The 72,089-nt window shown below is 40.9% G+C and overlaps 1 long non-coding RNA gene across 1 annotated transcript; it reads right to left on the bottom strand.

The window, feature by feature from the left end:
• Positions 1–21,025: 21,025 nt before the first annotated feature.
• LOC310914002 lies at positions 21,026–70,485 on the bottom strand. Its single transcript, XR_014590941.1, has 3 exons — positions 70,359–70,485; positions 65,529–65,832; positions 21,026–21,094 (listed from the first exon to the last, which is right to left on the bottom strand). It is a non-coding gene; the product is annotated as an uncharacterized lncRNA (long non-coding RNA).
• Between the last annotated feature and the right edge of the window lie 1,604 nt (positions 70,486–72,089).

Genomic DNA, 72,089 nt, shown 5'->3' with positions numbered 1-72,089 from the left:
AGGGGATTGTGCCCCTGTGCCCCCAGGTGAGACCCACCTGCAGAGCTGCCCCAGCCCTGGGCCAGCACAGCAAGGAGCTGGAGCTGCTGCAGAGCCCAGAGGAGGCTCCAGGATGAGCAGAGGGATGGAGCAGCTCTGCTGGGAGGAAAGGCTGGCCCAGCTGGGATTGTTCACCTGGACAGGAGAAGCTTTGGGCTGAGCTCAGGGTGGCCTTGCAGGGCCTGAAGGAGCTGCAGGAAAGATGGAGAGAGACAATTGGCAAGGGCTGGAGAGCCAGGCCACAGGGAATGGCTGCCAGTGGCAGAGGGCAGGGCTGGATGGGATCTTGGGCAGGAATTGTTCCCTGGCAGGGTGGGCAGGCCCTGGCACAGGGTGCCCAGAGAAGCTGTGGCTGCCCCTGGATCCCTGGCAGTGCCCAAGGCCAGGTTGGACATTGGGGCTTGGAGCAGCCTGGGACAGTGGGAGGTGTCCCTGCCCATGGCAGGGGTGGGGCTGGATAAGCTTTATGGTCTTTTCCAGCACAAGCACCTCCATGATTTTATGATTTTTTGATTTTATGATTATTTTATGATTAAACTTCGTTTGTGTAAGAAGTTGTGTGCCTGTGACCTAATACAACTTAAGGAAAAGTTCAGAGCTCATTTTTCACAGAGAGGAGGGCAGGCTGTTCTATTAAGAACATGATCTGTTCTATTAAGGCAGCTCAGTTGATGGGAAGTAATTGACTAAGCTCCATTACCTGGTGGTTAAAGCAGGGATCACTGCTGTCCTTTTACAGACCCACAGAAGGTGGGGACTGTACCCATCCAGAGCACTGACTCCTTACATTAAGCAAAGGTGCTTTTAAAATTCTTGTCGATCAATGAGCCCTCAGATTCATGTTGTGTGTGAAGGAGCATAACTTGAGATCTCTGATATTTTGGGTTTTGTCAGCAGTGTCTGACCACCAAAGGTTTGCAAGTCTCCAAGAAATGCAGGTAATCATTGTTTTGCTGAGGTCTGTGATTAAATATGGGGGTTATTTTCTAATATACCCAAATTAAATGCATTCAAAACCCCTTTTTATCTGACATCCTTAAAGATGCGAACACTTACAAGAGGAAAGAGAATCCTTGATGCTGAAATGTAACTCAGCTTACAGTTTTTCCTTGTCACATCAATCCTTCTGGAGTGCTGGATCCCAGGGTTGGCACTTTTGCCTTGATCCCATTCCCTATTTCCCACTAGAGCCTTTCTGTCCTGCTGCTGTGGAGGGGGCAGAGCAGGAGCAACCTTTGCTGCCTGAGCCAAACTCAGAATGACACAGAGCATCCAGCTCAGCCTCCTTTAGGGTGTTTAAGACACAGAATTTATTTTTCTGGATGAAAAGCAGACCGTGACACTGCTAGCAGCAACTGTGTCAGCTCAGGTTCTCCCTGCAGGAGGGACCAACAGGGGGAGACACAAATGCTCCTTTAGAGCCTACTTTTAACTTCACCAGATGAGATGTGGGGCAAGTGGAAGTTACCAGTGACTGTCCAAATCACAGCAAATGACACTGATCAAGAATGAAAAGTATAGAGCCATTAGGATCTGTTTAAAGTGGGGAGCTCAGCTTGCATCCAGAGCATCAATACCTCCAAGCAGATGAATAATGAATGGCTTGGTCTGGGATCTTACTCACAAAAATATTCCAGAGGAAAAAAAATTAAAACACAATTTAGGTAAGTAGAAAAGAGCAGTGTTTTGAGCAGAAAAACCTTTACCCTGCTCCCAGAAAAACCTTAACTGAATAATATCTAACACAGTAAAATCAAGCTATTTTATATTCAATTTTATATTCATCCCCATGAAAACAGTTTTTCTATTGTGTTTAATTTTATAGGAAAAATTATACTTAGCATTTTTTAGGAACTCAAGTATCAGAACAAGGCAGAAATACTTTTGAAGAAGAAAAAAAGAAGTAATTTTGAAGAGACATACCATACAAAATACATGATTTCGCATGATTTTGAAGTAGACTACATTAACATTTCATACTGATTAGCACTAAGATTATCATTACTGGATAGGACTTACATTATATCATATCCATTGATAAATTAGAAATTAATGAAAGACAACATATTAAAAATAAGTCTTTATTATATTTATTTATTGTATTTGGAACATGACTGCCTTGCAATCATTAAGATCAAGTAAAATATAATTCATCACATTTTTCAATATAATTTAGATATATTTGGATGCTCCTCAAACCCTTAAATAATAGTGATATCTATAAATAATTTTGCATTTTCCTAGCATTTATTATTATTGGAATGTCTCTATGAACAATGCTGCTTTTGTTAACTTGGGACCAATTAATAAAGCAGTGCCTGCCATGATCTGTAGATCATCAAAACACTGATTAAGAAGACTGTAGCAACTTTGGTTTTCTCTATAAAAAAGTGATCATTTTCACAGCCTGCTGGAGAAACAAAAATTTACCTACAATTTAAATGCTACTACCTAGAATTTAAAGGAAAGGAGAAGGCGTGACATGCTAACTACTGCTAGGAGGAAGTAATTTTTCTTCTTAATTTTCAATATTATTACTTTTTGTCCACTTACTTACAAAAGCTGCGGATACTTCATGGTCCATGGTTCACACTTTTCAGTCCATTACTACATATTCTTCTATAATAACTTTTAGTTGAAGTCCAGTGTGATCTGTACATTGTGACTCAGTTGGAAATGCTGCATCTCTACTCACCTTTGCTAAAAAAAGGACTGAAATCTATATCCAGGCAAAAGGAGAGGGAAAGTGCCCACTCGGCACTGTTGATGTCTTACTCTTCTGGGTTTGCCCCTTTTGATGGAAATGAAATAGGGAATGTGTAATTCAGTCCACAGGCAGATGAGGAGCTGCAGTCAGGGTCCTGTTTTCTCAGGACTGCTTTCCCCTGTCACTGTTGTGACATGCAGAGTTGTGTCACACATGGAGTGACATGGTAAAAATCTTCATAAGGCTCATTGTTATGGCAGGATGCTGTCTTTTTCTACAGCTTTTACAAACCTCAACTTTAATTGGTGAATAGCTTTCTTGTTAATTATTCTATTGGTTACTGGAAGGTTTCCTACTTGTCCATCAAATCTATCTATTCTTGGATTGTTCACATATTTTCTTTACTGATTCTCATGGGACAAATCCCTTGTTATTACATGTGCATTTGTTTTACACCCTCAGAATACATTGTTGTGTTAAAGGAACTTCTCGTTCTCAAAATAGCTTCATATGGGAACTGGCAAATTACTTGTTAGATGCACTTTGAAGAAATGCCAGGCCAGCTTTTTACCCTTTTCCTACATTTCCTCACTCCTCTTTTGCTTTTACGTGAATCTGATTTTTTCAGTCTCTGGGACATTTTTCCCGTAAAGCAGTTTCCTGATGGCCCTCCCACCATCCCAGTGAGAGCCTCAGCTGTGCCTCGCACAGCTCCACACAGGGCGAGCCTCACTTGGTCCAGAGCCAGAGGAGAGATGCAAATAGGAGAGACGGCCCGTGATGAAGATTACAAGCAGCACTTCAATGGCTCTGTTTCTGTGCCCTGGGTGCTCTGGTGTTACAAATCCCGTTCTGCTGCTGCACGGCGTGTTTGGCACGGGGGCAGGCTGGTGTGTCCCAGGCAGACACGGGCACAGATTGCCCAGGTGATGCCCTGTCTGGGCTCACCTGCCGAGCGCCCCCAGCCCGGCACCGCCCCAGCCCCAGCCGCAGCTGCCGTCAGGATCCATGCACAGCTATTCCAGGTCCTGCATGGGAAATCCTGCTAATTGGGTAAACCCACTCTAGTGTGCAGGCACCAACTGGCAGACACAACTTTCACAATGAGAGAGATCCATAATTTTCAAATGTAACTAACAATTTGTGACAATAAAGCAGCAACGGGAGCCAAGATGCTGGCACCTCTCCTCGTCACCTCTTTCAAGCACAGTAACTAGAATTTGCATTTGTTTCCTTTCCAAAGGCAGTTACTTATTTATAAAGTAGGCATTTAATGCTTGCAGTTTCTTTGGCACGATTTTATATTTAGGCAAAGTCACTAAAGAGTTTAGTGTTGTCTCTCTTAAGGGAAGGACTCAAAGAGTACTTAATTAATCCTGCATCAAACCAAGGAAATGGCATCACCCACTCACACAGCAGAGACCAGAACTGTCTCAAAAAGAGAAAATAAGAATTGTGAGACAGGCAAGTGAAGATGACGGGAGTGTACAAAATTCTGGCTGACACAGACACGGCAAATCAAAAATTCCTGTTTAAACTTCCTGATGGTGACAAGGGCAATGCGTTTCAAACCCACAGAAGCCAAGAGTTTATCTCTGCCCAGTGTAACTGTCCATTGTCATTCATGATGCGGTGTCTTGGTCAGACCGCTACATCTCTGTCTCCCTTGTCCCGTGCATATTCCTGGCTTGTAGGGCTCCTTCGAGGGGAATTTTCAAAGTTTTTCATTTTTAGACCAGGGCCTGGGCTACGACATGCAGGATATCAATCATTCTTCCCCTGGAGGTTGAACTCCCCCCAAAAAATTCTATGCATGAAGGAAGGGTCAGCGCCAGAACAACATTTTTAGAAGAAAAGTATTCTTTGCTTGGCATTTGACTGTGGGCATAAATCTTTAAAGAGGAAAAGGAAAACAAAAAGGGACAGAGTTTTGGAGGGAAGGCTTTGCAATGCTGGGTGTAGCAGAGAGGGAGTAGCTGCATTAAGGCAGGGCACTGTTCCAGGTTTCCTGTGTTCATTGCCATGGATCCTGGTGGCAGGGCGGCCAGGAGAGCACAGGGGCAGGTGCAGACACGGCCCTGAGCCGGTGCTGTCAGCGATCCTGAGCGGCTCTGGTGGCTCCAGACAGCCCCTGTGGCTCTGCCCCTGTGCCAGCATTGCCCAGCCTGTGTGAACACACAGTGCCGGCCCTGGAAACGCTCCCAGGCTGCTCTCGGCGCTCCCCCGGGCAGCAAAGCCTTGCCCTCCTTCTGTGAGAAACCTCCCGCTTCAGCTGATGGTTTTCTGGTGTTGTTTGTGCAATTCTTTTTGGTTGTTTTTCTTTTTTAAGGGTGAGTCTTTAATTTAATTATTTCTTGTTGGAGCTAGTTTGGTAGGCTGTCTGGAAAAGGAGGTTGGAGTCATTACATCCAACAGTTCTGACATGGCTTCTTAGCAGCTCCTAAGTGGCACTTGATGGATGGCTGTCTGGAGCAGCATCCTCCTTCCTGCTGATATTGCCCACCAAATCCAAGCCACACCAAGTGTCCGAGAATCCAGCAATCACCTATTGGCAATAAATTATTCCGCGGCACTCGGGATCTCTTTCAGTTGTTTCCAATACACCAACTCCATATGGCATTTGGAAAGGATTAGGCATCATATGGATAATGTGCACATTTGCAGTTTTGTTAGAAATGAGAGGAAGGGAAAGAGACCCCAGAGCCAAGAGTCACTGTTAGGGGTAGAATGAAATTTCCCCTCTTTGTGGATTATTGGGGGCTAAGTGACCTCTTTAAGGTCCTTTAAGGTTTAGGGTTTTGTCCATGCCCTCCATGTTCCATCCATTCCCATCCTCTCCACCCTGATTTAAGTAAAAAATGGGTTTTTGAAATGTCTGTGAAGCATCTGTTAGTGCCCACTGCCAAAGGAAGCTGAACTACATGTCCAACCAGCTTAGACAACTCCCATGGTTTTTTTGGCCACTTTAATAAAACAAAAGAAATGTAGAACTCATTTGGAAATTTCCTGTAAACCAAGATAAAGTTTAATTTTCAAAACCCAACTTGAATTTTATGAAGATAATTCATATCAAATGTTATATAGGCAGAGACTGCTCTATTTCATTCAGCTTCTGGAGAAAAATAATTATGCTCTTTACAATTTGAAGTGCATTTGTATTCCTTCCAAATAGACCTATTACAACAAATGAAGTACTTACTATACATCTTTTTCCTGCTGCTTTTCAACTTAAATTTAATTTTCACATAGATTTATTTAAAACAATTCTCAACATGACTCAGCCAAATGATGAATTTATTGAGGGTTCAGTAAATGTGCAATCCAGTTGAAGTTAAAAATGGCTACTTTGTAATTCTGCGCCTAAATGAAATTACCCATTGTAGCCAGCTATGGTGCATCCATTTAAAGTCTATTTCTCGAGGCACATATTCAATCTTTAACAGAAAGAAAGCATTGTGAAAATATGTTGTTAACAGAAAAATGTATATATACATATATAGCATTAATATTAAGCAAATGTTTTAATTTATTTTTTTTTCTGTTCTCTGAGCCAGCTTGAGCAGTTACTGGTGTACACACTTTATGTGTGCAGAGAATACTCTGCACATATAGATGATGGCTCATTTTTTATGGCTCATAATACATGAGTGTGTCTGTCCAAATGCAAATAGTTTAAACTTAAGAAGGAAAGTTTAATCAAATGAATTGTAAAGCATAAAAATATTTGTAATGGGATTTCAGTACGGAAGAGGTTTGTGATTTGTATTGATGATAGAACAGACTGTGAGGACTGTGCCTCAGGCAAGGTGTGATTCTGTTTTCTGTTCCAGTGTTGGCACAAAATCAGCAGTTACATCAGAGGTAAGTCTAAAATTGCCTGTCTCTCACAAGGAATGCTTGGGTTCAGCATAAGAGGTTTCCAAATTCACCAGTTTTAAGAGTGGGACCCAGAATTTTCTGAGAGGATGCATCACTGAGGTTCCAGGTGGCTGCCCAGCATGGAGGTGCATTCAACTCTCTTTTTATTTGGGAGTTTTGATCAAATTACCCACACAGAGTTAGGTCAGGATAAAGGTCATTTCTTCAAATACATAAACACTGAGGTAATTGAGTCTCTGTTCATATTACTACGGCTGTGTATCATCTACAGACCTGGTGTGTAATCCAAAATCCACTCCATTTTGTGGATGAACTTCTGTCCTCACCATCTGGATGACACCTGTATTTACTACTTTAGATGTACTTTTTGCTGTTTATCCAGTAATGTCCTGACTCAGATAGAGGGATTTCCATAACTGCCTTTGCAGGAACTCATAGAAACACAGAAAGACACAATTCCACATCCTCAGCCATTCCCAGGCTCACAAAGTCTGTCTGTATTCCGTAGTTTCCATTGCAGCCTGTCCAGCATGCAAATGAGAATCCAGCCACATAAATTACTTAGAGTAGAACTACTTCATTCTTTCTTTAAGCAAGACCAAGAGAAGCACAGACTGTTTCATCTTCCTTCTCGGCATTTCCATTTCTGATGTTCAAAGGTTGATAGCTGCTCGCTAAGGAGATGGGCTTGCCATGGAATTCTGACAAGGGAAGGAGGGAACATCCAGCTCCTGGGTATGTCTTTAACCCCAGCACCCTGAGGGAAAGGCAGCAGAGCTTATCCAGCTGCCTCCAAGGGCTTCCCTGTGTTTTGGGCAGATGCTGAACCCTGTCTGTTATCACAGCCTGCTTGGCACAGTGTAAGATCACACTCTGCTCTACCCTAGAAGAACTTCATGACTGCAGTGTTAGTTCTCGATACCAGATTAATGGAGTGCAGCAAATACTCAGATATTGATTATGAAATCTCATTTTTCATTGTAGATATCTCCTGCCTACTAAGCTATACAGCCAAGTCTGGAATTTAAAACAGTACTATGTCCAAAACACCACAGCCCAGAACTCTCTTGCTTCCTGTTGCTTTACTTGCTTTGAATCACAGAGGGTGTACCAAGGAAAAGCCAAAAGGTTAGATTTGTTATTAAGCCATGGATTTTAACCAGATCCTGATTTAAAATCTTTTGACCTGACTATCAGAACTTTCCAACCAATATATTTTATTGCCACGATGGTCCATTGTCTTGGTTTGGATAGACAGGTATCTTGCCAAGGAAGATTGGAGTCTCCCTTGGAACGTAAGCCCCAAACCCCCCTTTTCAAATTATTATAAATTTGCAATTAAAAGGCTGTCAGGCAAAGATTTTGGGAATAGGTATAGCAGTCCTTTACTAGGGATATGAAAAATAAAAATGTTATAATACAAAAGAATAAGCAAACAAACAAACAAGGAATCTCAGAAAACCCGGACAGAATCAGAAATACAACCTGATGCCCTGTTGGTCCAGGGTGTTGGAGACAGTCCAAAGTCAGCCCTCCTGGAGTGGCAGGTGTGTCCTGTTGGAAGCAGAGATGGTCCTGTGGAGCCAAAGGGACCAGAGATGGGTCTGGTCTTCCTTTGGGAGTCCCGTGGGAACACTGGAGTGCCTGGTGACACTTGTGGCTCCTTTTTATCTGGGAGGAAATAGTTTGGCTCCTTCTCCCTGGGTGGAGCATCTCACAATGGGATGATGAAATGTGTCATGACATTGTTGAGCTTTAATGGCCCATTAACAGAAGATATTCCTGTGGGGGTAGTGGAAGAGAGAACAGAGATAAGAAACACTGCCCCACCCATTTTTTAACTGCTGGCTTGTTATCAGGGAAGGCAGTTCCCCCTCCCTTCTTGAGTTACAACAGATAAAGGAAAAAACCTCCCCAGCCGAGCTTTGGGCTCCTCTTTGTACTGGTCAATACTCTTTAAGTATCCAATACTTAATCTTCTTGGTAACTTATGGGGAAAAAAAATCTTTAAAATAAAAAAGGAACAAACCTAACGCCCAACACCCATCAAAAAAGTAGCTTTGTGTCACACAACCAGCACTTCCTGACAATCCTACAAAAACATACGGAGCTCCTCATAGTTTGACTACTGATGTTCTCAGATTTGGGTAGATTCCCCACATGGCAGCACAAGGGGTTGCTTTCTTTGGAGAATTTTACACTCATGAACTACAGCTCCAAAATAGTACTGGAGCTTGGACTGATATGAAAACCCCCAGATTTCCTGGATTCTTCACAAGGCTCATTAAATCTTTGAAGCTGAATGCACAGTCTGTTTTGTCTTCTGTATTCAGGGACATGGAAGGTAAAGAAGGCGTTTGGGTTTTGTTATTTTGAAATCAGCCAGTGAAAAGGGCCTGCCATAAACAAAGCTTATGAATAAATTAATGCATCTGACAAAGAAGTTAATGATCATATGGACTGAGCCCAAATTCATGATCAATGAATCATGTAGGCTGCTTTGTTTAGGCTTTGGCAAATCAATACTCCATTTTGTTAAACAAGTAAAATAGATTTTTTGGGGTGGTGCTCTGGGATAATTTTTAAATATAAAGTGTCAGACAAAATTCTTCAGGGGTACTTGAGACTATTGCTTGGAGCTTTCCAAATTTCTTTGCTTCTTGGGATTTATTGTCTTGTTATGCTTCTTACCAGGTGCCAGCACATAGAAGATAAGCAGTTACAAGAAAAAAAGAAAGAAGCAGTAAAATTGAGAAGGCTGTTTTGTGGGCACAGTGAAAAAGCCCATGACATTGCAGACTTTTTAGTATGGTCTAATTATAGAATCATAGAATTAGGTTGGAGAAGACCTTTAACATCATCCAGTCCAACCATTAGGTGTGTCACTGCCTTAGACTGCTGTTAAAAAAAGTGGGATTGGTCAATGGGAGGAGCCTCTCCATTTCATTCTCTCCCTGGGTTTGTAACACCCAGCACATGAATTTTTTTCTTTTTCCTTTATCATCCTGTGATGGAGTTTTATTTAGGCTGGTGGCTAAATTGCCCCAAAAGGTCCTGCCCCACCTGTAGTAGGCAAAGAAACCCCAGCATGTAGCCTGTTGTTTTTGTGTGATAGAAAGTATAAAAATCAAGATTCCTAAAGGGGTTTAGGTACATTGTGATGCAGATAGATCCTGCTCAAGGGTTAAGAAATAAATTTGGAATTTTTATTGAGCAGAAAGATTATGCCAATTCCACAGGAAGAAATTTAACTAATTTAAGTAACTAAAGTGGGTTCCTGAGGGTGGATAAACTGGTAACTGGTTTTCAAGAAAATTTGATTCATTTTTGAAAATTACTCCTGCAATATCATATTCAAAGGAATAAATATCAGGTTCTGATTCTTGCCCCCACAGCATTTTCAGAATGGGTAGAGCAAGTGAGGTGATGCATTCCTGTGGAATGTAATCCTGCTCTCCAGTTTACATTCTGCTCTAGTAATCCTGTAGATCCTACCAGACATCTACATGGGCTTGGAATGCCATCACAGGTCCTTCATTCTGGGCCCAAAGATGTTGGGTCTCAGCTGGTGCTGTGAAGGGCATTAGTACTGCTGATTTTGCAGCTGTCTTCCAGATCCAGCAAACTTCTGAAATTCCTGTCTCTGTTGCTCAGTAAATGAAGAAAAGCATAACTTGAGAAGAGAACAGAAAGGCTTTCCTTTCTTTAGGGAAATGACAGTGTCCTGCACTTGATATTGCCTGAGCAAGAGTCCTGGAATGTTGCTCCTGGAGAGATGTAAGCACAGACAGAATGCCAAATCTGATTACATAGATCAAAGTGGTCTGCTGCTACAAAGCTCTGAGAACTCACAGCTCACATTGGCAGAATTAGATTTGTGGCTAAGTGGAATTTTTCATCATCGCAGCAATTTGTTTTGGTACTTAACGATGAATGTAGGAGCCTCACTTTAAGTAGCCAACATTGAACGCTTTGGTTTTCTAAGAAAAGCTTCTGCTGCCCAGCTTCCCAGATATTTATTACCTTCAGCAGCACATCTTATTAGAGAGGGTGTTCAGAACCACTGTCCAGTAGGAAAACAACCAGTTCTGAGACAGGAATAAGAAATGACCCCTTCCCCTTGCCCTGTTGGCCTCTGGTCTTTCATTGAGTTTATCTATGCAAATGTTGCCCTGCTAGAAAATTACTCTGGGATTTTAATAAGGAAGCTGAACAAGAAGCTGCTGTTGAACCATGAATTAGGCATTCTGGATGGTCACTGCATTGAGTCAGCAAAGAAAAGAAACCAACTGTTTGGCAAAGGATAAATTATTATGTCCTAAAATGGTTTATGTTCCCTTGGCTATTTGTAGTGAGTGATAGAAAGTCAGGTAGAGGACACAAGCTATTGAACAGATCACTTGGGACTCTCCCATTTTCGGCTGGTAAAAATCTTCACAAGTGTATTGAAATTTCTCTGTAGAATAGGACAAAATGGATATTATTATCAGGCTGAGACCACCCAGAGGCAAATACTCTCTCCATTAAAACAGAAACAGAAGAGTCCCAGCACATCCTAAAATCAGGCATTTTTGTCTATTCTACCATTCGTCCTGCCTGCAGAATCAGATGTTGTTGAAGGTGTTTTTGAAACTCAAGCAGAGCTCAATATTAATAGTGACAGAGTTAGTTACTGTCCTTTATCAACTTGGGATCAAATGTTCCAACAAAAATCAATGGAGTGTTTCCCCACAGTATTTCTGAAAGCAAGAACAAATACCTGCAGCAGATAAAATGATTGTGTTTTCCCAAGCCATTAGCACAATTCAAGTGATACACTCCTAAAATAACTTTGTGCAGAATCAGTGGTTTTTATAAGAACATTTCAATTTCATTTGTCTATAAATATTTCCACTTTGGCATATTTTCCATGCAGCTGTATAAAATACCCTGGGTCAGGCTGGTCCATCGTATCACCTCCAGAGTTAGAGGGTGCAGTCTTACCCACTGCAGGATTGCTGGGTGGACTCAAGCACAGTGTTTTGGGGTTGGACTGGATGATCTTGAAGGTCTCTTCCATCATCAATGATTCTATGACAGACAGGGCTGAAGGCCCCTCTCAGCTGAGGCTCCTCTCCAGGCTGAGCAGCCCCAGCTCCCTCAGCCTCTCCTGGGCATGGAGATGCTCCAGGCCCTTCCTCAGCTCCAGGAGCTCCTGTCCCTGCTGTGCTGAGGATCCAGAGCTAAACACAGCACTCCAGTACTTCCATAAAAAAAAAAAAAAAAAAAGAATAAAAGTCATACACAAAACATGAGAGAATTAACATTAATTCTATAGAAAAACTATGGGGTTTAGGCAATAGAAAGACTGAATTTGTCAACATTTTGGATGACAGAGACATTCCTGAATGTCTGATATATTTTAATTTGTTTGATGTGAGCTGAAGTGTGACTTGTTTTACTTAGAGGTGCTTGCAGAGAGTTATATCCAGAACCCTACTTTCACCTGAGTCAGTGAAAACCCTCTCCACTGCACAGCTCTCAACAGAGAGCTTGTACATATCCTCAACTTGTACATATCCTTGTACATATCCTCAACTTGTACATATCCTTGTACATATTCATGAGCAGGACCACTAAAGTCTGCAGTTTTCCATAGGTAATTACAGTAGGTACTACATGGGGTAGGAGTAGAGAAAGGGGACAAATAACTGTGGGAGAAACAATGATGTACACAGTATTTTTCAAGTCAGTTGTGCTGATCCTGTGCCTCGCTCAAGCAGTCTTTTTCACAGTGTGGAGGAAGAGCTGTGGTGGCCCCAGCAAGAGAGAAAGACATGGAAACCTCCAGTTCAGAGAAAGCTCAGTGTGTAATAGAAAGCAAGTTGGCTGCATCTATCCCCAAGACAGAGATTTCACTCATCATTGTTACAGAATGAAAAATTTAAGACAGCCCCAAGAGAAGAATTTTCTTATTTTATTCAAACGAAGCTTCCATCTGAAGGCACATATGCCACCATATGGGATACATTTCAGGCATTCATTAGGAGAAGAATAATTAGTCTAGCATCATACCAGGAAGAAAGGAAGAGGCCCAGAGGATAATTACTTTAGAAACAGAAATAAAAGACCTTGAAACTAAATTTGCTCGGGACAGGTCTATGAAAAATGAAAAAAAAGAGGAGCCTTATTTATGGGAATTTGAATTCAGTTATCAAGGCAAAGAAGAAAAGGGGCATGCGTATGACAGGATTATTTTTAGCTTGGGGAGAAGCTGGTACATTATTGTTTCAATGATTATGGAAAACATGTAGCCTCATATTTCAGCCATTCACCACAAGCAAGAAGCTTCTTCTGTAGTACAGAAGAGATTAAACAGTTCCACATTATCCTGGGAAGAACTGCTCTGTGTGTCCTCTCTTTGCAAATACACCGTTAATAGTGCTACTGGTCATGGGCTTTAAATGCAACTGTGACCCTTTAAAGGTTGTCAAAAAGGATTATGCCTTTGTAGAGCTTCCTATGAAACGGCCTGCAAGAAAGAGAAATATCTGTATTATGTAAATAAAGCACAGATTGAATAACAGGAGAATAATGAAGGCTCAAAAGTGTGTCAGACGGGGATTCTTCTGTGAGCAATTAAACACACTGAGATAGTGCTCTCTATACATCAACTTAATCCTAACCATGCATTGAGCCAACTTATCTGTGCTTCACCTTCTGGAGGGGAACAGATAGACACATTATACTGAATAAAAGCCATGCATTGTATAGTGCACCGCAGTCTGTCTCTCAAGCCTCAGGCCCTAAGTAACTAACCCTAATTAACTGTTGAGTTTGGAGTTTCTGTGCTGCTCAAAAGGCCCATGGGAAGTGAACAGCGACAAGATTTGGCCCTTGAAAAGCAGCACCGGTGGCTGGATTCCTCCTCTTCATGCCAGGAAACACCTGATATTCTGCAGCACTGAAATTGTAATGGGAAGTAAAGACTTGCCTAAGTAAAATCCTTTGATTGGGACAGCGGTCAAAGGGACAGGTCTTTGATGTCTGGAGCTCTTTGCAGCAAAGAATAAAATGAGATCTCGCATTGCTGTGTGTGAGACAGATGGTTTGGGATATGACAGTGGTTCATTCATATTGGGAACACTTGTTACAATGCATTATCTTTCAAAGATACAGAGAAAGCTATCTAACATTCTGTGACTCACCTACAGTATAAACAAGATAATTACCTGGTTCACCTGCTAGAGCTGGGAGATCGATTATGGAAGCTAATTAGAGACCTGTTTTAAGCAGATATGAACTCATGAGTTTTTGTTATGGGTTCTTCTCCTCTTAACACACCACAGAGAAAACCATAGAACAACAGTGATTAGCCTTATTTCATTTTTATTGCTTCTCCCATTCAGAGTGAAACCACAGAAAGTCAAAAGTGTAGCTAATTTACTTTAGCAAGCTAGAAAATGTAAGTTAATTTCCTTGCTTTACTACTTAGAAAGCTCTGCCAGAGCATTAATGTCAAAGGAAAACAAAGAAAAAATACGTATCCATATGGAATATGAATATAGCTCATGGTAGCTTGACAAACACTGGCAGAGAACACACTTGCAAGGAGGTAACAGATACCGGTAGTGATCTTTTGAGCTCTTGGTTACTGGTACATATCAGCAGTGCAGCAGAGAGATGTACCAGGTTGGGATGCTTTTTTGTGTGGTTTTGTTTTTTGTTTGGGGTGGTGTTTTTTGTTTGTTTGCTTGTTTGTTTGTTTTTGGTGTTTGTTTTTTGTTGGTTGTTTTGTTTTGTGGGTTTTTTTTGGTGTGGTCTTTTGTTTGTTTGTTTGTCTGTTTTGGGCTTTTTGTTTGTTTATTTTATTTTATTTTACTTTATTTTATTTTATTTTTCTGGAGCTGTCTCCTTTAAGTAGCAGTATTCCTTGTTCCAAAAGCAGAATATCCCTAGCACTGCACACAAATTCCTGACTGTTCAAATCTGAACACATCATATGTCTATGATCTGCAGTCAATTCCCAGATCCATGTGTGCTGTCATATTCCAGCAGGAATTACTGCAGAATCTGTTGAGTCTGCAAATTTCACACAGCATCTCTACCCACATGTGGGATGAAAACCACAAATTACTGTGGGAAGGCAGAAAGACTTCAATAATTAGTGCTTAATTCCTGAGTGCCCTGCTGTCTAGTGCAAGCTGCAGCTCTGAGCAGGGCTTCCAGCCCACTGGGATGACAAAGAGCTGACAGAGCCACCAGGCCTGGGTATGAACTGGCACTGCCACTTGGAAATTCCATGGAGTGAAATGTGGCCTGAACTGTACACACCCACAGCAGAGCTATAAAAACACCTTGGCATTTTGGCCACACAGTTGTGAACTAAACCCTGCATTTATCAGGAAGCTCTAAATCATTTAGATTTTCACCAAGTTCTTAACAGATTCTTTTTGAGAATGTCTGCCCAAATATTGTAGAGCCAAGCAATGAGGTACAAAATTGTGTGTGCTGAGAGGTACAAATTGGGCATTTCATCTGTCACATGCACAGCCAGGGGACACATCATTTAAAGACCTTGCCTGCCATAAACAGGTTGTATACAAAACATGAAGCTCCCCTGCTTCCCCTGCTCTCCTCCTGAGTGCTGACTGAGCACCAAACTGCACCTCTGGCTTCTGTCACAGCTGGTTCATTCAGTACTTACCTGGACACTGAATCAGTGGGAGGAACACAAGTCAGTGACTGGTTCTAGTGAGCAGGGCACCAACTTGAGTAAGGGAAATGTTAGCTCACATCTGCTCCATTCATTATTTTTAAATAATAACCTTTATAGCTAATGTAAATTCAATAATGGAAATATGTTATTATAGCTTAACCAGCTTGGGGTGAATCCTGCCCCAAAACATGCCAGACATGCTGTTTCAGGCAATCTGGTAGGTGACACTCTCACTCTAATCTTAATCCTTGTCCTACATACATTATCTCCAAAACAATAAATACTCTGGGCTGGATGACAAGAGATCAGGCAGCCTGAGTCTTCTGGATCAGGCCAATCCATCGATGTTCAAGCTCTGTCCAGTGAAGCCCATGCAAATCAAGAAACATAAACTGTTAACAGGGTGAAACAAGAGCAAATCCCCAGATATTCAGCACTGAAGGATGTGAATTGTCTTTACATGTGTCCTGAAGCAGAAATGGATGTGAAGAGGGTGTAAAGGATGGAGACAGACTCTGTTGCTGTACAGTGACATCCCTGCTTCACCCTCACTCAAAGAATTTCAGTGCCTACAGAATTCATCAGGAAGCTAGAAAAACATTTACAGTCTCCAAGGTACTTAATTATGGGATTTACCTGCCTGGCATGCTATTTTCTTGTACCTATGGTTCTTGCAGATGCAGATGCACAGCTGCTCATCAATGATATTAATACTTCTGCAAAAGCTGGACAGTAACAGAAGTAAATGTGCTGCTTAATTGTCTCAGTGATGGAGTCACATTTCCAGCATTTGCTTTCTAAACCTGTGCATTCCATGAAAACTAACACAACCTGGTGACAAAACCACTTAATCCTGACTGAGTGCCCAGCTCCATGGCAGGGCTTGGCATTGATAATCTGAGGGCATAGGGGAGATCTCTCTGAGCACAGAGCTGCACTTCTCCCTTCCCAGCTCCTCAGTGCACCCTAGGCCAGCACAGAAACTCCAGCCAGCCTTACTGAACTGGCCATTGGGGGTTCACACACAGCACCTGCCTTGGGAGATGAAAACTCTGCTCATAAGGCAAGGAACCAGATTTAGGAATGGGTAATGTTTGGAATATCTTAGCATGAATCTATATTCTTCATTGAAAATTACATCAAATATTTGACTAAATGATTTTATTTATGCTGTCAGAATGATATAGTGCAAGAAACCAACCTGTTGTCACACAAAGATACACATAATACCTAATTTGAACAAGGTCACAGTTCATCTACTCCACACAGTCCTCGATCTCCTTGGTGCTGTGCAGCCCTTCAGAGGGTTCTCAACAGCTTGGGGAGATGGGCAGGAATAAAACATCTGAAGTTCAACAAAGGCAAATGCAGGTCCTGCTCCTGGGCAGGAACAAGCCCAGCACCAGCACAGGCTGGGGGGACCTGCTGGAGCAGCTCTGGGGGGAAGGACCTGAGGGGTTCTTGGGGACACAGAGCTGTCCCTGAGGCAGCAGAGTGTCCTGGGGGTTCCTGGGGACACAGAGCTGTCCCTGAGGCAGCAGAGTGTCCTGGGGGTTCCTGGGGACACAGAGCTGTCCCTGAGCCAGCAGAGTGTCCTGGGGGTTCCTGGGGACACAGAGCTGTCCCTGAGCCAGCAGAGTGTCCTGGGGCCAAGGGAGCCAAGGGTGCCCTGGGGTCATGGGGAGGAGCCTTGGCAGAGTCAGGAGGGATCCTGCCCCTGTGCCCAGCCCTGGAGGCTCCTCTGGAGTGTTTGTCCAGCTCTGGATCCTCAGCACAGCAGGGACAGGAGCTCCTGGAGCTGAGGAAGGGCCTGGAGCATCTCCGTGCCCAGGAGAGGCCGAGGGAGCTGGGGCTGCTCAGCCTGGAGAGGAACCTCAGCTGAGAGGGGCCCTCAGCCCTGGGTGTCCCTGTGTGTCCCTGTCTGTCCCTGTGTGTCCCCATGTCTGTCCCTGCATGTCCCCATGTCTGTCCCTGTGTCAGGGAGGGCAGAGCAGCCCCAGGCTCTGCTCCAGGCCCAGCAATGGCCCCAGAGCCACAGGCAGGGCTGAGCCCAGGAGCTGCCCCTGCACAGGAGGCACAAATTGTGCCCTGGGCAGTGCCCAGCCCTGAGCAGATTGTGCCCAGAGGCTGTGCAGGCTCCTCCCTGGGGATATTGCAGAGCCCTGTGCACACACTGCTGTGCCCTGTGCTCTGGGATGGCCCTGCTGGAGCAGGGAGGTGGCACCAGAGGAGCCCCTGGGCACTGACAGCTTCGCCCATCCCGGGACTCTGGGATTCCACGTTCTCCTGTAGCCAAATTAGCCCCTTCCATTAAAAGCCTGAAAGTCCCCAGATGCAGCCCATGAAATGAGAAGGGCATCCACAATGTCTTAGGCTCTGAGAGGACAGCATGGTGGATAAATTGGGAAGTAAAGATCCTTTTCCCATTGAACATGGCAATGATAAAAAAATCTATCAGTAAATATAATATTGCACTTCAAAACAGGCCTGACAGCAAGAACAAACTGTGCTTGTGTTTAATGGTCATTCATCTCTGCTGAAAAAAGGAATGACAGTTCTCTCTTTCCTTTTGACTTAGAGATCCAGTGCAAGTGTTCACAAGAGCCAGAAAAAGGTTATCAGTGTGCCAATGCAAGATGCCAAGGAAAACTCTTACTGAAATCAACGTCAGGAAGGGAGGAAATTAAATAGCCTCTCCCAATGCCACTCGACAGCACAGACTTAAGGAATTGAGGAGAAATATTATATTTAAGAGGCCAGAATTATACCAATGTGAAGGTTCTATGTAGTGGGACTTTATCAATCAGACAAAGGCTGGATTTTCACCTTAGCTTCTTAAATACCCCATCCAATAATTAATTTAACTGATATGGGACAGCTATATTATCCCTGAATAAGGTGATTTGTATAGATCTAAAAGCAAATGCCTCAGCAAAAGACAGGGTTGATCATTATTTCAAAGCTCTTATTTTTCCCCTACTCTTAAAGCTTAGGAAATTATTTATTTGACAATCTGAAAATAAAACTTGAGCTGTATTAGCATGTAGACTGCTCAATAAAAGGGGAAAAAAGTGAGAGAGGATTAATAAATTACATGCTAGAAATGGGAAACAAGATTAGAGGTGACGTTTTGGCAATGTCTTCCTCACAGTAAAGGAAAAAAAAATGCAACAAGATTAGTTGGAGAGGAAAGAGGGAGTCAATCAGTAGAAAAAACATGAATTTAGAAAAAGTGAGAAAGCCTGTGAAAAATGGAGAAATTGATTGGGATAAAGGGTGCAACAAAAGTGCTCCATGGCAAGGAGCGACATCACTACTCTCCAAAGGTAAACCCTCAGTGACACAGGGGGAGAAATGGGCTGGGGGATAATGGCTGAGGGCAGGAAGCCCAGTGAAGGGGACAGCAGTGGAAACTGGGGCTGTTCCTGCTGCTGCCAAGGCAAGAGCAGCGAGTTCCCCCAAGGCTGGTCCCATGTCACCTCTCCTCTGCTGCCACGGGCACAGGGTGACACAAACACCACCACAAGAGCCCATGTGCATTCACAGACAGAGGCAAGCCTGGGGTTGCAGTCTGTTTTTATGGCTCACCATTGATAGATTATATCCTAGAGCACATCTCCAATCTGCATATCAGGCTTCCTCCAGCACATTACTATGGCAACACCCTCTGGATCAGGGATATTGGACATCACTGGCTCTTTCTGCTTTCAGCAGCAAGCCAGAGGAGTGCTCCAGCCTCGGACTGCTCCTCTGCCAGCCAGTGGAGCTCTTCTCCTTCAGCTTCCCCACCTCCACCACGAGGGCTTGGCTCCCTCAGCTTCCTCTCTCACTGTTAGGATCATGTTTTTTTCCTGTTCCTCCCACTCTTGTAGTGGCTGCTTGAAACTTGTCCTAAGGATGAACACATGGGCAGTTTAAGAGGCTGCACTTCAACTGTGAGACCCAGATTATCATCTGAAACTGATAATTATTGCTAATCATGTGTTTTTACAACAGGGGATGGCTACAAGGAAAGTAAAGTTTGCATGTTAGATGTGCTGTGGACAAGCTTGGGATCAAGACAAAAATATTTCATAGATATAAAAATAAACCTTTTTGGGACAAGAGTTGCAAGGACTACTATTTGGTCACTCTTCAGTTTTAGATTTAGCCCCTGATTGTCTCAGGTCTCCAGTCAGTCACCCGTGGGATCCTAAGAGAAAAAGAAAAAAACAAAAGAAAAAACCAAAAAGTCCTTTGGGTTGACCCTATTCAAATTTACAGGAATCATTCCACTAAACTCTGGTTAGGCCTTCCACAAAGACCTGAACATGGGCTCAGTCCAGGACACTGAATGTGGGATCCTGCTGGAATTCATCTCTATGTGAGCAATCATCTGAAAAAAATGATTCCCCCTGACAAGAGCACATCTCACTGCCTTTGCAGGTATCAGTAAAATGCCCATTATACTTTCTTGTGTTCCTCGGCAAGATGCAGAGTTCAGGAGATGTATTATGTATGCAGGAGCAATTACCAGCCTCTAAAATGCTCATGTTCCAACAGCAGCTTCTCCACAGCAGCTAAGAAACTAGGCAGATGATTTCCCCCTGTAATTTAAAAGCAGGATTTAACTAGTAACAGGCTGCCATGCCTTACAAATGTTGACTTTTGGAATCATAGTCCCTGTAACTTTAACTTCACTGAAAAGTTACATCAATTTGTCAATGAAATTGAGAGTAGTTGATATATAAAAGGTAAGATTTTATGTCCTAAATCAGCAAGAATATTATGCTGCTGAAATATTTATTAACCTCGAGAATTTGCAATGAATGCATGGTTTGCTTGTGGTCTTAATGGAGCATCGTGTCACCTAAACCCAAAATGCACAAAGATGTGCAGTATTTTATTTTGATTTATTGCTAGCCCAGTAATGTAATTTTACTTTTCAAAAGTATTTTATTTTGGAAGATTTTTTTTCTAGATTGTATTGCAACCCACTGTTAATTAGGATGAGAGACAAATTCAAATTTGCCTTTATTTTCCTTTCTCACGAAGTGTTCTTTATTCCCTATTAGTTTCCCACAGAGAATTTTTTTTAATGAAGAGGCTTTTTTTTAGAGTTTGTAATCTCCTGGACAGACTTTATAATGATGAAATATAAGTGTCTTTCCTACAATAACCTGCTGTGTTTGGAAAGCTTCGTACAAGGCAAGGGGTTAAGTAAATCTCCAGTTCCCTGGGGGTCAGTTTGCAGAACATGCAGGTACATACATTGTTTAATCTCTTAAAACTCTGCAAATGGAGCTTATCCTCTTGGCCTACTTGCTCTTTAAAGTACTGGCAAAAACATTCTAAAATCAGAGCAACAGTTCAGTAGGGGAGATGTCAGGCAGCCCCCAACAAATGCAAAATACCCAGAAGTGTTTATTGGACAATTGAATCAGAAACCCTGGTTTCGGTTGGGAGGAACCTTAAATCTCATCCCATTCAGCCCCTGCCATGGGCAGGGACAGGTCCCCTTAGAGCAGGTTGCTCCAAGCCCCATCCAACCTGGCCTAGGACACCTTCACTTCCACACCTCTCATCTGCCATCAAAACTCTGTTGCACACCTAAAAATTCACCACTGTTTAAAGAGGTTCCCAAGATAATAGTACCTTGATTTTTAATCCCTCTTGATAAAAGACCTTAAGGCAAGATTCAGCACTGATGGGTCACAAAACTGGGAATGAAGAGCCCAGTGCTGTGCTCTGCAGGTACCAGTGTTGTACAAATCAGATGTTAAATTCCAAGCCTGCAAGATCCAAGGGAGAAGGTTTCTTTTGGAAAGGTACATCAGGAAATGTTTAGCTTTTTTTTTTTGATTGTGGAGATAGAAATATAATACAGAATTAAAAATAATGAAAAAAAAATGGCAGGAAGAGCCAATGATTTGAAAAATATATTGGAGCAAACATGAAAGTTAATGACCATGCTTTTCAGTCACTTTGATATAAATTCTGAAGAGGAAGGAATCACTAAAATATGACATAACAGCAGAAGTACAATTTACACACAATGTAATAAAGAAGAAAAATTTAAAAAGAATCAATGAAATTTGGCAAAAAGCCAGACATGATGAAACTTCTGGTTTAAAAATGGCCCCATTATTTTCATTTTTTATCTTAAAAGTGGAAGATTTCTAAGTGAGGATATTGAACTGGAGATTTAAAAAAGTCATTTAAGTGTTGGATAAAAGGAAATTGGATAAAGAAATGAAGGAAGAAGATGCAGAAGAAAAATTGTTTCTTAACATTAATGCTATGTCCTAGAGGGTAGAGCATAGCAGGACATCCAGCAGCAAGCACTGTAATAAAATCTCTAAATGCAAAAAGCAATCAAAGCTTAAGGAGCTAAACATTCACAAACACAGAGGTACATAAGAGTAAATGAAGTTAAAAGACTGTAACAATGATGAAAGAAAAGGGAATGGGCTGGAATTGTATTTGAAATGAGTTTTAGAATATGTATAAGAAAAGAAAAGAGGTTTACAAGGGCTTGAAGGAGTACTGTAGCAGGGAAAGGAGATACAGAACACAAAATATATTTTTTTGCCAGAGGATGACACTAAAAGAAAATAAAATTGTATAAAAAATGCCAGAGAGATATCAAAGGGAATCAGTTTCATATAAAAGAGGATCAAGGAATAACTGTAGCTGAAGATTGACACAGCTTTAGAGTGAGCTGAGAGCTGTCGCAGAATTCCAAATAAAATGGCACTGGGTCAGGTAAGACTCTCAGAGAGCTGCACAGATGAAACTACTTGAAGAAATAATTATAAGGACCCCAACATCAATATTCTAGGAGAGAGTCAGGTGAAATTCACTCCTGTATGGAGGATCTTTGCAAGTTCCTGGCAGTATTTAAGATTTCAAGTTTAGCAATTAGAGTTCCCCAACTCCCATAACAGAACTCAGAAGAACTGATGAATACCAGGAACAGCCAGGAGATAAAATTTGCAGAGATGACACAATTTCTCAGGATGTACAAGGTGACAGGACCATTTCTGGCAGTGTCATTACTCAAGGCTGAAGGCACATCGCACAACACAAAGTGAAATGATGCAGGGTCAGAAAGAATTACTTAAGCATCTTCTATTCATTGCTAAGTTCTAAACGAACTTCTTATAATAAAGAGTAAAAAAAGAATCTCATTAATTTTGGACTCTTCAATGGAATCTTATTACAAAGAAGTGAGAACGATTCTACAATTTCTCTAATTTGCTGCACATTGAGAGAGAGGAGCTGTAAAGACATGGTGCATGTGTGTGCCTGTATTTGTGATTATTGCCAGCATCCCTCACAAATTAGTTTGTAATGAGATTAATAATACATGGTCAGGTGCACTTTGTATCCAACTGAATGCTATAAAGCATGGAAAATGGGAAGTGGAGAAGGTGATGGAGTAAAGCAAAAAAAAATCTGGGCAGATAAACCATCTCACTGATTTCTTATTCTTCATTCTCTGAACATTTCAAATAGCCTTTGGAATTCCTCAGGTGTGAGAAACTAAATCAGAAGAGCTACAAAAAGCAGAGAGAGCAGTAAGTCACAACAACTCCTAGAGCTGCACCAAATCTGGAATTACACAACAGACCTTCCAACCAAGGTTCCAAAACGTATCAGAAGGCAAAGTAATTGGGAGCCAAAAAAAAAAAAAAAAAAAAAAAAAAAAAAGAATCTGACATGGGAAGGATATTCAGTGCTTCAAAAACATGATTGTCCAAAAAGGCAGCTTAGGCGCAAACTTCTGTGCCCTCCCAGCTCCTCAGCAGGGCCCTGGGAAGACACAGCCCAGCTCTTTGCTAAAGCTGAGCACAGCCTTCCACACAAATAGTGCCCTTCAGTGTTGACCATGGAATCTAAGGGGGGAGAGCAAACAGAGATACCATAATATTCAAACTGAGTTCTATTAAACATGAAAATGAATGGGGAAAAGCTCTGTATGCTCGTTACAGCAATGGCTCCTTGGCTGGTGTCCCTGCTAGAAAAGCACTTGTCCCCTTCTGTGGGGTGTGAGGGCACTGCCAGAGAAAACTCTTGCCTCTGATATTTAATTTACTGCATGACAGAATGCTTTGGAAAACAAAATGAAGCCTTTGCTTCTCTAAATAATCCTCCCTCCCTCACTGCAGTCATTGTCTTTGTAATATTTTATGGCTTGTCATATAACACTCTGGGATATTGTCCTACAGAGGATGTGACTACGCTGCTGAAATTACATACCTGTGTGATGTTCCTTGCCCACAGAACCGCTGGAGCAGTGGTAGATGAGGCTTTGTGCATTTCTTAGTATTTTATTTTGATTTTTTAAAATATATTTCTATAATAAAAAGAAAAAAAAAGAAGTAAAAAAGAAAACAAGCTTCACATAGATTTAGGACTTCAGGGAGAAGAATAAAGCTGTTCCATCTATTTTATAAATGCAAATATGCTTATAACATTGATCTCAACAGTGTAAATCAATAATACCCAGAGCTTCCCTGTCCCCCACAGATTGTCTGCAAATTATAAATGGTGGTTACAAAAGTATAACCACGATGAAATATCATCAAATCTCATATTCTACTCATGTTGTAATTCAAAAAAGGAGCAGATATCTTGGAAGTTAGAGTTTTGATGTTTTAATGAGTGCACTATGTTTTTTCTAGTGAAGCACAACCAATTAAATTGAGCATCCAATCTTTTGCTGAAGGAACAGTCTGCAGCTTCCAAATGACTGCAATTCTCTCTTTTGCCATTATAGGAAAATATTTTTATCCTGTCACCAAGCTCAGTGCACTCAGAAGCATGAAGCAGCTGACATAGAACATAAGTAGTATTCAATATAATCAGATTGGGCTGTGCATCTGACACAAGGAGCCATTGGGAGACACAAGGAAATGCAAGAGCATTATCTTGGAATTCCAGCTTTTATTGTGGAGTAAAAAAACACCCAGTTTTTCTTATCTTTTCCAGAACTCCAGTCCTGATCAAAATTAGCCTTTTGGAAGTGTTCCAGATTCTTAACTGTCTTTGCTGAAAACCTTGCCTACTAAATATTTTTGAAATCCAAATGTCCCTAGAGAACATCACTGCTAGAAAATCTGACACACTGGATGTCAGATGATGCAGACTTAGAGTGTAGCTCAAAATATTGAGCATCTACATTTTGGACTGTGTTAAATTTAGGCCTGATTTATCTGGTCTCCTACAGAAAGACTGGAAGACCAAGAATCCACACCTCTCCAAGCTTGATGCACTTCTCCTATCCACCTTCCTCAAATTCTGGAGAGAAAGAAAGATAAGGTTCATATTTCTTCTTTTTGCTCTTTGGGGAGCTCCATGTCTGGATCCAGCAATGAATGAGCCAGCAAAACACCCAAATCATTAAAATTAGAGAATCATAGAATGACTTGAGTTGGGAGGGATCTTAAAGATCATCTCATTCCATGAGCAGGGACACCTCCCACTGTCCCAGGCTGCTCCAAGCCCCAATGTCCAACCTGGCCTTGGGCACTGCCAGGGATCCAGGGGCAGCCACAGCTTCTCTGGGCACCCTGTGCCAGGGCCTGCCTACCCTGCCAGGGAACAATTCCTGCCCAAGATCCCATCCAGCCCTGCCCTCTGCCACTGGCAGCCATTCCCTGGGGCCTGGCCCTCCAGCCCTTGCCAATTGTCTCTCTCCATCTTTCCTGCAGCTCCTTCAGGCCCTGCAAGGCCACCCTGAGCTCAGCCCAAAGCTTCTCCTGTCCAGGTGAACAATCCCAGCTGGGCCAGCCTTTCCTCCCAGCAGAGCTGCTCCATCCCTCTGCTCATCCTGGAGCCTCCTCTGGGCTCTGCAGCAGCTCCAGCTCCTTGCTCTGCTGGCCCAGGGCTGGGGCAGCTCTGCAGGTGGGTCTCACCTGAGTGGGGCAGAATATTGTGGGTAAGATGTTGCCCTCAGGCTGCAGGCAGAGACAGACCCACTTTAGAAAGTGATAGGCAGATGCTATAAGGATTAATGTAAATAACATATCTCAGTGAGAAGCGTAATTAGTAGATGTGTTCATAGCAGACCACAAGGAGAAAGTACTTTTGCCTGTTTATTCATAGGCAATAATACTGACAGCATTGGACACTTATTTCTCCACTGTTAAATGCTCAGGTTTGGTCTCTCCCACTTAAATTAAGAGTAATTTGAAATCTTCCTTGTGCTGTAGAGAATGCAGGTATGGGAAGGTTATTACAGTGCTAATAAATAAGACAAGTAATTTTATCGTGTGTTTAGCAGAGCTTGAACATTATCAAACACCTTCTCACTGGTTGCTTTTCAGTTAAGCCACATACACACTTCAGGTTAAGAGGGATACTTTTATTTTTCCAGAAAGACAACTAGTCAGTTGTATTCTGACTTCTGAAACCACACAGAAGACAGAAAGTTTTGGGAGATGTTGAAGGCATACATGAGCCTGAGGACAGACTCCATCAATAACTTAGGAAACAGATGTTACAGTGTTTGTTTAGGCTTTCCAAGTAGTCTGATTTTTTTTTCTTACTTTAGTTTGAGAACTTCTTTTCCATGTTTATGTGTTTATTTTTGTTGAAAAGTTTCACATTTCTACTAGGGAAAAAAGAAAACCAACACCAAGATCATACCTGAAACACCTGTGTGTTTGCTTTGCTAAGCCCAGAGATGACACCAGCTTTATGCTGCTGGTCTTTGCTCATCTGTGGCAATATTTGGGAGTTGCTGGTGCTTTGCAATGAAGCTGTTCTCCCAGTGAGCCCCTGGGAAGGGAAATGCTATTATAGCCACTTTACAGGCAGAGAGCTGCAGCACACAGGGACATGGTGTAGAGCAGAACTTGAAATCACCTTTCAAATTACAGGGCTTGAACTTCTGTCTGAGGTACTGCCCAGTCCTTTGTATTTCTCTGACCCTGCTTTGCCCTGCCCACAGCCCAGCACTACAGGCTCTGCTCCATCATGTTCTCCATCTCATCTCCCTCTGGGCATGAGACCACTGAATCATTTATATCATCTGGGACTTCTCAGGGAGTTAAATGGAAGGAGGCACATTCTGAGTGCAACCATTCCTGACACTCCAGCCTGCCAGACACTCAGCCTCTTAGAGGGGACACGGGAAGTGGGACAAACACCCCCCCCCCCCCCCCCCCCCCGAAATTACAGAAATGGGTTTCAGAAGTGTCGCAGAGATGGTTTTCCACAGGTTTTGGACTCTTCACAGAGCTAAACAAAGGATTCCTGGGATTATCGTGGATATTTTCAACCGTGTTTTCACCTGATTCACTATGGCAGCTGGAGAAATTTTTTCAGTGTAAAGGCACTTCCTAATGTTCTAAACTTGGGTAAATATCTGTGAATATGGCAATATAGTGATAGCAATATAGTATTAAGTTATACACCATTTGTATTATTTGACACTATAGAAATACATATGCCAACATGAAAGTAGAAGAGGATCTCAGCTCCTGAGGTTTTGGGTACAGCCTGCACTTTAAGGAAAATAATAGCTTCTTTTTTAAAGCATGACAAAGCACATGGGGGGATTTTTGAGGTGTCCTGTGCAGGGTCAAGAGCTGGACTTGGATGATCCTTGTGGATCCCCTTCAACCTGGAACATTCTATGATTTAATTGTAAGCTGACTCTATAATTATCCATCAAACTATGTTCTTGCTTCATAAGCCCTCTGAAAACTTCCCTTGTGTTTTACATGAAGAGCCAATAATTTGCCTTATTTAGTTTAGATGAAATAAATAATTTCACGGCCACTTCTCATATAATAAGGTTGGCCACAGCCTCTTTTTTTCTCCTCAGTTTGTTTATTTTTATTTGGAGCGAACATAAAAGAGAATTTTCTTGCCTGCTGAGTGTTCATTAAAACCACTTCCAAATCTTTGCAGCCATTAGGGTCCTCACTATGTTCTGATCTTTCTGTCATATTGATTTAACTGTAAAAACAATCCTTTCTTCAAATGATAATAGTAAAGTTATTAACTGAAAGTTATGAAGAACAGCTCTACATCTAAAGACCTCAACTACTTGAAAAGGTTTCATAAAATAACCAATCAAAAACCAGAAGACCTCTGAAGAAACAAGAGTAGAGCCACTATCAAAATCACATTCTTTCTCCCAGAAGAGCATTTGAAACTGGGCTTTACCTTTGTTCCTCATGGTTGTATGCACATGCTCCTGAGCTGGGACAGCTCTGACAATTAATGACGGACAGAAACACCTTGTAGATAAATGGAGAACTCCAGTGTCACCCTGAATTTTCTTGTTTTTGAGTCTTTAAATCCCTGCAGTGGAAATTCTCATGCAGCTTGATGTAAACTATATGTATTTTTAGAACTTATCCATGTGTTTACATATTTCTTCTCTAGGAGGAGAAATATGATTGATGGTGATGTTCACCAGTGAGGTCAGAGAGGTGGCAGCCTGTGTAGCCAATCCTTTGACCTCTGACAAAAGGATATATAAGATAGAGTCAGAAAATAAAATTAGAGCTTTCCTTGCTAGACTTCTTGCTGCCTGCCTTGTTCCTTGTGTGTCGTGGACAGCGACACTCCAGAGCTCTGGTGTTTCCAAAGAGGCACTGTCAGAAACAGGTAAGAACTTTACATAACTAAACAAGAATAACATTTCCAAGTAACTAAATAAGAATACAATTTCCAAGTTTCCACTTGGAAGTTGTTCTCAAGCTTTCAGTTCCTCTTCCACTGAAGCCCAAGAAATATTCCCTTTGTAAAATTGTAATTTGATATTCTTTTGGGTTAGGAGTCTGAGCAAAATTTCTAGTGAGCTTTCCAGTATCAGGCTGCTTGAGGATGTCTTCCTGTGGCTGAGGTGACACACTGCTGCTCAAGGGATATGAGCATGGTGAAGTCACCAAAAAAAAAAAAAAAAAAAAAAAAAAAAAAAAAAATAAAAATAAAAATAAAAATAAAAATTATTGCTAACAATCAGACAAGCTGATAAAAGTTCTCTCTCCTTACCTCACCTCTGCTCTGATTGGGTGCTGCTGATTTATTCTCAGAGAAAGAGTTAAGAACAATTATGATAAAATTACGGAAGTCATAACTTTAATGTCAAGACAGAAACATTGTGGTGCAGACCACTGTAATAAATGTTAAACTGTTGTCAAGGAAGAGCTAGATAAATTATATAATCCATTCTCCACATCTTACTGAGCATACAGAGCTGTGAGTATTCTTCTGTTAGGTCTGCCTAGGCTGACAAATTGTATGCTAATGGATAAAATCTTAATCACAGAAATAAGGGCATGAAAATCATTCAGTTTAGCTAAGATGCTTCATAATTTTCAGTTACTCTTTCACTTGTCTTAACTCATATTGGTAGTTCAGTCACATACCTCATCATCCCCTGAAAACTCAACAACCTCAGCAACTCCTCTGTAAAATTTTCCTTTTAACTCCAGTTTACTGTTGATGCCTCTCTCAAGAATTTTGTGTTACTGTACATTAAGGCCATCCTATAAAAACACAATTTATTTTACTACATTATAAAGGAATGCCAGTTATCCTGCCACATCTGTGTTATCTGCTGGGTCCTGTGGGAAATAGTGGTGCAATAGCAGGGAATATGTTACAATTTGTTTGGAAGCATTTTTACAGTCACCAGGTGAGCGAGTAATTGCTCACATGAAAATGGGTATCTCAGTGCCTTATCTCAAAGATGGGGATGACTCTGTGTGCACAGAGCCTCAGCAATTGCTATTGAATTTCTGTGGCCAATCTAGCTGGATAACTAAGGGAAATAAGAAATGGAAATGGAGGTTCCTATTAGAGGTAGGCTGGGAGTTCTCACCAGGCAAGGACAGTGTGAGCAGCTGAATCCAAGCGGTTTAATTCCGTTATCAGATGTTGACCACAGCTCTGTACCTGGGGGAGGCTGAAGCCATTTAAGCCCAGCTTTTCTCAGGCAGACTCTGCTGGAGCCTGGCTGTACCAACTGCAGAGGTGGGACACCTCCAATTTAGCAGGATTCCTCAAAGTCATAACCTAAATTACCATAATCTTCTGATGAAGGCTGGGATTTAATGAGGGAGATTGAGCAAGCCAAGTATCCCTTAATGAGGGAAGGCAAGAGCACAGGAGACCGAAGAGTTTTCCTGTTGAAAGCAAGATCTCATTCCTGACTGGGAAGAAGTGGGTAGTACATTACAGGCAAATACCTGTTAGACTTTGAGGAGGTTTCTCTCCCCCCTGCTGATCTGCCTAGTGGGGTTTTGCTCTCTCAGTCTCACTCTCTGAACTGCACAGTCTCCAGCTAGGAAGCAGGAGAAGGACTCACTCCTTTCTTACCTGCTAACATTACATGCACACAGACTATTAGTGCTTGGCTTCAAGAGGGAACGTGCTCTGCCAAAAGTCTTACTGCCTCAACTCATGGGCATGGAGGATCACAGCTTTACTTGTAAGACTGCCTGAATTTTCCTAGAGAAAATAATCTAATGTAAAGCTAAAACTTAAAAAAAAAAACCCTGACCAAACAACCAACCAAATAAAATTTGCTTTGTGCTAAAGCATTTTGGAATAAAAAATATATTCTTTCTCCTCTGAAGCAAAATACTTTCAAAAATAAAAGTGCAACAGCTCAGACATATCCCTGAAAAAGAGGATCTGTTGGAAAATGTCAGTTATCTCTAGGTGGAATTAAAGGAGTTTAATTCACTCTGTCTCCCCCACATGCATTGACAACGCTCTAAAAAACAACTTACAACGTTATCTCCTGGCCACACATTAGTTTTAATGGCTCTGTTTTTTGGTTGGTTGATTTTATTTCTTGTTTTAGGCAATTTTCAGGAAAACTTAAGCTTTCCTCCCATTTCCTATTTCTAATTATTCTGCATACACTTGTGATATATCAAGAACTCCATTTCCACAGCCCTGTGTTTCTAACAATGTGTTGTTCACAACTGGTGATCACCCTAAGGTTTGTAATGCTATAAATAGCAGTTGAGAAGCGAGGCACATCCCCATTGTAAAGATGTGCTGAACAAACAAAAGGCAATCCTTTGTATTCAGTAAATGGACTATTATCTTGTCCTTCAATACTCAGATGCTTTCCCTTAGTAAAAAAATTTAATAGATAATTTTACAGCTGAATAACATTTGACCTTGGAACTGCTCATTGAAATCAATGAGGCAAGCTGATTTTTATGCAGCATCTATGCACTAAAAAGGCACTTTAGGCAATTCCAAACATGAGACAGCATAGCAGGAAACACTGAGTTCCTTGAAACATGAAAGAGCTTGTATGCTCTACAAGGCTTGTAGTTACTTCTTTGTACACTTCTAAACAAGTGTTATGTGTTTTATCATAGTGAGACTCATAAAAAATGTCCACAATTACTGCATGTACAAGGAGATGTAGTGATCCTAAGTGTTTCATCACAGCAGATTATTTCTAGCAGTTTGGGTGTTTTTTTAATTGAAAAATCTCTCCAAGGACTATCAGCATGGGTTGTTTTTTTTCCAAGACAACAACCACTGCTAAATGGACTTGTTTTCATAAGAGCTCAGCTGAAGCCTGCTATGATGGGCTCATATTATTAATAGTAAATCTCAACATTTTGAGCTTGGAAATCCAAAACCATATCACACTATTAATGTGGCAGCACAAGTTTTAAACATCATGGCTTTTATTTGTCGGTTAATTCTTCTTTGTTACTTGAAGCCACACTTCACCAAAAAGCAAAACACTTGATCCAGCGTAGTAGTAATTCTGATGATTTCCCATTCATGGAATAAATCCCCACATAAACATGTGTTAGTGTATTTAACAGAGTCCTAATTTCTGGACACCTTAATCTGCAGAGTAACTCTGGTCTGAACTGAATTAATGGCTCATTAAGGTATAAAAACAGTGTGAAAAGGAATTCAGACCTACATATGAGTTTGAAATGAAAAAGGAAATTTGGATCTGGGGAAAACCAAAACACTGGTTCTACTCAACTGGTCACCCTCCTTGCTGGACATTTAATGTACCAAATTTTCTCCAGAAAGCAAACACACACCTGATCCCTGCCACCTGAGGTCTCCTGTAAGGCCACTAAAGATCACGTTTCAGTTTTGAAACACCAAATTCTATAACATGGATCAATTAACCCCTACATGATACAAATTAAAAATTAATTCTTTGCTGATTATTATACACTTAATTCATTTTCAAGAACAACTCGCTAGAGCATAAATGTCAATTTCATTATTTTTTTTTTTAAACTAGGATTCAATTTTGCATTTCTATCATATTCAAAAAAATAATTTTCAATGTAACTCAGTGGGATATTCATATGTGCTCAGAAGCTAATGAGGTATGGGAAATAGATACACTTTCATAAAAGGAAAATTACTAAATGAGAAAAAAAGATTTTATAAAGGATCTCTTAGAGTGAAAAAGAACAATTTCATCACCAAATGGGACTGCTTCTTCACTATATCTCTAGTTTTTGTCATCCCAAGTGGCCTGTTCATTTCTGTAACTATTTTGGAACGTTCTTCTGCTTTTAATGATTGAAAGAATCCTGCTCATTAAACATCTTTGTAAAGAAGTGTTTAAAAAAAAAAAAAAAGCCAAGGTAAAGAATTGTATAAATGCCATTTTAAATATAAAGCTGTGCTCAATCTCTTTTCTGGTCTGACTACAGCAAATAAGTGATTCTCCAGACCAGAAAGAGTGAGGGGAGCTGCTCAGGAAAACTCCCTTGTTACTGCTCAGTGAGCTGAGAATTCTCCTTCTCCTCCTGTGGCCTGAGTGTCCCTTTTCCCTCCAGACAGACTGGCTGCTCAGTGCTTTGCCAGCTCCTCACCATATTCCAGTTTTAATGAAATCTCTGTTTGGCTTGGATTTGCCTGCTTGCAAACTAAATTCTGGCAATTGCACAAAGATGGGATGGTTTGTGAGGACTGATCCAAAGGCTCAGATATTCCAGGTGAACACATGTCCTGGTGTTATGGTGATACCTGATGAAAGTCTGGACTCCTGTTTAAGGTCTGACCCTCCAACCAACTGGCAATAGTCATTGGAAAAGTACTGTTACATCTGAATTAAAAATTCTCTTTAATTAAGAGCTACATGTTCAGAGAAAGTTAGTGAAAGATGTCTCCAAGCAGAGTAAGAAAAATACATATTCATATTCTGATAAGGCAATCAAGATGTTGATGTTAATATTAGAGCAATAACTTTAATTGTATTTCAGCAAACGATTGGCAATTAGAAAACAAATTATCTCAGAGAAGCATGTCTGCTGCACAGCTTAGCCCCCAAGGCAAGCCAAAAGCTAAACCTTTTTCTTGAATTTTAATGCAGAAGATAAATAGACACACCTCTGGAATTATTCTAAACAGAAATACCATAAACGGTTTAAAGTTACTCTGAGACAAAAATAACAAATTTCTTTCCTCTTGAAGCTGGGTCTTTGTTGCCACAAGAAACATTAGCATGCAAGAGTAAAATATTGCTCTGCTTTAAAGATGAGGAAATGTAACAGATGTTGGCCATGTTAATTAAAGAGCATTTGTGGTTTAACTGTCCTGGTTTAACCTCCCCAGAACCCAAATCCCCACTGCCACACTCACTTCCCCCACACTGGGATCCAGGAGAGAGGCAGGAGTGTCCAAGTGAGAAAACCCGTGGGTTGAGATAAAGACAGGTTGATAGTGAAGCAAAATCCATGCACACAAGCACAGCAAAACATGGAATTTATTCCCTACTTCCCAGGGGCAGGCAGGAGTTCAGCCATCCCCAGGAGATCATGGAACAGTTCCTCAGGAGCAAACACACATTCACTCCAAACATCACCCCCTTTCTTCCTTCTGCACCCCATTTTATATCCTGAGAATGATGTCACAGGGTCTGGAATGTCCCCTGGGTCAGTTGGGGTCACCCATCCTGTATGTGTCTCCTCTTGGCTCCTTGTGCCCCCCCAGCCCCTCGTGGGTGGGATGAGGAGCTGAAAACTCCTTGGCTCTCTGGCAGCCCTGCCCAGTGACAGCCAACACATCTCTGTGCTCCCAACATTCTGATCCCAAATCCAAACCACAGCACTGTAACAGCCACCATGAGGAAAATCACCTTCAGCCCAGCCCAGAACAGAAGAGTAAATGATGTCCACTAGGGTAAGATTGAGAGCACAAACACAATGTGAATGATCCAAGGTGAATTTCTGTACTACCTCTCAGTGCTGTCCTGTTGCCCAGTGACAAACCACAGCTACAGCCACGTTGTTTTCTAACAGAAATAAATACTCCCCCTGCTTTGTATCTGATTTTAAAAAAATGCTGGTAAGGTTCTTGAATCCTGCCTCACCTGGAAAGACCATGGTCAGCAAGAGTGTGACTCAGTGTGCCAAGAACTAGACTGGATTTTCACCAGTGCAACTGAGAACTGAAATCTGGTGTAACATTTCCACATGCAAAGTTATCTACTGTGAGAAAAATACCTCCTTCCAACAAAAATATCCTCATGCTTCAAGCCATCAGTGTTTTTCCTTCTCCCCAGTCCATTCCCCCGTGACAATCTGCCCCATCTGTCAAGATGGAAGTCTGTTCTTGTGATCCATTCACCTCACTGCTGTAGACTTTCTGGTCTGTGTGACTTGGCATTGACTGTATTTTGCTAAAACAGTGATATCACCGCTCAGGCGTTACCCAGCTCTCTGTGGTTTCAGTCCTGCTATTTAGAAAATTTATCAAATCTTTGTATCAAGCCTGAATGGTTTTAACGATGCTGCAACTGAACCCACCTAGATTGCAACAGAACATTACAATTTTCAACCATCAAATTATGCATAAATGGTGAAAAGATGGCCTGCTACTGAAATCTTGATTCTTAAAAATCTCCTTGCTCAGAAAGGAAATCAGGGACAATTTCTCATTGTACCTGCAATGCAACAGTCCATCTTGGTTCTACAAAGCAATTAAGTACTTCATTAACTTTAAGCACCTGCTTAATTCCCATGGCTTTGAAACCACTGGGAGTTAACTGCTTGCTCCTGAATTTGTGCAGGAAAAACATGCTTGTAAAAACCTGGGGGGAAAAAAAGAAGAGGATTATGTCTGCTAAACTTCTGTCAATCTGATTTAAAAAACTTTATGGCACTTGAAATTCATCTTTGTCACACAAAGAATCAGACTGGACCCCAAATGTGTGACAATATTTAGGCTGTGTTGTCACACAATGCATCAAACAATACATGGTCACAAGAGTCTATTCAGAATCTGGAATTTTAGTGATTGAGTCTCCTCTGATGGCTACTGGGAAAGCAAGAAAGAAAGGTCTAGAGTAAGAAAAAGCAATAGGCATCTTTTTCATGGAGTGTTTTAGGAGACTGGCCATAATATTTTTAATGAACACGATATTCTTTCTTTTTAGCTTGAGGACTCCAAGATTTGCATGAAAAATGTGAGGTTTTTTGTCAAGAGTGTCCAGGTGGTGGTGGCCAGGTGTTTTGCAGCATTTTAAACACACTCACATTGGATATGTCAGCCTTAAAGTATCTGTTCTTGTTGAAGAAACAGTGATGAAATACAGATTGAAGCTACAAAGGTGTAGCAGAGACTCCTTTAAAAGTGCACCAGGTAAATTGTGTGCTGTATTTTGCAGAAAATTAAACATCCAGTGCCAGCTCCCAAGGAAGTATTTCCAGAGGAATATCTGAGGAACAGGTCACTAAACTACCCACAGCCACCTTTACCTTAACAAATATAGCAAAGAGTTTCATTCTACATTGTGAGCTTCACTGTGATGGACCAACATATCCACATCTATCTCAAGAAATAAAAGATGTTCTCTGGACTGCTGAACAATTCAGAGAACATATCTGAAAGTGTTCTGTCCTCTATTCTCAAACGTATTTTTTATTGTCTTGGTTATCTGAACACATCTTTTTTTTTGCACAACATATTGATCATAGTGCTTTTCTCCTAGAAGCTATTTATGTTCCCAGGTGATTAGAGGATTTCTCAGGAACTTTCCTTCTGAACAGTGAGGTAAAACCCCAAATCTCAGACACTGCCCAGTTCAGCTGGTGATATCAGTGACACAGCACAAGGCAGACAATTTGTTTGCTTCACAGTAGTCATTTAAGACACAGTGTCTCACCCACAGCACTAGGTCCTTTTCTGCTAGCCAGGAATTCAACTTTGGGAATAAAACACTGGAAATTTGACTTATTGTTAATTTTTGGTAGCATTATCATTTCCACTAATCAATGGTGGATCAATAAGTCTTCCACCAAAAGTGAGATATTTTCATATCACACACCATTTGCAAAAGTGGGGAGTTTTTAACTGCTTTTTGTTTAGCTTTCCAAATGTAAATTAACTTTTCCAGTAACCTTTCCAAGCAGTATACTCTCTTAAAATGTATAGTGAACACCACTTCTCAAATATGTCTGCATTGCCTTAACAACAAAAGACAGGGAAAAGCTGCTGAGGAGAATCCAAAGGGCCATTGGATTAAAATTCATGAAGGGCAGTTTCTCCCTTCAGTGTCAGAAGTAATTGCATACACACCGAACATTAGAGCAGTTCCAGAAGTTGCAAACACATTATAAGCAGAAATTCAAATGTGTTGCAATCCTTCTCATCTGCTAATGTCGTTCTGCATCTTATCAACTGATTTCTAGCCTTAAAACTGTGGTTGAAATGGTCACATTATTTAGATAACAGTCTAAATCAGAAAAAACCTAATTCTTTCCAATACTAAAGATGATAAAAACAGTGCTCCTACTGATCCATCCTGTGGGTATGGATCAACTGGGAAAAGGTCCTGCAGTGACTCCTAAGCCACAAGCTGAATATGAAAATGTATTAAAGAACTTTTTTTTTTTTTTTTTTTTTTATCTATTTAAGGCAAACAACCTTTACTGAGCACTCCAGCTTCTATTTAGAATCTTGGCACAAAAGCTTCTTATATTTACACCACAGTGTGTTAAAATTCACAGGGAAGCTTCAGTTTAGAGCACACTCCACCTTTTCCTTATTTAAAAAAAATATTTTCAAAACAAATCCATCACATTTAGCATTTGTACATGGTACTCAGCTGACAGGCTTAAATGTTACTGAGTGACAGAACTGGTACAAACCCGACTGCAGCCCTGCCTATTGCAGCACTTTGAAAGTCAAGGGGACCCTTTCTAGCCTGGGAGGAAATGAGAGACTTTCCCCCTAAAACAGAGAAGCCAATTTTCTTTGCTGAGGTTTTAAAACAAGGATAGCAGCACAGGTCAAACAGCCTGGGTCTACATTTAATGTAAGGATTCTATAGGATACAACTGATCCATACAATCTGTGTGTACATACACATGCCCTCGAGTAAAGTATAACACAGAACCCCACTCACACAGAAATACAAATACAGATTTTGCAACTGCAAAGGTAGAAGCCATCCTACTTTTTCTGAGATGGAAAGGTGACAACTGATGCTGGTTTCACACTAGTATTTCACAGTAGAAGAGAAGGAACCTCTAGCCTACCTACTTGAATTAGGTACTTTTCTTAACGTTAATTAAATTAAATAATCTTTAAGAAATTTATTACAAAGAGAACAAAAGAGAGGGAGAAAGACAAATGAGGAAGTGGAATTCAACACAATTTTATTGCACGTACTATTGTGTCCTTTGCCCTCATAATATCCAACCGTAAAAGGCTTTCTAAAAGCAAAAATGAATTATTTTATTCAAAGTTTATTAATTAATCATATCTTTTCTACAGAATGATTATTTAATTTTAGTCATCAATGGGAATGTTGAGCTCCTTAATATCAGACTGAAGCCATGCAAGAAAAGAGCATTAATTAGTTTCATTCCAAAACGCAGGTGGAAAAGGCAATTAAACGATCTAACATAGACAGGTGTAGGCCCTGATCTCATGTGAAAGATCATTATTGCCTTTCTTTTGCATGACTTAGTTAAAATCAGGCTGTTTTCAAAGTTACTTTGTGGCCTACAGGAAATAAGGTGAATAAATAAATGGAGGAAATGGAGGTTTCAGCGCAGCTGCCAGTGTTGAGGTGCCAGCAGCACCAGGATGCTGCCAGAGCTGCTGTGCTTTGACACCCATGTTTGCAGGTTTATCCCATAACAAGGTTTGGATGGGAATGGGAATGGAATGCAACCCTTAACCCTGTGGGGTCTGCTCCCCAACATCACAGCACAATCCTAATTTACAGTAACACCTCATACTGTTGTTCTGTGGAGAAGCCATGTGATGTTAGCTGCCCTCCCTTGTTGTTTTCTGCCCATTTTTTACACATGGGTTCTGCAAAGTTTTCAGTGGCAAAGCCCCCTTGGTTCCCTGGAAAGGCTGGGATGAGAATTAGAGGAGTCTGTGGGTGTGGATGTCTGAGAGGAGGGAGACCACAGAGTCACAGAAGATGCTGAGTTGGAGGGGACCCAACAGGACCTTCCAGTCCAGCCCCTGTCCCTGCCCAGACCCCCCAACAATCCCCCCTGTGCCCCCCTGGCAGTGCTGTCCAAAGGCTCCTGGAGCTCTGGCAGCCTCAGGGCTGTGCCCATTCCCTGGGGAGCCTGGGCAGTGCCTGAACCCTCTGGGGGAGCAGAACCTTTCCCTGATACCCAACCTAACCCTGCCCTGACACACTTCAGGCCATTCCCTCAGGTGCTGTCCCCGACCCCAGGGGAGAGATGAGTGCCTGCCCCTCCTCCTGCCCTCATGAGTCTCAGTCCCCTCCAGCTAAACACACCAAGGACCCTCAGCTGCCCCACATGCAGCTTCCCCCTGAGGCCCTTCACCATCCCCACAGCCTCCTTTGGATACTCTGCAATAGTGTAATATCTTTTTTGTACTGTGGTGACCAAAATACTCAAGGTGAGGCTGCCCCAGCCCAGAGCAGAGAAGAACAATCCCCTCCCAGCCTGGCCTGATGTCCCCAGGACAGGGATGTCCCTGCTGGCTCCAGGGCACTGCTGACTCCTATGCTGGGCTGCACATGTATGTGTGCATTATATGTGAAATAAAAGAGAGCTTTGTCAGGATGCAGCATAGATTAACGTCTGAGTGTGCAGAAAACTGCCAAAAAAAGATAACTGTACGAGAGAAAAAATTATTTGCCCCAGGGTACAGGGATGGGAGAAGGGCTTCCTCTGATGGCCATCCCTTTAATACATGTTAGCAAAAACACAGCAAGACAGGCAATGACACAGACCCAGTACTAATGGATACAATATTTTAAAATAATCATGCATAAACATCAGTAAATGTGTCTGAAGCAGTTGAAGAGAGTCCTTGAGTCATACACAAACTCAGTGCTATTTTACTCAACAGTGCATCTACATTTACAAAACTGGCCAATTAGTTCTCATGAGAAAGTGCTTAGCACCTTCTCAGGTCACTTAAAAGTGAATGTAGTAACTCTGATGTACTATAATTAAGGAAGATAAAACCACCAAAGGTTGAGATGTTGAGGGCAAAACACTGAGTTTTTTTAAAAGTAACAGTTTTACAACTCAGAAAATTCAGTTAATTTGACAAATTCTAATTACCGTTACCTCACAGAATGTTCTTGCATTATACTCTCTGCATAAATGTCTAGCAGCCAGAAGCAGAAATATTTTACACATTTCAAACTTGAATATAGAATATGAAGATCAAAGAAGAGGAAAAGCTGTTCCCTGGACAACAAAGGAGCAAGCCAAGTCCTGCAGTGCCATCCCATCCTCTGTCCATGGACAGCAGCCACACAGACAGATGTTGATGGTGACTGACTGCTTTTATTCTAAAGCCTGACATGCCTCTGCTGCCAGGCACGAGATGTGTGACTGCATCTGTTCACTCCACCTAGGGAGTGTGCAGGCATAGGACAGAAGAAAGGGCTGCCATAAAATGAAATGTTAATTAGTGCTCAGAGTCTCATTTGAACCATTGGCAAGTGTGTATTTCACAAGGATCAGCCTATCACAGGTCCCCCTGAAGAAGATGAAGGTGTGCAGTTGGTGTTAATGAGGGAAAAAACACATTAGAGATTAGGATGTAAGTCTGACCGATATCCCTGGATCCTTAAACAGCTGATGACAACAAACATCCACTATCATGTCCACACATATTTACTCTCACATCTGCACACACACAGACACACATGCTCATTATTGTGTCTGTCAGTGTACAAACACCTCCTGCTCCCAAATCCTTCCTCTTTATTAAACACCTGGAAAACAGAATCCATATATTAAACATTCTCTAGTAGTTAAGTGCAAAGATCAAAGGAATATGAATTTACACTACTGTGATCCTGGAATGAACATTTTCCCATGGTACAGTTCATGGGAAGTATCAAGCTGATTTCCAGGGGAATCATTAAATAATGTGGCACTTATAAAATTCACTCAGAGGTCTGGGATATACAAAACCAATTTATGAATATATTCCTCATTTTGAAGCTTAGGAGTTGACTTTACATTGTACCTTTGCCTTAATTTGGTTTTTAAGGTCTTCAGGGCACCCAGAACAACTGCCAGTTGGAGTACTTTAGTAAAGGAAAATAACAACTTGCATATTTGCACATTTATATGTTTTTTCCATGAATACATCTTCAAATGCAACTACACTATTATAGATATACATATTTTATATATAAATAAGTTTCCTGGCTTCCCTGACTAGTTTGCTTAGCAATTGTGATTTTTTTTCTGATGTAACCAATCCTGTCTTCCATTCTCTTCTCACTACTGGCCCCTGTGGGCCTTGCTGGAGGTGAAAAGGAAACTGTCAAAATCTCAGAGATCTTTAAAAAATAATTTTAAATATTTGGAATTTAAAATATTTTATTCCCCCACTCAAAAAAAGAAATCCACCAAGAAAAAAAACAAACCACAAAAAGCTGTTTTCTAAAATAAGGCAGTGAAATAAGTCTATATTGATTAATATTGATTTACTTCTTTTCATACTTTGTCTACAGATTTCTGCTCTTTCTCCAGTTTTTGGAATCTATCAGTGTAACCCTTCTGTTCTTCAAATAATGCAGCTCCACCAGACACAAGATTGAATTATTCTTGACCACATATTTTGAGGATCTACAAAGATATTCTGTAAAACAATGCATTTGCCTTGCTGTCATGCAATACAAGTAAACACTTTATTTCAAGTTCTCATGACGTATACCTAGAAGTTATAAAGTGAAATTGGTCATTTGTGTGTTTCATGGGAAGACAAAAAGCACAAATCTGTGTTTTGAAGGCAATTTCCTGGCTAAGGTAAGGCACTGCTACTGGCAAAAGGTAACAAGTTTGACCACCCACTGGATTCACAACAGGAACCCTGATGAACGTGGCTCCAGGACACAATAAATGATTAATAACCTCCATTATTATACCTCCAAAGTAAAAGTTTGCCAGAAGGGGATATGCAGTAAATGCAGCACTCTAAGCTTGTTCTGATAAATCAATGTTTTAATGGCAGCTTCTGTGCATTTTGTCTTCATTGCATGAACTGCCAGTTACCTCCAAACTCTTTGCTTCAGTATTTCATGGCTTTTATGCAAATATTTGATGCTAATAGCATCATATTTTTATTGGTTTGCTTTGTATAGTTTTGCTGAGTTGCATTGTGGAGTCATTAAAAATGAATAGCCAAAATAAAAATATTTCATATTGGAAACCATACTTAAAAATTAATGGTGTATTAGCAAAAGACTGTTTCCCATGATTTCACAAACACAGCAAAAACTTCATCAGAGAATGGTTAATCAGCTGAAGACAGCATTTATCTGTGCCCTTCCCACATTTGGTAACCATCCCTATGGTTTAAGCTATGGAGGGTTGCCCACACAGACATTGCAAAGGTGGTTTCAAACTCTCCTGTCCTCGGCTGTGTGCTGCCAGCTGGGATCCAGCCTGCCCTTCCCTTCCACTCACAGTGTTCAAGAGAATAGAACGTAACTTCCACCAAATCCTTGTGCTCTGGACAAATTACAGTTTGGGTTTGGGAGGGGAGAGGAGAGGAGAGGAGAGGAGAGGAGAGGAGAGGAGAGGAGAGGAGAGGAGAGGAGAGGAGAGGAGAGGAGAGGAGAGCAATGACTCTCACTGCAAGAGAGCTAAAGAAAAAAACCCCAGATTGCACAAACTGAATTCACATGAAGCACAGAGCCATGGGATTCCTCACTGTTTCTCCTTTATGGATGGGCTGCAAATCCATGAGGCTCCTACAGCCACAGAACCCAGTGTGGACCTCCTCACTGATACAAGTTATTTAGGGGATTAACTATGAACTTTAACTGGTGTATGGGGGGCAAAAAAGCAAAACCATAATGTACTTCTTTGGGTGCAAACAGTTATTCAACAAACTGGAAAATAAAGAGTGAGATAATAAAGCGCATTGATTATCCTATTGCTGATTTTACACTCATAATTGATCACAGGAATTTGTAAGTCAGCACATGAAATCTTCATAGGGACAGAGAGAGCAAGGGAGAGGAAAAAAACCCCAAGAATAAACAACATGAGAAGAAATGGGTATACAGATATGGCAAAAGCAATTGAAGAGGAGAGTCCCAGAGTCAGATTCCATACTTAGAGTAGGAAAGTTTTGTTCTCCTGAACCCCCTGCCATCACTGTGCCTGTGGTTTTTATCCTCTTAAATTATATTGATATCAGCAAAGAATTGGCAGCTGAGACTCATGGGTAGGTTTGGATTAGGCAAATTACGCACCTCCTTATTTTCACAAGGGATCAGCTACAATTCAACCCACTGTATGATTCTCAGAGGGTTTAACATATGATTAGGAAAGTTCAGCTATCCCATTTGGAAACAGTCCAATTTACATTCCCCAAACTTGCACAGAGTCTCAAACCTTTGCAGTCTCAAACCTTTCACTGAGGTGGACTCTGCATCTGCAAGTCAGAAAGCCAGTGATTGATTACTGAAATTCACTCCAGTACACAGTGAACATCAAACAAAAGTGTGTGCCCTGTTGGTATTGATTTAGAGCTGATGATCTCATTAGAAAGCCCTAATTCTCAACATTGCTTTGGTTTACACAATCTTTAATTTATTTTTAAAAAGCTGATTGGCCAACTATTTCAGCCTCATGACTGTCTTCTCGTCTTACCAGACAACTCCTTTAGTCTTTGAGCATTTAAAAGGTCATTAATCCAAATGCTAATGTAATCAATACTATAGTAAATAAATTATAAAAACTAAATTAATATTAGGTAACCTGATGCACTGTGCCATGAGGTTTTAAAATGTGCTTGTTGTCAGCGCATTTAAAATGAGAAATTAAAACAGTGCACCTTCCAAAAAATTATCCCCAGGAAGCTTTCAAAATTATTTTCTCCACAATTTAAACCATGAAACAGTAAGGAAAATATATGTTATTTACTTTTCAGTTGAGTTGGCTTTTATACTGATGCTATTTTTTAAAAAATCATGTAGTTAAAATTGGATTTTAAACACAAGTAGAAAACTGCAAGTTGCATGAACTTGGCCTTAGAAACAGAACATTTCTGTCTCATGTGCTGTGGGTGAAGGTGATGCCCCATTAGCTGGAGCTGGAGAAGGTCAGACTTGGCACATGCCTCTATTTCATACACCAAAACCCCATAGATTTGATACAAATACATTTTATCTTCTATTCTGAGGATGTAAAGCTTCTCTCAGTAGTCTTATCTAAGCTGGCCCAGGTAGCCTGCATATTCATGTGGAATCCTAGTGTTTCCATGCTCAAAAACAGCCAGTGGTTCTGTTGTTTGTGCATTTGTAAACAATCCTGGTCTCCAATCTGAGCAGCCAGTGTGCACCACTGTAATAATTTACATCTCACAGAGATGGTGGCATGAAACCAGCATTTGCTGAAAGTTTTAGAAAGAGCATTCACATTTTGAAATGCATTTACTTAACAGGCTTTCAAAGAAAAAAGCTACTTGAGAAATCAATGTATATCCCCCCTCCAGCATCTACCCACCTTGCATCCTGTGGATTCTAAACATGAGGCATGAGGAAAAGTTTTTTCAATTTTTTTTTTTTTTTTTTTTTTTTTTAATCTTGGGTAATAAAAACTGAGCTCTTGAAAGCTGCACTCTTAAAAGCTTTCTCCCTTTTATCATCATTGGAAAATCCTGTATATCTTCAGTGCTTGTCTTTGCAGTCTCTGTGCTATTTACCTTCCCTCTCGGATTTTCTGGCTGTATCCATGTCATTGTCTGGGTCTCTCCTTCCTGCACCTTTGTCTTCAATGTTAAAACAATCAATGTGGACTGTCAGTTCACTGTGATTCCTTTTGAATGCCTCCAGTAGCTGATACTGATCATTTAAAGTCTTTCTATTAAACAGTTGTTTTTAAAAAATGCCTTTTTGGCAATGATATCTATCTTATTATCACTGACATTCATTTCCCAGGCATTGGCTGGACCAGCTTTTTAGGGTTTATGTGCTCACCTTCCAGGCTCTTCATTAGCCTGGCTTTCTCCTCATCTGCTGCCTGCTGACAAATGCATGCACAGAAACTGCCAGCTGAAGGGCTCCACCAAAGCATTTGGGAGAAAAAAAATTCAAAATTCAAAAAACCAGAAGGCTCACAAATCATAACCACAAGAAAAAAAAATAGTATCCACAAAATGGTGCCACTGCCCCTGTAAAAATGAGCAGAGTGTGCAGATTTCAGCACTTGGCTCTTCATCTATTGACTTCACATCAAACATCTATGCACCAAAATACAGCTGTGAACATATCATTTGGGAGAAACTGTCAAGAAAAGAGGACTGTGTCTGATAAAGGGGAAAATTTCCCATAGAAAATGATGTTGCACAGCTATGTAATGATGGCAATCTTAAAAAATCACAGTCAGCAATACAACTGAAGTGGATGACCTCTGTTCAGGCAAGAAAAAACCAAAATACAGATTGATGAGAAAATCTCTTGTTAGAGAAAAGTAGTATTTGCTTGCAGAATCTGCACCTTGTGTACTATATCAATTTCCTTACAGTCGCTCTTTCCCTTGTAATCATTAGTAAAATACCATTTTAGCAGGCCAAAATCGTGGAAAAAAGGTCTGTGGAAGGAGTAGGAAAGCATGTGCCAAGGTTGGTTGCAGTTCATAAACTAATAAAAAACAGCCTAGTTTAAGCTGTTCTAGATTTAAAACAGTTTGGCTGAAGAAAGAATATTTTAGTGGAGTAAAGCTTGACTGCAGGGGATCAGCTTCTGACTGGCTGGCAGCTGATACAAACACTGTGGCCAGGATGGGTGAAGGTGAGTATTTATGGCTCAGCAATGGTTGCTTGTTCAACCTCACCCCAGAATCACTAAAGGTGGAAAAGACCTCCAAGATCATCCACTCTACCCTTTGACTGAATCCCACCACTTCCACTAAACCATATCACAAAGTGCCACATTCACTTGTTTTTTTGAGCACCTCCAGGGATGGGCACTCCAAAGCTCCCTGGGCAGCCCCTGCCAAGGCCTGAGCACCCTTTCCATGCACAAATTCCTGCTGCTGTCCCAGCTGAGCCTCCCCTGGCCCAGCCTGAGGCCGTTCCCTCTGCTCCTGTCCCTGTTCCCTGGGAGCAGAGCCCGACCCCCCCGGCTGTCCCCTCCTGTCAGGGGCTTGTGCAGAGCCACAAGGTCCCCCCTGAGCCTCCTTTTCTCCAGGCTCAGCCCCTTTCCAGCTCCCTCAGCCCCTGCTGGGGCTCCAGCCCCTTCCCCATCCCTATTCCCTGCCCTGGACACCCCCAGCCCCCATTTTGAGGAATAGCAGTAGGAATTTTCTTAATTGAGAAAAGAATGGAAGCAAAGCAGTAAGTGAGGAGTGCTGAGCTCTGTGCACAGGACTGACGAGTGCCTCGCTCTCAGGGCACTGTGCACTAACAAGGCTCCAAGAAAAGCCAGGACCCTGCCAAGGCTCAGCACACACAGCTGCCAGCACCAAGTGATGGAATGGCTCCTGCTCCTGCTCACAGGCAATATTCCCACAGCACCAACCCTTCCTGCTGGGAGTTTTCTCACCAAACTGATAAACTATGATAAACAGGGGGCTTTAGAGATAATTTTCCTTAATAGAAAACTCCAATAAAAAGCTAATCATACTTGGATATAAAAAACATTTTATTTCACTTCATTTTGCTTTCTTTTTCCCACTGAATTTTTATGTTCCCAAGTGTCTTGTTTCAAATATCTTGGGTATTTTGCAACGCTACCCACAAGGGGTGATATAATGAGTACAGGGAGAACGTAACTAAGTGATGTGTAACAAAGTAGTGCTCATTTGTAGGTTGAATCATAAAAAAAAAAAAAAAAAAAAATAGAGGAATATTGTGCTGAGCAGAGAGGCTTGGAAATAACAATATGGTGCTAAGTGGTAATGGCGAGAATATTAAGTAATTACAAGGCGCAAGGATCTCAGTTTAGAAGAGATTAATTCCAGAACACTCAAGTATTGCCAGTCCTGCTCAAGCCAAGCATTGGGGTAAACAGCAAATGCAAATCACCATGGAAACATCCTCAGGTCACCCCTGGAGCAAACGCTGGTGAGCTCCCACCTGATGCTGTGTGTGCTGTGTGTGATGCCAGCACTCAGCTGGGCCAGGCTGCAGAGCAGGGAAAGAAGGTTCTGCTTCCCCCAGAGGGTTCAGGCACTGCCCAGGCTCCGCAGGGAATGGGCACAGCCCCGAGGCTGCCAGAGCTCCAGGAGAGCTTGGACAGCACTGCCAGGGGGGCACAGGGGGGATTGTTGGGGGGTCTGGGCAGGGACAGGAGCTGGACTGGACGATCCCTGTGCATCCCTTCCAGCTCAGGATGCTCTGGGATTCAGAGGCTGCTCAAGGTTCCAAGGGGTGCTGTGGCACTGCACCCCCCACAACCAGGTAGATGTTTTCTATATGAGGAAAAGGGTTCCAGTTCCATGCCAGGACTTTTAAGGAAAAAATACCAGAAACTTGTACACCCTCCTGGCAGTGATTGGCTCAATGCCAAGACAAGAACACTGATAGGTCTCTTTAGCTGTTCCTCAGAAATGCAGCTATTTTCTATTGGGCTGTTTGCCAAAAAAACCCCACCTAAATTGTTCAATACTTAAAGAAGAGCATGAGGAAGAGCTTCTCAGAGCATTTTCAGTGTGTTGTAGCAGGTGTATGGGACCTGTCCCTATAATGTGCATGGCTTTTATTATTTTGTTCTCTATTATTTTCTTATTTAATTAAAACCTTTTTGCTTTTTCAAGACACGTTTGACCATACCTTCTCACAAATTATTTTAGGCTATTTCTGTGCTGGACACCCTCCGAGTGTATTCAACCCTCGTGGAGCTGAAAAAAACTGACTGAATGAGAATTTCTATAGGATGGTGTTTGGTTCACTTCAGGAACAAAATATTCTGTTTGCTTTACTAGAAAGCACCATCTCGCATCATATTTTTGTGCAGAGTAATGTCAAATTACCAATAAAATATTTTCTGGAGACTTTGATTATTATTTAAAAGCTTGGTCACTACACAGTTTTGAGTTTTCCCTCATTTCTGGAAGCTTGGAGTCAGGAGGGCTTCAAACAGGTAATGCATTTGCAGCATTTCCTCAGCAGAGGCACTCCAAGTGGGGGAAGCAGGTTCCTAATCCAAAGTGCCACTGCAGGGTAGCCTTTCACCCCACATCTCTTGCTGCACAGAATGCAAGTTTCTCTGGGACAACAGAGCACTTATTTGCAGGGATTCAGAAGCAAATTTGCCAACAGTAGTCAAGTGATGAACAAGAGCATCCTCATGTTGCAAGATTCATGTGCCTCTTACTTCAGGCATAAATCACTAACACATCAAAAATTAGGATTACCTTGATGTGAATGAGGTTATTCTTCCTTTTCCAACTACATTAAAGCTACCACAAGCTAACAATGGATGTATTTTGGTTTTTCTGCGAGGGTGTTGTTGGTAAATGATAAACCCTTCTTCAGAGTGGTTCCAACACAGGGCTTTTCCTGGCTGATCAGCACCAGAACAACAGAACAGTTGAAAGAATATTTTCAATTTGCTTTTTCATAAGAATCTACTGACATCTGAAAAGGTAAAAAGGCCTTAAAATATCTAAGAGACCATAAACATCAAAGAAAAGTACACAAAGCTTTGTTCTATATCCTTAAAAGGTGCCTATTGTTCACCTGGTACTTGAATCAGGTGCCCTGTCTCACAAACAGGAGGATCAGAGCAAAAGGAACATGTAAGAGTGAGATCTGTCCTCATTCACAACATGAGCAACTCCTGCTTATCAAGGATAAAATTGGAATCTATGAGATAAAAATTGCCCAATCCAACTTATTTTGATTTCTGATTTCAACCACGTAAAAAAATTGTAGAAATATCACAAAACGTATTAATGTTAATTTTTAGTATTAGTTTTTTAAATCGTGGTTTAGCAAACAAATTTGCTAAATCTTTTAGCATCCAAAGTGTAAGGTATTCATTCAATGTCTTATGTATAAAAAGAGAGCAATGAGCCAGGATAACTGGAACTGGAGAAATAATAACAGATGTCAGAACAGAGTGATATGGGCATTGCCTGGGTTGGAGATTTTAAGAATGTCTCAGAGTACTGGTTTTCAAGTTGGTTTGATAAAGACTTTTTTTTTTTTTTTTTTTTTTTTTTTTTTTTTTTCCTAGTGTCCTAGTGTTTTTCTAATGTTGCGTTATTGTTATATGGCAAACACTATTTTAATGGAACAGAAAGAACCTTGGATTCCTCTTTAGTGTCCCTTGGGTGTTCTCCAGGGAATGCATCTCCCACTCAGCCGATGCCAGGAACACGTTGTTCTCTCTGATTACAGCAGCCCAATAAATTTTTGAGGGTGCATTTGCATCCTTTGCATCTCCACACAAACACAGCAAGTACAGAGAACGTGGCTCTAAGTGATTTTTAACCCTGTTCATCAAATGCCAGTTTAACATCAAAGTTTCACGCTCCGTTAATATCCTAACTGACAAATTTAAGAGACAGCCTTTGCTATGAGTTTGTCTTAAAAGCAATGCAAGGCAGGATTAACTTTGTCATTCTGCAGAAGAAAGGGAATGTGATTTCTAACATGCTCTTGGTGAGCTGGGGAGGAAAGCAAGCACACAGCACATTACAATGACTTGAATAACTTGACAGCTGTTAGCTAAACAATACAACATTAATTTTCAACATTTTTGCACATGGCTGGGTGAGAGATCCCTAAATCCCAGTTCCTATTCTACTTCTGCCTCATTGTTGCTGTCTCCTTTTGTATCACCTATTATAATCAGTTGGTGCTGTATACTCCCTTTCACCTTATTATTGTCGCAAAAGTAAGGTACGAGGTTAATTCAGACTCACTTCCCCGGGGTACATTAAGATGGATTTAAGTACTTTATTGAGACAGTCTGACTTCAAAAGCTGCTTTATCTGTTCCTACCAGAGAGAGAGACCCATCCATGACAGCAGTAAACTAACCATAAATTCTCATATTCTATATGCTGAGTGACTTTCAAAAGGAGAACTATTGATTTTGTCATTTATGAATGGATTTAGTCAAATTAGTCTTTTCATTGTGCACAATAAGACAGCATTGTTATTAGGAATTAGAGGATAAAACTGTGTGGAACAAATGAAACTGCCATTTTTGGGATCCTCAGCACAAATTCAATAAGCTTTAGTTATGCCACCCTGATCATTTTGTTCACGACCAGCTACTCTCCATACTTTGATTGTCTTCAAAGGAAAGGAAAAGTGGCCTCTGCCTTCAAGAGGCACTTTCAGAAGACTTAACCTTTCAAAGAGCTCTCATGTCTTTTCCTTTCAAAGAGCTAATAACTTGTTTGCTGAAACGGCAGGAGTATTTACAGGCACACTTGAAATCAGACAAAGATTACACAGGGAAATAAACAGAGAGACTGTCACTGTCAACAATAAATTAAGTTTGAGCTAAAAACGTAAAATGTTTAGAGTGGAGTAGACATCACTCAGCATTATACTACTCGAGCCTCTGAACTTTTCCACACACAATGAGCACTGATGGGCCCTGGTTACCTTTCCCTGAAGAGCCACTCCAGATGGTTATTTCAGGATCTGGGCTGGATTGCTGGAAACAACAAGGCTGACACTTGTGTCTTGCTTTTCCTCCCCATTGTGTGGTGTCTGGCAGCAATACACCAGCTCACAAGTGTCGGGAGAGCAGAGTGTCAGATGGAAAGGCACTGGGGAGGAGGAGCTGTGTGCCAGCCTTGGGTAGCCTGAGTGTTTTGGTGTTTGTGCAGCCAAATGCACACACGAGTGGGTCTGCATAGAAATATCAGCATGGAAAAATTAAACATCTCAACCAGACTAGCATTTGATACTTCTTAATTATTTAATTGAAAGCTTTATGCATCTAAGCTTGACTTTTCCATTTGGTAATGCAGAAAGGCCAAGACTTTTAACTTCCTTCACTGCTGCAACATTATTCTCTAACCAGTCCTGTGTCCAGGCTTTTTTAATATATTTTACACACTACAAGAGAAATTACAAGGTTCATTCTACATCTGCACTCTGCACAGGGCACCGTGTATTCAGATATTTGCTTGGAAATATGGGCTGGTAACATTTTGAAAACCTTAATACTATTTCTGAATTTATTGTAGTCCCAAAGATTTATGTCGTTGTCCAGAGATGCCAGAAACGAAGTGAAAAAAAAAGTGAATTCTAAATATAAAGTATTTCAGTCTCTAATTCCCTCCACTTTCAGAAAGAAATGGTGCATATCTTACAAAATTGATGGATGCCTGTGAAGCAAGTCCAGTGCTTCTGGCTGGCTTTTAAAGGAGCAGTTCTGCCAGCAGTCCAGGAAGCAGAGCCAGCCCTAGGAGCTGTAGGTTATGCAGTGTACATTCAATCCACTGGGCCCCAAAAGCAGCAGTCAGTGCAGGTGGAAAGAGGCTTTACAGTGCACACACAGAGTCACACCTTTGTCAAAAGCTTTGGTGATACACAATGCATCTTTCAGAGCAGGAAAACATCATCAGTGCTTAGGGATATGTTGCAGTTTGGGGATGTTGAAAAGGATCTTTTTAGAAATCTCCAGCACAAACCAAAAGTCAGGTACTAATCACTCAACAACTTTGCTATTTTAATTTTGCAGCCAGCTCTTGGGTGTAGACATTGTCCCCACTCCAGAGACGGAGAAAGGGAAACTGATGTTTGTGCCAACATATTCAGGGTTAAGGCCTGGCTGCTGAACGGAATTAATTGGCTCTGGGATAGAGACAGAAGCCTGGGAGCTGGGCTACTCTGGCTTCTGGGGACGTGAATGTTCACAGCAGCATTTTCTTAGTTTCTGACTGCAGCTGTGCTTGGTGCTGCTTCCATGGCTTGTGCAAGCTTCCACAGCCCAGGCAGGGCAGAGCCCCAGGCAGGGCAGAGCCAGACAGATCCCTCAGGTCAGACCTCAGAAAACCAATAACTCCTTTGGGCTAACATGGCAAACTTTCCTCACAATTCAGTGAGGAGAACAAGCCTGCTTAGGAGAATACACACTGGATACTTCATGGCTAAGTTAGCAATACGTTGGCTATAAAATTTATGATCTGTTAAACACAGCAGATTATTTCTTATTAATATCTTTATATTTCTCATATGAACCGTGTTTAAATGAATGGAGTTTAGCCATTCCCACCAAAGGATAATGTGATTAACTTACTCAAATATCTCAAATAAATGGATTGGGATGTGCCACGGAATAAAAAGGACATGGAAGTAGGATCCTGAGTGAAATCACTGGGAAGTTTATTGTTAATGATCACAGGAGTGGAGTAAGGCCCACTATCTCAGCTTAAGTCTGAGGATGAGCAATCTTTTGTGATAAATGAACAGATTATTTTCCTGGAGACAATATCAAATTTAATATCAAATTAAAGAAAAAGAAAATTCACTGATGCACAGCCATGTTTATGCAAAGCAGAAATAGGGTACAGGCTTAATTATAATCATATCCTTGGGCACCAAGTCTGAAGCAGATGCAAAAATTTAAATACATTGATGTGCTTCACTAAATAGGAATAAAAGGGAAGAGAGCAGCTGAAGTACCAAGCCAAGGTGAGAAAGCCTCTGTGGTTTCAGCTTTAAGTATAGCACAATATGAGTGTTTACTGGGCTTTGTGCTATTTTCAGTGCATGAATTGTTTAACAGGAGCAGACTGAAACCCGTCCTGTCTTTGTCTTCCAACGTCACACACCATTAGTCAGAACAGGTGCTTTAAAATAGGGCACTAATGACTTTAGAGACACAAAGTAATTATACATAATAATAACAACAATAACAACCACCACTAGCCTGAAGTTTGTGTAACTTAAGCAGAAATATGTAAAGACATGACTTTAGCTGCTCATCAGAACAATACTTAATTGTTGTAGTTGTGGAAAGAGCAACTGCCTCTCTGCTGCAGCTTTCAGCTCTGCCACATTATTTATTTCAGGTTATCCACATAAGAAGGATGAGTATAATGCTCTCCAGCCCTGCTGGAGGTTAGGACATACTAGAACATACACTTGAGACCATTTCCAGGAGGATATTTTGTCAGTTTCCTAATAGAAATTGTTACTGGAAGACACCATTTCTTCTGCTGCTGAAAAAAATGCAGCTTTTTAGCTACACAACACAAATCTCTTACAGATTGGGACTTATTGTGCAAATGCTTCACACAAGAGGATTTTAATCATCAACTTCAATGTGTTTAAGAACAGAGTCCTAAATAATTCTGCCATTTTACAGCTGATAAACTGTGTAAGCTCAACCGATGTGTTATTCAAAAGTGACCCTGCCAAAGAAAAAAGAAATAGATCATACAACCTCCAGCATCATTATTTGGAATATTGAAGGCATTTGTATAACAGGTTTGTTTATGCAGCAGTGATTTTGCTCTCTGTTTTCCCTTGCTATCAACTAATAATGCAAAGCAAAATATTCTCACAGAGAAAAAGATCCAGCTGCAAACAAATGTTACACCCTTGGAGGCTTCTGTTTTCCCCCATGGAGAGCAATGCACTGGATAATGTGATGTAGCTATAACAAAAGATTCCCTCATAATCGTACTGCCTACAAGTTTATTTAGAAAGAAGACTGAGACATTGTGACAAATGTGCATGTGTGTTTAAAAAGGCACCCTGAAAACTGATCATTTGCTGAACCTAAAAATCCGTGAAGAATTATGCTACCAAATGGCAGATTTGAGGTATAGAATATTACCCACAGTATTATTTTAAGAGTGGAGTCTAAATTCTGGTTTCTTTGTCTTGCTAACTTAAGTCTTTGTAAGACTCTATTTACAGCCTGACATTTGAAAACTGATACAGTGAAAATGAAATCCTTTCTTCAACTTTTATGGTAATCTCAACATTTTTCTTATGAGCCGTCCTTCCCCAAAAATAATTCACTCACTGACAAAAAAGCTATTTGAATAATCTTTCAATATACAAGTTTCTGCAGAATGGAAGCTAAAGAATAAAGGAGGGAGCTGAATACCCAAGTGCAGTGTGAGGCATTAGGATGCAGGGAGATGATGTGATTCCCTGCACAGGTTTTCACTGTTAGAAAGGAATCCTCATCAGGAGAAATCGACCCTGAGCCTGGAATGCTGTACGTGGAGGATGAGGCATTTATCATCAAAGGTCTCTGAAGATATTTGGCCTTATTCTTGTTAGGACAAAAAAGAAACAAAAGCAGTTATTGCATCTTAATTAAGGGTAAATACTGGTAGGCATCTGTTATCTACAAGGAGAGATGTGTGTCTTAATATGACTAGATCTAATCTGAAATGAGTGCCGAGATTAGCCAAAATTCTCCAGACATTATCTCTGTGTAGGACTGCTTCTATAATCTTGTTCTAAGGCTAAGATCAATGAAACCTTAAAGAAGGATTTACTGATGCTGATAGGATTTTCTCTTTGGGATAGATTGTTAGGTGAAAAAAAAAACCATATTAATAGGAATGCATTTAAAGGTTTCTTCATGGTGCACTCACACTGCATGTAATATTTGTACTGTAAAGCAATTCTGTATGTAAGAACAGAACAGAACACTTTTTATACTTGGCAGTACTACTTCTGGTACTCACAAAATGTGAATTTTTCTGAGCATAAGATCCCAAATTTAAATTGCAAAGGAAGGAGATTTGGGCAAAGGTTAAAGCTAATGAATATACTGAAGCCTGTCTCTGCTAGATGGGTTTTATCTTAAGATAATATCTCTTCATATGCTTTCAAACACCCCAACATGTTGGTGACTCTTTTATCTCTGGAAGGGTTATTTTTCTTAGCAGAAAGAGGGTTCTAGACAATCACTGTCCACACACTGCAACCCTCTGCTGAAACCTTCAGCTCAGACATGTGAGAAAATAAACACTTTTTTCTCAATGTTTTTTAATCCAAACTAAGCCGGGAAGAAACCAGAATCTGCAGATAATCCATCAATCATTGTTGCCCTAAAATAAAATCCAAAGCTCCCCCAGTTTCCTGGAATATCTAAAAACTGTTTACCAGCAGTACTTTCACATGACAACATCTGAACTACTGTACACTACTTTTATTCCAATTTCATTAATACCAAATAATTATTATGCATTAACACTACACATAATTGCTGCTGTCAAAACAAACTGTCCACCAGATTTTGAAATGAGATGTATTTCTTTCCCTAGGTAGCAACTAGAATGAGAGAGTCTTCTTTCTAGGAATTGTTGGACGGTGTCCCAGTGCAGGGGAGAAGGAGGGCGGGTTCAGGACAGACAGACAGACAGGCAGACTGCAATAGCTGAAATGGATAAAAGAGACAGAGGTTGGATGGGAAAGACAGATACAGCAGGTGAGAAAGGAACAAAAACGTGGCAGAAGAAGATAAGGGAGAAGGTTGGAGAAAACTGGAAATAGGTTGAGAGGCCAATTACGAGAACAGTAGACTGCAGTTCATTAAAAAAAAAAAAAAAAAAAAAAAAAAAAAAAAAACCCACAAAAAAAAAACCAAAAAAAAAAAACCTAGGAAAAAAATAATGATCACCTCCTGCAATAACTAAAAAGCTTTTTTAATGAACAGTTTGCCCAATTCAGCATCTGGGGTGCAGGAGTACCCCCAGTACAGGAGAAAGAAAATTCAGGGGTTCACAAGACACTGTAATTCTCAGACTGGACATTTCTAGACTGCACAAGGAGTGCAGAGCTGTAGGGGACCAAAAACTGCATGGCCGCAAACTCAGGAGAGAGATGCTGCAGACAGAAAGGTAATTCAGAGCTAATCAGTACAAAGTGCCTGACAGAAATTTGGTAGGCTGTACTAGGGATAAATGCACAAGTCAAAAAGCATTCCTGGGTTTTTTTATCCACATCCCAGGGCATTTACCTCTCACTAGCCATGGTGGGCATTTTAAAAATCCCAGAGAAGATGAGAGCCACATCCTCAGTTCAACTGAGCTGTTTCACATCTGAGACATCTCAGAGGGGGATTCACTCAGGAAATATTACTAGAAAGAGATTTGAAAGGAAAATATAATTTAGTGTCCCACAGAGCACTGAGGTTTCAAAATCCTCCCCTGAAACAGCAATTTTAGGAAACAAAGATCAGGAAACCATTAAAAAGGGAAGACAAAAAAAGGGGGAAGTTCTTGAAAAGTGAAAACTGAAAAGTGTCCACTTGTAGTCTGCTTATCAAGGACTGGTCTGGAACATGAAAGAGCTGCTCTGATTTTCACACAACAATTCAAATCTGGAAAATGCTTTTCCAATGCAGAACAATTTATTTCAAAGCTCTGTTTTTGTGAAGGCAATATTCCTGTTAAAAAAAAAAAAAAAGGTTTAAAATTTGTGATATAGAACATCTCTGCATATATAATGTAATCAAAAAAACAGTGACTCATGGAAAATGTACAGAATTAAATGGTTAACACTCCCTATCTCTTGAAAAGGAGTCTTCAACGGTTTTAAAAGTGAGGGTCTTAACTGTATGAAAAAGATTATAAAATTCCCTGCTTGGGAAGGGCTGGGCTCAGCTGTTCACAGAGTGACAGCGTGGGTGTACCAGCAGTCACATCAACACATACAAAACATTTTAAACATTGCTTGTAAAATATTGAGCATGTTAATATTTTGGAAGAATTGCTTTCATATTTAGAAATTTAGATTGAAAGAAAACCATATTATGGGTAACATGGCTGGGTAAGCATGCAGTTAATTTTTTTATTGTGCTTTTCATATATACTAATTTCTCTTCAAAGGAATCACACTAATAATGTTGATGTCACACCTTTCAAAACATGAGAACTTGACTGAGGTTTAATTGCAGGACTGAAATGGCTCAGGCAGAAATAAGTAATATTTTAATGGTCCTTTCCAGGTAAATGATATGCGTGTACACAGCAGAAACAATTTCCTGTCTCCCCCTGGTAAACAATGTATTTAAAGAGGAGTCCTATAAATGTGTATTAGGCGTGGACTGTCTCTGAGGGAACACTTTCCAGCTAAAAACTATTTATAAATGCTTTACAATCCATAGAGTCAATGACCAAAGTGTGATGGTTCTCCCTGGAGTGGCTCCAGCTCTTGTACAAATACAAATTTAAGGGGTATAAGGTACACACATTTTAGATTAAACAGGTGTGCACACAGTTTAGATTAAACAGGCATGCACACCAATAAACTCTGACTTTGGGAAAGACAAGAAACATGCCCAGGACTCCATCTGAAATGCATCAGAGTCTTTGCCCAAAATTATTACTTTCCTTCCACTTTGATTTGAAAACACTCTGAATCTTGTAGGAAATACTCAGAACCCATCAGATCCACAGGATACAAAAAGACTTTAAGGAGCCCAGTGGAGAGGTTGTATAAAATCCCCTATTTAAGGACAGGAGCCTGAACACCTGCACAGATCAATTTGCAGATAAAATGCTGAGCAAAGGGGAGTTTGACAGCAGTAAAAGAGGGAGTCAGAGTGGGAGCTATTAAATACACACAGTCCCTCTGAATTCACCTCATTCCCATTTCCAGTTCACTTTGCTGTGACACACAAAAACATGAGGCAAAAGAGACCCTCCAACACTTACCTGTGCTTTTAGCAAGCAGTGGAAGGTCTGGCCCCTCACATTCACACAATTGTACATGGATGACACTAATTCTTCCTGGGTTTAAAGTGGGAAATATACACCTCACTCTGGACTAGGATCTGACACTTGTACCCAGCATGACTCACTCAAGTTGTCTCACTCACAAATCCCATGGAAAATGGAGTTTCTGTTGTGAAATCCTTTTTCACCCTCAGCACTAGCAGCACACAGAACACTGCTGGAATATTATTTTATCCTAATTGTGTGATGCAAAGCTGCTCTTTGAGGGGTTTGTTTGCTTTTTACTGGCTGTGCTGCAGAGTGCAGAGGAGGATGATTCTGACTTCACCAGTCATATTCAGTGCTTGCCCCGTGCAGTTCCAGAGTGTGACCATACCTGAAAATAAGCAATAATTATTGTACACACTCCCCTTGCCTCCTGACCTGCTGCTCCTGCTGCTTAGGCTGCCACTCAGAGACAGCAGATCCCAATAGTCTGAACAGGTGCAAACCAACCATGAGAGTTCAAAAGATTAAAAAAAGTATATTCTTTGCTGTTTTCTAAGGAACAAATACTGAGCCTTGAATACTGTATTGAAACAAAACTTGTAATGAGTTAAAAAAAAAAAAAAAAAAAAAAAACCAAAAAACAAACAACCAAACAAAACACAAAAAAACTAGCTTTCATTAAGGCTCTTCCAATAATATGAAAAACAAATTTAAAAATCCCCAGCCCAAAAAGCTGCCACATCTGCCTAGCTCTAAACATCCCCAAGCCTTTGGGAGCCGAGCCATATATGTCAGGAAGATGAAGTAAAATGTCTATTTACACACTTGACCTTGTGTAAAGAGAAGTTTCCTTCTTAGCTCCATTCCCAAAATTTAATCTCACAGGACTTCTCTGCCTTCTCCAAGGCAGCAGGAAACTTACTTCAAAAGGTGCCTTGAAGCAGGAATTCTGAACTAAAGGAACACAAGTCCTATTTATGTATCCAGAACTATAGAACAGTCTCTAAGTGTGGCTTTAGTCTCTACTTAATTTCTAAATAGACCCATTTGATATTCTTCCAATTCTTATTCAATCAGAGGCTGAGAGATGTTTGGGAATTGCTGCTCTCAATGGTTGTCAAGAGGATTTTCAAGTAATCTTGATTCTATTAAATGACAATGCCCTGTTTACTTTAATGGGCCAAATGTTGGTCAGATGCACATAAAATACCTGGGTAAAGATTAGAAAATCAGGTCATCAGCTTGCAGCCTTTTGGGGGTAGAGAAAGAGGGGTGCTCCTCAGTGCCACTAAATCTACATATAAACAATTGCACTCGAGGCAGCTGTGTTCTAGGGGGGAGCTTTCAAGCTGCAAATAGGCTCAAATGTTTGCCTTTGTGTGTGAGCGAAGTGGTTAGTCCTGAAAGCAATTTGACACATTTTATTCAGTTATCAGCTGCTGCTAGCATAAACAGTTTTGAAAATCTCCACTCAAATCCATCTGTGATCATCTGGGCTGGATGAAGCAGAATGGTATGTGGCTGTTTGGGAGAACAATGAGCAATGAGCACTCGCCGGAGTTCAGAATCTCACATTGTTCAGATGAATCAGGGAAAACATCGGGTGTACTGCGACTTCCGACAGATCAGCTGGAGTGAAAGCACATTCTTCTCCTCAGCCCTATTAGCAGAGTGCTGCTCTTTTCCCACACTGTACGAGACCTCCTGTTTTCTCTTTTATTTTTCTGCGTCTATTGTGCATTTTTGAGTTTTACAGTTCACATAAGGGGTTAGATCCTGAGAGATGATGAGCAATTGCTATGCACACTGCCTTAAAGAGGTGTTCCAGAAAACCTCCTCTGTTTAAAATTCAGTTGTCTTTACATATTTTTTACATCAGCCTTATTGCTGGGTTTTTGAAACAAGAGGAAGGCAATTGCTTTGAATAACATATTATTTCCTACTGTGTACATAAACTGGAAAACATTCTGTGTCCTTTATGCTGCAAAACAATTTCTCTACGTTCAGTTAATATATTTTTACCTTCTAAATTTCAGATAACTAGCACAGGAAACAGAATTGAGGAGGCTGATTCTTTTTCGGATGGATGAAAACCTGTGAATTTCATTCTAAAAAATAACTGACTGAAGTAAGAGCCAGAGCTGAAAGCCAGAACCCACAGTTCCTGCTGGGTTTGGAAGAACTATGAAATTTAGAATTGCCTGTAAGGTATTCATGAAACTTGGGGTTCCAAATGCATAAAACGCTAAACTCCAACCTCCTTGACATTTCACATCCTTCAGTCAGGTTTGATGTTTGGATCTACACAAGCTGACTGGAGTTGGGGCTTTCATTGTGATTGAGTGGCATAAACAGTCCAATAGAGCAGCAAGAAAACTCCATAGAAAGATTGGACTCTTCAAAGGGTGTGCACTGGCAGCTCTTGTTGGGAAGTCATCTTTTCTGATGAAGCAGCCTTATCCCTCAATAATTTCCCATTCTTGTTCAGTCTGTGGGAAGTACTGAGGGAGGACATTCCCCTTCATGGATGTTTTGCCCAGAAATTCTCTATTATTTGCAGGCAGGCTGTGTTTGGGTGTTTAGCACAGATCATCCCTCAGCTGTGTTTGCCCACCTGGACTCTCAGCATCATTTGTGTGGGATCTCTGTACTCTACATCTGTCATTAAAGTATTTTGCATGATACCTGCTCTTAGAGATATACTATCACATGCTCTTATCTCGAGTCATATTAAATATATCCTTAGAAGTTGTGGGTTTGCCGAGAGGCTTCCTGAGGCCCTAATCCCAGCTTGGGAAAGGAACTGACTCTTTTAGAGAAAACTGTTCAGTGGTGCATATGGAAAAGAATGATAAATAGTGCCACCAGCTATTTGTGAGATTTGCAATAGTGTTTCTTCAAGTGGTAGAACAATATTCTCTAAGAACATTACAAGTGATAACAACTGTCATAAATTAAAAAGAGTATTAAATTCAGTGACAGCAACATTTTCAAAGTAAGTATTCAGCTTAATAGCAAGAAAAATTCAGCGTTAGACTCTTGAACTGGATGAGAAATAGTTATTACTCCACTACCCACACTGTGAGATAGTGAAGAAAGGTTTCAGGTGAAATTTTCATTTTTAATAAATTTCATACAAATTCAAAGAATAACATCATTTTTTGTTAGCTCAGTTGCAAAAGTTCATGTCCTAAGCATTAAAAATATGTTTTAATGTCAAGCTTTAATTGCTGTCACAAAAATTATGTTGAAATCATCCATAGAACATGATTCTGTATGGATAAAACAGGTTGAAAAGGAGGGAATTAATAATTTTCTACTGCTACAGATGAGCTGTGTTATATAACCAGTTATATAACTTAACTCTGTACAGACTTTGTGTATAAACCACCCACCTCCTGTACAGAAGGTTGGCTGAGTGTCCTCAGATTGGAGCACTTTTCTTCTGCACATGGTCATGGAATGGCCTGGGTTGGAATGAAGCTTAAAGCCCATCCAGCCCCACCCCTGCCATGTGCAGGGACACCTCCCACTGTCCCAGGCTGCTCCAAGCCCCAATGTCCAACCTGGCCTTGGGCACTGCCAGGGATCCAGGGGCAGCCACAGCTTCTCTGGGCACCCTGTGCCAGGGCCTGCCCACCCTGCCAGGGAACAATTCCTGCCCAAGATCCCATCCAGCCCTGCCCTCTGCCACTGGCAGCTATTCCCTGGGGCCTGGCCCTCCAAGATCCTGAGGAATTGTCCCTCTCTGGTTTCCCTGCAGCCCCTCAGACCCTGGAAGGAGCTGTGGGGTCTCCACACAACCTTCTCCTCTCCAGGCTGAGCAGCCTCAGCTCTCCCAGCCTGGCTCCACAGGGGAGGGGATCCGCTCCCCTCAGCATCTCTGTGGGCTCCCCACAGCACCATGACAATGACCATAGGTACCCTTCAACACATGGAAAAATGCCAAACTCACCCTGCCAAAAATTAACCAGCCAAGCAACCACCTCGGGCAACTGCAAAGCTAATAAATGCCCTCTTTTGAGAAACACTTGGGGAGACACAAATGAATTTGAGAGAACCCGGAAAAAAAAAACAAAAAACACCACAAACAAACCTGCCCTCACAGCCCTCTTCTCTGCTCTCACCTCCTTTCTCTGTGTTTCTGTATCATTTGAGAAATCTGTTAAAGCTGGCATATCTTACTTATTCATTCACCCCATAATCCCTTGTAGGGTGTAAAATGAACTGAGTGTGTCCTCTTTCAGAGGTGCACATCTGTTATTTCCATAGTTATCAGCATTCCACTCAATGGGAAGGTGCCACTCTTGCAGCAGTGCTGTGACAGGGTTTGGCTCTGAGAATGGTTTGACCTTTAAAATTGCATTGACTCATCCCTGTTTGGGGCATCTCTGTGGGCTCTCCAAGTGTACAACAGAAATATCTCCTCCAGTCTTGGGAGGTTCAGCACCGCCCAGCTGGAGACATCCATCAGCTGGAGTGCACTGCAGGCTTCAGCTGCACGGAGCTGCAGAGGCAGCTGTGCCTGCATTTGGTTCTCCCCTGGGACTGGGAATCCTGCAAACTTCACAGACATTTCCCATCAGCTCAGCTGCCCAAAGTGTCAGCTGGTGCTGTGCAAACTGGCACAGCACAGCTTTGTTTGGATGAATGGTTAGCATTTAAAACACATTCCAGACAAGGTCCTTGGCAAACTGCAAGCGAAGACGTGTGCTTTGATTTCCCCCATTTGTAACCACATATCCCCGCTCCTGTTTTCCTCCTGCAGCTCCAGTTTCACAGGCAGGCAGCACTGTAGTCATTCAGCTCCAGTTTTTCCCAGCTGCCCCAAACTCCTGGCCTTCTGCATACAGCCTGACTCAAGTCAAGGACTCAGTGTTTATTAGTGGAGTTCTGAGCAGTAAAACTTCTGTGTTGAAGCTTGGACACAGAGCACTACAGCCAACACACTTCCCCACAAAAATGCATCACCTTACAGCAGCTGCAACAAAAAATGTCCCCATCTCTGTGATAAAGCAGGTAATCAGATGTGCGAAACTCTGCTGTGTGTAATGCTCTGTGGATGTATCTGTTTTAATCAAAATGCATATACAAAGCAATACAAACAAGTAAGCAGAAGAAGAATATAGGAAGGTAGAGCCCTATTTTGCATTGAGTGTCAGGGGTTAGGTGAGGAGTTCAGTACCAAGAGAACCTTACTGCTGGTGATGGACATGGGTTCTGCTTTGTACAGCTTTTTAAATCTCTCTTCAGAGAGTTCACTGGAGAGGTTTTGATCTGGGGCTCCTGGCTGCACAAAGAGTGCAGCCACCCAAGGTCATGCAGCAAGTCAGTAGTTTAATTAGGATTTGATCTCAGAATTTTTCTAGTTCTTGGCTACATGCTCTAACAAGCAGCTGCTACAACCTTCTAAAGATATTTATTTAGATGGTCTGTGGCCAAGAATGAAACCTATTCCAGGCAGCTGTGGTCACCACTCATTCTGTTATTCCAAAATCTAGATAAATCGCCACACAGTGAAGTGCTTGGATAGCAGTTTCATAAGAAGGGATTTGGAGTTACAGTGGGATGCAAGCTGGACATGAATCATCACTTAGGTGTTGCACAAAAGGAAACTCCATACTGGGATTATAAGCAAAACTCTGACCTGCAGGACACACAGAGAATTATGTGAGCTCAGCTCAGCACTCACAAGTCCTCAGTTAATTTAAGTCCACTTTTGGGAAACACTTGGAGAGACACAAATGAATTTGAGAGAACCCAGAAGTGAGGGGGAAAAAAAATCAGAGACCAAGAAACTCAGCTGACAGGAGGAAAAAAAAAAAAAAACAACAAAAACCCATCAAATGGAGAATTCAATCTGCTCACCAAGCTGTGGTGAGCAGGGCATCAAGCCCAGGGATTACACTGCAACAAATAAGGTATTGCTTAGAGGGCAGAGAGAACCTGCAGAAAGGGGAACAACAGAAGGGTGAAATGGATTCATTTGTGAGCCACTCTGCTACAAGGAGCACAGCAGACACTGAAAGAACACAGCTGAACTGGATTTTGTGGTTCTTTCCAGCACTGCAGTGTGCTGGATTGTACTGGTGTGATGAAACCTTAATCACCATTTACGCATTTCAAGCATCAAACTCTACTTAGTGTGATGTTTCAGTGGCCACTGGTGTCCACAGAGTACTGGAAAATCAGTGTCCAACTCTCTCCCACCCACACTTGCATCTATGTTATCAAAGCATCCATGCAGAGATGTCCTGATAGACACCACACCCTCTGTGCCACCCCTTTTGTCACACCCCAGGCACAGAAAGGGGTTTTGTCTTTGGTAAAACCCAGCAAAGTTTTTCTCAGCCCATTTCCTCATCCTGGTCAAACAGATCAACTTATTCCACATGGTGTGGTGTAATCCACCAACCTGCTGAGGATTTCATCTCAGCAAACAGGTCATCACTGGATGCTGAGACAACAGCAGCCCTTTGTTAGGATGGACTCCTGAGGAAGGCAACTCCTGACTGACCACCAGCTGGGCTCTGAATCACCTCCTAGTAGTTAAATGCCATAAGAACCATATTTCCTTAAGATACCAGCATGTGAGATAGCTCAGGAGAACCTCAGGGAAATAATAACTTGTGCTCCCATAGATTTCCCCAATCCCCATCCAAACAACCCTCTGTGGATGAAGAGACCAAGCTGTAGCTTTAGTGACATGAACAGTTTGGGAGTGGGAAGAAAATATAATCAATATTTCATTCAGAAGCACCAAATCAGATGTCCACAAACAAGAGGAATTAGGCTTCAAGTGATATCCTGCAAAGGTGTTGACACACACTATGCCTTGACAGCCCAGCTGGCAAATGCGGATGTCATTCAGTGCTCCGAATTTCCCAGTGAATGGCATGCCAAAATCTCACTAGAATAAGAAATTGTGCACCAAATGCCAATCATTCATTATTTTCTAACTCTCTAAGGAGTATTTTTCATTCAGTTTGGCATTTATAAAGGGAAAAAAAACCCACCATGCCTCTATGAATGAAAATTCTGCACCTTCATATCAAGGCAAGGCTGACACGACGTGTGCAGCCAGGCTTCTCTGAGGGATGGCCATGGGCAGGGTATGGAAATGGACATACTGTGAGGGAAAACAAAAGCCTCATTAATGTGCCATTGAATTTAATAAAAGAAATGAAAATGAAACCTAGACTATGTTCTTAGTTTTTCCCTGTTCATTTTCATTTTCTAGATTATCAGTCTAGAAGGGAGAAGGGAAAAAAGCAAGCACAGAAATACCTCCAAATGCCATAATCAATAACTCAAAGGGACTGGAATGAATAATGCAATATCTTGCCTAGATTTTACATCTGTTATAAGCTGGTTAAGTAATGTATTCTGAAATATAGAAGGACAATCACAATGTCTGTGTGCATGTTAGTGAGGGGACACTAGAAAACAGAAAGAACACATAAGAGTTGGAGGGAAAATTTAGCTCCTAAAAATAGTAGGGTCTCCAATTTTCTTAGTTTGAGGGACAATGTTTACAGTATATGAAGTGACTTTTGATATCAATTTATTTGAATCTTTCAATTCGTGTTGACCTGCTGCAACACATACACAGAATCTTCTCTCAACCAAGTCTGACCACCCAAGCAATTACTCAAATTGACCATGACTTGAGCTTATGTGAGATATTTTCAAGAAAATCAATCTTGCCACGAAAATATTTTACATATTTTCAACAATTGTACTTATTTCAATGTTATGTTTTAAATCAGATTTCGTTTAAAACTGTGGTTCAGTTATTAATATTAATATTACTAAGAACTTGAAGTGAAACAAAGGTTATATGTGACCTATTTTTTGTCCTTTTTTAAACTGGGAACAACATCCAGTTACTTGCATTCTGCAGAGGAGCATCAGTCACCTAAAGCCTTTTGTGAAGTGGATTCCAGCTTACACGTTTGTGTCATGTTTTGTGCTTTCCACTCCTGGAAGCAGCGAAATTTAAAATAATTCCAAGTGTGCAACAGAGATGGGAACTGAGAAAATAAATGCACAGCCCAGGTCAAGGGAAGGGCAGAGCCAAGGGAAGGTGGCTGTCCTGGCTTTTGCTCCCTGGGCTTGCAGCCTCCCCCAGGGCAGAGCCCGGCTCCTCTGGGAGCCAGGGCAGAGCAGGAGCCGGGCATTGTCTGAAAGGTGGGATAAGGACATCTGCTGCCCCAGGCAGAGCACTGAGCACAACGGGTGCCTTGAAAAATGGCAACAGATAAGGGATGAATGAAGGTGCCTGTGACCTTCCCTGTGCAAGGGCTTGGAGCAGTCAGAAACTCAGAGAAAAGGCATTTATTTTTCCCCCTGTTGTGTGTTAAACTGTTGCTTCTCATGGGGGCACCATGGAGAGCCATCACTTCTGCCACGGACCTTCTTTAAGAAGAATAAATTAAAGTATTATGGATATGATTCAGTACACTAATATACTATTTGATTCAATACACTAATATACTATTTTCACCCAAATCAGTGGTGATCTCAGCACAATACACTACCAGAATCAACCTCAGCCTTTTCTGTTCATGGTGAACATGCAAACAATCCAATAAAGTCAGTGTCTGTATAGACACAAGGACTCATCACATCTTGAATTTTAACAGCAGCCATTTGGCTCTTTCCATTTTCACCATGCCCAAGAACCCACAGAGCTATAAAATTATTTTCAAGGCAGCATATGAAGAAAAAAAAAAAAAAGGAAAAAGAAAAAGAAGCAGTGGATTATTTTGGCTCAAATGGATTTTAGATAATATGCCTTTTTCTTCTGGAATAAGGAAAATAATCTAACAAATTGTTTTTGCCCTATGTGCAACATTCTCCTCCTAAAATGATGTATTGGAGCGATAGCTTGAGTGAAGCTTAAAAAAAAATAAAGAAAAGAGAAAGGAAAAAGAAAAAAAAAATCAAAAGAAGCCTAAGATTCACAGTATTTCCAGGGAAGTTACTTATCCAATTATACATATAATCATGCATGGCTAAAGCACACAGGTGCACAGAGAGCCCCCAGCTATCTCTACTGCCAGGAGAAAATGGCATTCTTAAGGAAAGTCTTTCAGTTCTTCCTAAATCTCCATGAACACCAAAGCCAACAGTGAGAACCAAATAATCAGAGAGCTCACCTGGAGCTGGTCCTGCCTCTGCACAGCCAGGATGTGCTGACACCTGCAGGATGCCTCATTCCCTGGGAGCTGGGGAACTGGAGCTGAAATTCTTCCAGGAGCCAGGATTTGCCAGACTTGCCATATTCCTGATGAATTCTGCAGCAGCTCAGCTCCTGGACACAGGGAAAGGATTATCCTGCCAATCTCCATCCAGGACCCTGAGTGATGACAACCATTTCTCCTTTTCTTTGGAATTATTAGCAAATGTGACCAAATCTGTGAGCAGGCAACCTACGTAGTCCATTCTTTTCAAATACAGGATCTGGGGTGTGTAAAATAAAAAAAAGAAATAAATAAACAAACAGCAAGCTTAGTTCTCAGTTTTGTGACCTATTTTTGTACCACTCATTTAAGACATAACCCCCTGTACCAACAAATCCAATTTTCCCTCATCAGCTAGCCCAGAGAACAAAGCAGATGGATTCACAGTCATGCACAAAAACTTGTCATTACAGAACATAAGATGCCCTTCACAGAATTAACTTGTGAAAAATGCAGCAATGAGCTGTTCCTGGAGAGCTTTCTGGGAGCTCCCTCTCATCCTCCCCACTGCCCAGGCCTGGAGGAAGGTCCCATAACTCACAGGTGTCCATGCCCCTATGGTTATGGGATCAGCCTCACTCACAAACATTAATTCTGAGATTTATGGGTTGCAGGGCCAGGAAGAACTGTTGGGACAGTCCACACTGACCTTCCTCACCACACAGAACAATAATTTTTGCATCAAGTCTGTCAGATCTGCTGAGCTGTAAAATCTCTCTCGGAACATTGTTTAGCCTTCATTAAAAGATTACAGCTGATAGGAAATTCTAATCTGTCAGAAATTATTTCCTCACTGGCCTTTATAAACAGTCCCTCTATTTCCATTCTGAATTGGTCTGGGTTTGCCTTCCACTTGCTGTAACTCCTTACACTTTTTCACTAATTAAAGAGCAATCAGAAAATTCTTAGACATCAAGACAAGATAAAGTGTCCTTTTGAAAAAAGTTAAAGAGTTTGGCCTTTTCTTACCTTCCTTGCTATGATCTATTTCATCACTTTTCTGAACAGGGTTCTCCTTCAAATGTTTGCTGAGCTTTTACGGGTTTTTTATTTCTTCTTTCCAATTTTATTTCTTTTCTAATATTTGCCAATATTCAAAAATCCTTGTCTCCCCAGATCCACATACAGGGGAAATAAAATTGCTTTACTCCATAAATGTTCACTATAAAATTAGTGTGAGACACAATATTTGCTCTTGTGAGGAAAGGACCTGTTATGTCCAATTTTCAAATACAAAAAAAATAGACATAAAAGTGCTCTGAGTAACACCATAAAGGAGGCATGTGGCAGAATAGGGACTTCAACACCTACCCAGCTCCAGCATAGCCATAAAGAAAAGATTATCCTACCCCTTAATTAAGCACAGAACAACTTCCAGCACTTAGAAAAACAGATTAATGCAAGTTCTTAAGTCTGTTTGTGTCTTCTAATATTAATTATGATCAGCAGTTATGTTATTTATGACTTTTAACATACTGTGTGGCATGTAAACCAATTTTCCTTATTAAAAAAAAGATGCTGCTCAGTTTCTGAGATTTTCCATGCAAAAAAAAAAATGTTTAAGAAGGAATTGTGCTTTAATTTCTTTACTGCTCTTCAGAGAAACACAAACCCACATTTGCCCTTTATCCACATCTCTGCTGGCACCAGAGCACTGCTTCTTTCTTGCGCTCCAGGTTCAGAGTCTGTCACCTCCAGGCTGAGGGGACACAGCATTTTCCCAAGTGCTCTGGCACCCTCCTGGCTCCAGCTCCCTGTGAGTCTCTTTGCTGCTCGTGGCTACTGCAGCTATTTAATAAATGGCAGAGACCTCACAGTCTGATGTGATGGATAACAGAAACCGACTCAAGAGATGATCCTGCATATATCATATAATTTTTTTTATTTTATTATTTCATTTTGCATTAAATATATTCCTCTTTTTTTCTTCCTTTTTTTTTTTATTTTTTTTTATTTTTTTTTTATTTTTTCTTTTTTTTAGCAATTTTCTCTTTTCTAGAAATAGAAACATTCAGTGCCCTGTGCTAAAGCACAGGAATCGTGTTTCCTGAGACAATGAGCACTTACCAAACACAACCGCTGGTGATCAGAAAGTCTTCCATGCTGATGCCAAGACACTGGAAATAGTAGAGCAGAGCAATTTTGTTCTCATTGTTCTAGGGTCACACTATTCTCTCAAAAAAAAGGGAGATGCATTGTGGCAGAAATGATAGATGGATCATCTTCCCCTCTCTCCCCTGACCTTCTGCAGACTTCTCCACCTTTTCAATTTCTCATCCCTCTGTGCAAATTATCTCCAGCAATGCAAGGCTTGCTTCTGTTACACCCTGATAATGAGCATTTTAAAAGTAGCTTTTCTTAGGAGAAGTTACTCACACTCATGCTTTCCAATGATTCTCATACTTAGGGCTGAATTTTTACTTATTTTCAAAGCTTTATCTACAATGTGTTGAAGTGATTTTAATTATTCTATTTTATTATCATTCAGTGTGCCCATACAGTGCATTAATCCTTCTCATACTGCCGCAAAGACAAAGAAAAACTCTCATAGTGATTTTGGGTTTATTCCAAATTTACTGGCTAAGGCTTCAGCTTGAACAGGAGTGCACTTTTATTACTTTATTTATTTATTTATTTTTAATCTGAAATAGAAAAGGAATTGCTTCTGTGGCAGTTTCCTTATGTACAAGTTAAAAATTGCTGTATCATGTGTGCCACTGTAGGCAGGACTGGGGAAGTCCCAGGTGAAAGACAATGCAATTAAACCTCATGGCTTTTACTCAGCCATGATTTTGGGGACAAAAATAATCTGGACACTGAGAAAGCTAATCCAGCATAAGAGGGTTTTTCAGAGACCAGAATAAACATCTTCTATCAGGATTTATTTCTTAAAATATTGCTACTAGAGGTATCTTGCAGGGGTTTTAAGGCTTAAAGCAATGAAGGCAGGGTGGATAAAGAGAGAGCCATTTTTGGGGCCAGAAGGAACTCGAATGGACAAAAAGGCACAGCAAGACACATTCCATGGGGTGAGAGGCAGCAGGTCAGCCAAGACTTCCTTCATATACACAGGTATTTTCCAGTTAAGTTCCCATTATTAACTCCTTCCAAAAATCCAACTCCTTTTCTTGGAGTTAAATTTTTCTTTAAAGTATTTTTTAAATTTCGATTTCTTAATGCTTTCACTAAATATTTTTAATTCTAGTCAACACAGGAAGGTTTCCTCCCACTTTCTGTTCAGTATTTAGACATAACTTAGCCTCCTAACAAATTTTAAAAGACTCTGCTGGAGAAAAGATGAAACCATATTATTCTCATTTTCAATCTCATAAGGAGGAAATGAGTAACAAAAAATCAGAGAATATAGGCAAAGTCTCTGAATTACTCATTACGTGCCTCTCTCTGTACACTGATGGTGTTTTAAATTTATTTTACAAGACATACTTTGAAATTGCAGAAACAGACTTCCATCCTTAAAAGGATATGTTAAAATTAAAGATTTTCTTACAGGGATAATTAAATTCAAATAAAGTCTGAAAGGGTTTGTTGGTTTGGGGTTTTTTTTAATTGCAAGAATATATTTTTATAATCTTTAAAAAGAATAAGCCTGTAAGAACTAAAAAAAGGTTCTTCTCCAACTCCAATCCTTTAAAATTGGAATAAAAACAGAGGTACCATTGGGCAAATCTCATTTTCTGACCTATATTTAGCCTGAAAAACATAAAAATGCAATTAAAAAAAAAAAAAAAAAGAAAAAGCCAAAAAAATCTGGCATTTTAATGAATAATTTGTACCTGCTAGGGAAGAAAACTTCATTGTCTATTACTGATCGTTCCATTCATTCTGGTCAAGAGAAAAACAAAACAAAACAAAAGATTCTTGTTTGTATTTCTATTGTCCCTCACTGAAGTAGATCAGCTTTGCAAGAAAACACCCTTGTCCCAAACCGTGTCCTTCAAGGACTGGGTGAAACTGCCCCAGGTTTGTGCAGGTCTGTTTGTGCTGAAATGACCCAGCAGGCAGCAAAGGAACCTCAAGAAACATTTTTATGTCAATAAAACGTTGAACATGATAAATACATAAGAAATATGGCTAATCTAAGCCATGAAATATTTGACTTCATCCATAAATATTATCCCAATGAGTAGGGATTGAACTATTTTATGGGAGTTTCAATGTATAAAAAGTAATCTTGGACAAAATGTTGCAATATGTCAAAACAGAAGGGACAGTGATGCATTAATTGATTGCACCCACACAACGATGAAAGAGTTACTGGTAGTCAATTTTCATATTATATTTTGCATCCCAACATATATTTACACTATTCCCTTGTTCAACTGTGTAAATCTGACTTTCAATATTACCTACCCTCAATTAGCTTTGATATTTCCAGTTTAGTTCTGAATAAGATGTACATTTATATCCAAATGAAATTTCTTTCTTAAAATTTTCCTTAAAATAGCTTTGCTTTGGGATAATTGTAGGGGATGAGACAGAGAGATCCAAGTTTGTTTTTCCCATTCTTTGCAGTGTGTGGCAAACATCCTGAAAATAAAGTTGTTTTATTTTCATGATTTGAGAGGTTATTTCACATCGAGCTGAACATTTTTACTGGGTAGCTGTGCATCAAAGATTTCACCCTCTGAAGGTCACAGAAACAGTTTTCTTATACTATTTTTAATAGAAAGGCAAATTATTCTATGGCACACAAGATTTTTTCCCATCCCTCAGCCACCCTCTCACCTCTCAGTTAAAACTCCTCAGTGCATTCCCCCTGCAGTGAAGGATGCTCAGAGGTGCAGCTAAACCCTGCTGGGAGCCCTCCCGAAAGAGGAAATGCTGTGCTCTTGTGAGCTGAGAATGTGAGGAGGGAGAGCTCAGAGGGAGTTCTGCCCTGTGAGAGCAGCAATCCCTAAGGAAATCCCTCATGGAGCCCTCAGGCCTTTCCTGTGGAAGGAATCACCACAACTCCACCCTGTTGCCCAGGGTTTTAAAAGAAACTTTGGTGTGGATCCCAGGAACACACACCTGAGGGTTTAACCTGGGACTCCTCCATCCTGCCTGGGTGAGCTACAACAATTTGCAGCACTCTGAGACCAGTGCTGAAGCCAGACCAGAGACTGACACAGATATTTGCTTTTCAGGTAATTCATTTCTATTCTTTCCCTTCCTGCATCTTCCCTCTCCATGTACATAGGAAATGGAAGTGGTTTCCTCATGAAAACTTGAGTCTGGCTCTGCAGTGAGCCAAATCTGAGACTTTTTCATGAGTGTTTGTGTGTGTCTCTGTACATACACAGGTGTGTATATATTTAAAATCAGCAGGGCCTTCTTCCAGATTCAGTAGCAGTCACACAGAAATATGAAAGTCTGAATTTAGTCATACCTAACTCGGAGAAAACACTTGAACTTTGATCTGCTACAGCCCACTTAATTAACATCATCATTAATCCCTGCTGGTCTCCCTTCCCTTAACTGGAAATTTTCTCCTTTACTTTTCTGCAAAACTTTTGTCAAGACTATCAAATCCAAATTGTTTAGAGGAGAGCTTATCAATCACCATGGTTTTGATGAGAAAACATTCTTGATCAGACCTAGTCACTTTTTTTTCCCTCTGCCATCTGCCTGTATCCATCTGTTATCTGTTTTAAGATTAAAAGTGATTTAGGATGGGGAGTGCTTTATTAACTTTTGTTTGTAAAACACCTAGCACAGGAGGGTCATGGTCCAAGCCAGAAAGATGTTTCTTCTCAATTCAAACAAATAAATGCAATAATCAACCCCAACAAGATCCCTGGCAGGGAAGTTCAGAAGGAAGGCAATGTGGCAATTTCCTGTAGTCACTTCCCTATAAACTGAATATTCTAGTCCTGGTCATGAAGTGAAATCCTGTCAATGAATAGTTTGGTCCTGGCTCTGAATGAAAAGTAAGTATTGCAAAGTACTTATTTGATGTGATTTTTTCCCCCCCTACATTTTAACATTTTAATTTTGGGCAAAAGATTTCACAGAGATCTCCATGCCTCTGGTTACATCCTTCACTCAGGCATCCCTTTTGGGAGGTTGGCAGTAATTTTGTGTTTGCTTTGTCACTTTCCTCAAGAAGCTTCATCTTTCCTATCTCTCAGAACAGCTGAACACAGGATAATTCCTTTCCAGGAGGTGCAGTGCTGGCTTTTAAGCAGCCTGCAGGGAGTGTGGGGTGTTCACTCTGCACTGCACTGACCCTGCACATTCCCACTCGAAGGGAGGATATTGCTTTGGTGACACTGGTGGCCCATTCAGCAATCCTGACTAATTCCAGCTCCACAGTCCTTTATTAAGTGTTTTGTTTTGCTCGACCTCACATCATGGGATCATCTTGTCTACCTCTGACTTTTTCATTACCTTCCATTACCTCTCATTTCAGCTTTCCCTGCATTACTCTGTCATCTTCAGAGACTTGCACTCATAACACTCGGAATAATTAAGTGA

The sequence above is a fragment of the Zosterops lateralis genome (genome assembly GCF_965231275.1).
Source record: "Zosterops lateralis genome assembly, chromosome: 12".
In the NCBI taxonomy this organism is placed as follows: domain Eukaryota; kingdom Metazoa; phylum Chordata; class Aves; order Passeriformes; family Zosteropidae; genus Zosterops; species Zosterops lateralis.
The sequence above is the reverse complement of the archived record's forward strand: the minus strand, read 5'-3'. Positions and strand labels throughout refer to the sequence as shown.